Raw genomic sequence first — 72089 nt, forward strand, 5'->3', positions numbered from 1 at the left:
ATTTTTAAGTTACTTTCCTCAAAATACATATAATCTCTGTCTCTTTCTCCATCCTAAATAACTAGGAACTTCAGTGCCAGGTGATCATAATTATCTTCTGTTTTTCTGTATTTTATCTAAAAAAAAAAAAAAAGACTCTTCCATGCTAGCTGTGCTTTATGATGAACTGCACAGACTACAAATGGCTATAGCCCATCCCAGCAGTTTTAATTGGGTGGCTTAGTAAGTTATGTTTTGATTTTCTGGGATAACAGTATTGAATTTCCTCTTCTCTTGTCAAACCTCCTACTCTTCCAAATCAATTGTGTGGAAATATTCAATTTACCATCAGGAAAACATTCTCTCTGATCTTGTAAAGACTTTGATTCCTTCCATAGACCTTCTTTCCACCCTCATTATCAGTTTTCTATTCCAGCAGATAATTTCCAACCACCTTTTTCAACTTTATTCTTCTCCATGCATTCCCTTCTCTGGGAAGGGGATTACGAGCCATCTTCCTGCCTAATACTAAAACCTAGGAATCATATATAATTGTGATTATTTGCTAACATCCTAAATGCAATCTCAGTAAGTCTTGTAAAATTATTAAAAATTATTGTGAATATAGTCAAGATCTCAACTTTTCCTTTTTTTTAATTTATTTATTACAGTCACACACACACACAGAGAGAGAGAGGCAGAGACACAGGCAAAGGGAGGAGCAGGCTCCATGCACCGGGAGCCCGACGTGGGATTCGATCCCGGGTCTCCAGGATCGTGCCCTGGGCCAAAGGCAGGCGCTAAACCGCTGCGCCACCCAGGGATCCCAGTATCTCAACCTTTCCATCACTACTTACCTAGATCAAGACATCATTATTTCTCTCGTGGAGAACTAAAACTCACCATCCACTTTTACCTCCTACAATCCAACCAAATAGATGAAGTGATCTCCTAAAAGATAAATGACAATATAACATTCTCATGCCCTTGGTTTCTCATTTTAATTAAGACAACCTTTCAATTCCTTTCTATTTTCTAACATTCTACAGATTTTCTTAAAATATTTTATTTATTTATTCATAAGAAACACACACAGAGAGAGAGAGAGAGAGAGAGAGAGAGAGAGAGGCAGAGACAGAGGCAGAGGGAGAAATAGGTTCCATGCAGGGAGCCCGATGTGGGACTCGATCCTGGGACTCCAGGATCATGTTCTGAATCAAAAGCTGGGGCTAAATCACTGAGCCACCCAGGGATCCCCAGATTCTACAGATTTTAACTATTGTTTACCTCTCTGATGTTATCTTCTACAAAGTTTAATTTTATTTTTGATATAAAAATATTTATATAAAATGATCTTTTTTCTATGCTTTCATCATGCACAGAAATGTAAAAATCCCAGAAAATCAGACATAACTTCAAATTTATTGCTTGCTTTTTTCTCCATGAATGGTTTCTTCCCCATTCTTTTTATAGGTGCTCCCTATGATTTTGGTTTCAGATCGAATACTACCTTATTAATGAGACCTTTTAAAACTATTCAAGCTAAAACAACCTCCTTCCTCTATGCTAGGGAATATCTATCACATTTATTTCCCCTCAAAATACTTTTAAATTTTTAATTACTTTTATTTGTAAATAAGTTGTGCCTCCCTTTAAAAATATGTTTTAGGGGCCTCTGGGTGGCTCAGTCAGTTGAGCATCTGACTCTTCTGACTCTTGGTTTAGGTTTAGGTCATGCTTTCAGTGTCTTGAGAGGGAGCCCTGGGTCAATTGTATACTCAGTGGGGACACTGCTTGGGGATTTCTGTCCCTCTCTCTCTGCTCTCATGTTCACTTTCTAAACTCAATCAATCAATCAATCAATCAATCTTTTAAAAAAATACATGCTGTATGATATCAGGGACTTGCCATTACAGTATCCTTAGAACCTAGAACGCATTAGTGGAAAAAATGAATAAATATTAATCTTACTAGCACGAAAACATGCAACCACATAAAATGAAAAAAAAAAATCTAACAAGCAGAGGACCACAGATCTGGTCAATAGAATATAAGAAAAAGTCTGTCCTGGAATGTCTGAGAAAAGTTATTTGCTTTCCTAAAAGAAAATCAGGAGAGGCATGGCTCTATGAGGCCATGCTACACTTTGAGGTGCCAATCCCATCTGTAGACATAGAGCAGTTTCCTTGCTATATTACCTGGGCATAGAGCCTACAGATCTTAAGTCTCAATGTTTGAGGCATTAATGTGCTACTCTATAGACACTCTCCTTCCAGGATTGTTTCAAAATAGTGTTTCCCTTAAGGTTTAAGCTTCTTTTAATTTTCTTTATATTTAAGCTTCTATTAGTTGGTCTTTCTGTTACTAGCAGCATTATAACAAATATGAACTCTTTTTTTTATCTACTCCCCTTTGCAGAAAACTCTTTAAAAAATTGTGGTGGTGCATTATCTCGAATTCCTCACTTCAGTTCACTTTTAGCACACTGCAATCTTGTTAGCATCTCACTACTTCAGAAGTCTGCATATTGCACGATCATCAATGATCTCTATATTACCAATTTCAATGAAGAATATTGTATTCTCATTACATTACAAATTCCAGAACCTTGAACCATAAATGGCTATTTTCTCCTCCTTTGCATTCTTGATATCCTTGGGAATTCTTTCTTTCTTTCTTTCTTTCTTTCTTTCTTTCTTTCTTTCTTTCAGATTTCATTTATTTATTCATGAGAGACACACAGAGACATAGGCAGAGGGAGAAGTAGGCTCTTCACAGGGAGCCCAATGTGGGACTCGATCCCAGGACCCCAGATCACTCCCTGGGCCAAAGACACATCCTCAACTGCTGAACCACCCAGGCATCCCTCCTTGGGAATTCAGTGAGCATTTAGTCTTAGTCTCCAGTTCTGGATGTTTCTTCTCTCTAAATTTAGGAGCCCCATAGGCTAGTTTTTGCACTTCTAAAACAATTTCTAACTCTACCCTTTTATCCCTTTTCATTTCATTTATTTTTTTACATTTTAAAAAAGGTTTTATTTATTTATTTGAGAGAGAGAGAGAGAAAGACAGAGAGAGAGAGACCATGAGTTGGGGAGGGGGACAAAAGGAGAAGGAGAAGCAGGCTCTTCACTGAGCAGGGAGCCAGACGTGGGACTCCATCCCAGGACTCTGGCATTGTGACCTTAGCAAAAGGCAGTTGCTTAACTGACTGAGCCACCCAGACACCCCTCTTTCCATGACTTTAAATAACACTTTATGTGCTTGACTTCAAATACGTATCTTTAAATATCTACTGGGAAATCTGCCTATTTGGCAGGTCAATTTGGATGTTTAATAGAATCACAAATTTAGTAAGTCTAAAACTGAACTTTATTTCAACTTATTGAACCAAATGTGTTCTTGTACTTGAGCCTCTAGTAAAAGGCAGCTTCATATGCTGGGCTATAAGAAAGAGAGAAAGACACAAAGAAAGAAAGAAAGAAGAAAGAGGAATCAGTGTGCCGTCATTGACTATCTTTGCTATAAACACCCTACCTTTCAATCAAAGAGCAAGACCTCTAATGTTAGGTCACTATCACAAATTTCCCCTCTGCTTTGGTCCATAGTCTATGGAAACATTTTAGTTCATTTTTTGCTTAAAATAAACCCTTCTGTTTAAGCAAACCTCAAACTACATTTAAGCTCCATGCATGTAGTTAAATGCACATTTAGCTAACATCAAATACTTTCAACATATCTACTACATTTCACATCTTTTCTCCCTGAAGCATGTAAACTTCATGTTTATACATAGAGTCCCCAAAGGCCCTGTCTATTGATCAACTCTAACATACGCAATCACTACAGCAGGCAGACTTTGTGAAGGAGAGGGAACACACTATCTTATCCTCCTACTAAATGTGGATTTGATGTCATTGCGCCATTTCTCTCATATTTCACAATACTCATGAGAGACAGGCTTATACTTGGCATTGGGTGTACACGGTTCTTGTTTTGCTATCTATTGATTAAACAGTGTTGACATAGACTATGTACAATAAGAATTAGACAATAGTAACAAGAGACAGACAAACAGACATAAAATGAAGCAAAGTACAATAAATAAGATTCTCTAAAATGCAACCGTATTTCAATTTCTGGAACCAAAAACGTCAGAGATACCACTTCCTCTGAGCTAGGAACTTACAGATGCAGTATAGCCTTTGAGGAAAGCACTTATGGATTATCAGGTAATTGTGAACTTTCACCCTAGAACATGAGTTTTCACATACTTACCAGTTCATGAGGTAATTTCCATATTCAGGATTTCTGCTATGACATTGGCTACTAAGAAGATGTCTTTTCTCAACAATCTCAACAAATCACGGATTCACTCGCATGGAGCTGATGTGATGTAGCAAGACATTTTAAGGAAAGCACCTTTGACCTCATTTTTGGAGGAACAAGATTTCATGATGTTTGAATAGGCAGAGATACTCCTCTTCAATAGGTCATGGGATCTCTGCTAATATGATCTTCTTGAAGCTTCGGTGAAATTTCTATCATATTCGCACATGGGAACCAATGTCAAAACCAAGACTGGGAATGGTCCTGCCATATTCCATTCACTTGCTTGATCCTCAACACAGTTAGACTGTGTGTCCTAAACAGCTGTATCTGGTACAGCAAGGAAGTGACTGACGGGCTTCTGTTGCTCAGAAATAATGTGACACAGGGCTCCATCTTCCCGCACTGTGACTCACTTAGTCGTCCTCCTATCAGGCTCCTATTTAGAAACTGATGTCAGAGACAAGATGTGAGGAACGTTTGCATATCACTGCACATTCTCCATCCTTCCTCAGCTTTAAAATGACAATGAACATCACTGAGTCAAACACAGTGTGCTAAGAGGGGGGAAATTGGGTCTGGAAGAAATGTCCCATAAGGACTCATGATGCCGGAATCTCTAACATCTCCCTCACATTACCATGCAATTGCCAACTTCCCCGTCATTAAAAAAGTCAGTGCCTTTCAATCAAAAAAGGGCTCATGCAACATAGATTTTGACTGCTGTCAGCCAGAAAAGTACCTGATTAGTTCTCACACTTAAAACCTAGTAGTTGTCATTCAATAGTTTCCCTCTCTCTGCTTTAGACATATGGGATTTCATTGTTTTGTCTGATTGTCAACTTTTACCTATGGACTTCCAGCCAGGAATGCAGGGATTTCTTCTCTTTTGAAGTGTAGTATAAGTGAGGCACCGTCATCGATTCTTATAGTTGCCTACAAATGTCACCGATCTCTCACCTTCGCTGGGCAAATGGCATAAGGTAATGGGAGTGATTTACTCTAAAGCTCTTTTCTCACCATAAAACAGAGAACGAATTCTTTACAAACCAGTTTGTTTTTTTTTACTATTTTCCACTAATTCTCACTTCATTATGATTCATTATTCATATTTATTTTCATTTCAACCAAGGCTCATTTTCATGTCCATCATTAGCTACTCTATACAAAACCTTTATGTAAATTTTTAAATGTATCATCCTTTCTTAGGAGGACAGAGTTCTATTGCACAGAGTTTATATTTAGTCACCAATTTTCTCGGCCAGATTCCCTTGGGCAGAGCACACACTTTATAAATGCATGTGGTGGCCATGACTATAGCTACACAATAGAGGAATTCACAGAAATTTTCAAATTTAAAATAAAAAATAGTAAAAGGGTAAAGGAAAAGTTTATAGAAATGAGATGTAGGAGTAAAGGATAGATCTTAGGGAAGCATAAATGTCAGAAAATCACTCTCTGTATCTTCCGAAATGGCTAAGTGATCTCTAGATAATGCCTTTGTCTGCTTTCATTGAAGAATAACAAGGATTTTGGTTTGCTTTCCTCATGAGGGTCTCTTCTATTTTTCCGCTTTTCTCTTTTTTTTAATTTTGCCTTTTCTAAGGCTTTGAACGGACAGGATATCCACATTGAGCTATAATGACATTGAATTTATGCGAAAGACATCTAGTTCTATACCATATAATTACTGTGCTTGTTCATTAAGAGCTGATAGCAGGAATGAACTTCAGAAAAAGGAACATTGCTGGACAAGCATGCAAAGCACTATGACTTACACTATGTAAAGTTAAGCTGTGCAGAAAATAGATACACTGACCTAAACTGAAGAGCAAATAAAAGCAGGTGACATTATTACCATATAAAGAACAACTAAAAGATTAATATTCCTAATATATTCAGAGTCTTAGAAATCAATGAAAAAGACAATAAGCAACATAAATATGTCCAAAAATTTTGAAAAGGAAAATCAGCAACGATTTTGTTCAGCTGATAAAGTATGTGTCTGCACTAGTGATGAGATAAATTCTGTGAAATCAGAGGGAAGGGCAGCCTGGGTGGCTCAGCAGTTTAGCGCCTCCTTCAGTCCAGGGCGTGATCCTGGAGTCCCGGGATCGAGTCCCGCATCGGGCTCCCTGCATGGAGCCTGCTTCTCCCTCTGCCTCTCTCTCTCTCTCTCTCTCTCTTCTCTGTGTCTCTCATGAATAAATAAAAAAAAAATCTTAAAAAAAAAAAAAGAAATCAGAGGGAAAAGATAGATTTTTCCAAAAAATGGGGTTGGAGAAACTGGCTACTTAATTCTGAAGTTAATAAACAGGGATTACTGTCATTTTTTATATTAGCAATTTCCAAGTGTATCAAAGTTTTAAATGTGGAATTAGGACTAAAAGTGTTATATAGAAAACACAGGCAGACGGCCTCTCCTTTGCTGCCCTGCCCACTGCTCCCTTGTGGTGTGTTCAATGAACATCTGTCTCTTTAAAAAAAAAAAAAAAAAAAAAGCAAAACCAAAAACCATAAACCAAAAAAACAAAAACACAGATGACATTTTTTAATTAACAATACTTTTATATTCAAGGTATATATCTTATGAGGAAAAGAATGAAATGATTGTTAAGTTTTATTATATAAAATAGACATTTTCCTTACAAAGACCAACCACAAAACTTTAAAAAATGTTAAAAAAATATTATGTAAACATGGCATAGAACAATTTCCTAACATGAATTACTTTATTCTTAGATCAATGAGAAAAACTCTTCAGGAAAGATGGGTTAATGACATCAACAGGAGTAAAGAAATATGAATGACAAGCATTAGAAAGTGTACGCTGCCTCATTGATGATGCAAAACTGCCAAATAAAACACCTCTCATATATTGAATTTGTAGTGATTAAATATGATGAAATTACACTACGTTGGTTAAAGCATGAGAAAATATTTCATCTTATATATTCCTGGGGAGAAGACAACTGAATATCCAGAGATACTTGTCTCCAGTCATTATGGAATAATTAATATTCTGGTCCTCTTTCTGAAAACAGAAAGAAAACTGAACAAAACATAGGAAACAATTTTTTTCAGACATTAAATTTAGGCAGTATAAGTTTCTGATTACTGAGAGAAAGAAAACAAATGAGGTGATTTTAATATTTGTGTATCAGTTTCTTGGGCCCCATAACAAAATACCACAGGGTGTCTTAAAACAATAGCAAATTCTTACTTCACATTTTTAGATACCAGAAGTGCACAGAGTGTTGGCTCTTCTCCCTCTGAAGCCTCCAGGAAATAACTTTCTTGACTCTTCCTACCCTCTTATGTTCCCAGGCATTCCTAGATTCTGTTCATCTTTTGGCTTGTGACAGCATAACTTTATTTTCTGCCTCCAACTTATCTCTGTGTGTCTGGGCCTCTCTACAACTTCTCTTATGAGGGTATCAGTCATATTGGATTTAGGGCCATATGGGATTTAGGCCAATCTAGCATGACCTAATATTAACCAGTTACATTCGCAAAGTCCCTACTTTCAAATAGAGTCACACTCGGAGGATCCAGGTTGTTATAGACTAAATGTTAATGTCCACCCCAAATTCATATTTTGAAGCCTTAACCTCCAGTATTACTGTATTTGGACATTAATTACCCTACCTAGGACCTTTATGGGGGAAATTAAGGTTAAATGAGTCACAGAGGTGGGGTCTTGATCTAATAGAATTATTATAAGAAGGGACCTCCTTTTTTTTCAGCAATATGTCAGCAGGGGAGCTCTCATCAGAAAATGAATCAGCCAGCACATTAATCTTGGATTTCCCAGCCTCTTAGAATTATATATATATATATATATATATATATATATATATATATATATATATATTTGTCATTTATGTCACCTGGTAACTATATAGATTTTGTTATAGAAACCTAAGCAGCTAATACATTGGTGGGTATGAGATTTTGGGGGGCACTGTTCATACAGTACAAATTGTTTAGCTTTGTGCTTAAATATGTTTTCCAGAACTGAGCACAAGGGGTGAAGGAGATACCCAAACAGAGGACCATGATTTCTCTGAGTTGAGGAAACAGAAAGAGATGAGAACTTAGAAATACTGCAATGTCTGCTTTTGAGTGATTGAATCCTGGAAAGGGGGAACCTATATAAAGAAAAAGTTGCAGACATCTGCACCAGTGGCATTAAATCTTTGTCTGAATTTTAAGCTTCACAGGCATAAGCTAAAATTCCTATACTGGGGAAATTATAATCACCAAAGAGTTGTAAGAAAAAGTATTATCAGATTGTACATAGGGCTGGGAAACATTCAAGTGCCCAGAAACTATGATGAAGAGATGTTTGTGAGCCCCTTGGGCATCTAGCAGAATAGTATCAAAAGAGTCGCTCCGAGTCATGGGTACAAATACACAAGAAATTACAATCTACTTTAAACCTATCCTTACAAAAATTTAAAGAAAAACGGTCTTGACAAGACCACAAATAAATGAGCTGCCTGCCAAAAAGAAATTTAAACCCTTTAAAAAGAAATATAACAAAATCCAGACACTCAATAGGGAGGAATTCACAATGTCCAGCAATAGAACTTATCTAATTAATGGAAACAGAATAAGAAATGACAGAGATAATGGAATAAGGATATAAGGACATTAAAACATCTATTACAAATATGTGTAACATTTAGAATAAAACACGGACACAATGAGGTGAATAATGGAAGATATAAAAAATTGTGGTGTTAAAAAATATAATTTCCCAATACAGTCTCGTGGAGAAGGTCATTGGCATATCAGAAAATGGAAAGGGGAAATATCAATTAACTTGAAAACACTCCAATGATAATATAAAAAATGAAACTGATTAATATTTTTTAAAAAGGCTGAAATAGAGGATAAAATAATCAGTCTAAAATCCTGTAATTGGAATATCAAATACCATTATCAAAATGGAGTTGGAGAGTATATTTGAAGCAAAAATGTCTGTACATTTCCAAATTTAATGAAAAATATCAGGCCGTAATCCAAAAAACTTGACACACAATGAGTTAGGAGGGCAGGGAAAGTAAGAAACAACACAAGGCATTTCTTAATTAATTTGCTAAAAACCAATAATAAAGAGAAAACACATTAAATGCAATTATAGAAAAGACAAATTGTAGTCATAAAGCAATAAGAAAGTTCATCGATTTCAGATTCAAAACAATGAGAGTCAATGGACAGTGGAATGATATGTTTAAAGCACTTAAAAACTATCCCATCAACTAGAATTCTATATCCAATTATATCTTTAAAAATGTGAGGTAAATTAAAGCCATTTTTAGACATAAATAGCTGAATAATCCGCCCCTTATACTGATAGTAAAAGAAATGGTATTGAAAGTTACCGCTGAGGAAGAATAATCAATATCCTGGTGGAAATTGCATCTACCTACAGAAATAGACACTTCCAAACATGGGAAATATATACATTAAAGGTAAAGATTTTTGTTTTCTTATGTTTTAATTTCCTTAAATGATTACTCAAAGCAACAATGATAATAATGTATTATGGCACTTAAAATATTGCTGGATATTTCTTATGTTATGTATGAGGATATTTATTATTTAAAAGTAGACTGTGATATTTTAAAAAGCACATTGTAGAATGAAGAAAAACAGCTATACTTTTTTTCTTTTAAAAAAATAACCCAATAAGAAAAGGAAGTAATACTAACAAATAATCAATCCAAAAGAAGTTAGGAAGAGAGAAGAAACAACAGATAAATAGAAAGCAAATAACAAAATGGTAGATTGAAACCCTATAATTCTGAAAATTATATTAAATTTCAATATTAGAACACCAGATTTAAATTCAGTTTGTCAGAATAGATGAAAAAGAATTTAGATCTAACTCTGTGCCATTAAGAAGCAGCACACTATAAATATAAAGAACACAGGCTCAAAGTAAACGAATACAAAATAAATATCACATAAACAATAATGACAAGAAAACCTACATAACTATGTCAATAAAAGAGAAAGTAGAATTCAAGACAGGAAATACCACCAGAGATTAAAATAGTATTTTATAACCCTAAATGGATCAATTCATAATAGCCATCATCATAAATGTGTGTGTTCCTAAGAACATGAAGTAAAAGCTGAAAAATCTGAAAACAAAACAAAACAAAAAACTAAACAAACCAAAGAAAACATGATCACAGCACTAGCTGGAATTTCAACATTCCTTTCTCAATACTTGATGGAATAAATAAGCAAAAATCTAATGAGACAATAGGGGATTTGAAAATCACTGTTAACCTTATTAATCTTACACAACACAGTTACTAGATTTGTTTGTTTTCATTGTGATATACTTCTATCCCATAATTACTGCCATTCAGCATAAACACTAACTGGGAGGAGAGCTCTCATAATTCCAACGATCTTGCCTCTCCCCCACCGCTTTATGGGCTCATTTTCTCAATATTAGCAGAGTAAAATTCACCACAATGTTCAGGATTTTATCAATCTTCTCACTAAACATAATTCCTACATTTGTACCCTGGTTGTTTCCTTCACTCCACATATATTAATTACACTATCTAACTGCACACATGTCGAGTATATGGCTCCTTAATATGTTTGGTAAATGTTTTAGCATAGGAAATTGTGATTCTTCAAAGTCCCTGTGATCAATGCCTACTTTCAAGAGTTCTTTAAAATGAAAAGAAATAGTAGCATTTTAAAAATACTAGAGTCCGTTGATGGGCAATGAGGAGGGGGCTTTGATGGGATGAGCACTGGGTGTTATAGTATATATTGGCAAATTATATTCAAATTTTAAAAAAAGTAAAAACAAACAAACAAATAAATAAATAACTAAATAAAATACTAACATCCAATATGGCCGAGGAAAATGTTACCCTACTCTTCGTTGTAAATCTTGGGCTGACTTTTTTGACTGACCTCAAATTGCTATTCAGCATGTTTTTTGTTTGTTTGTTTTGTTTGTTTTGAACTATTAAATGAAGAGATATATTTAGGATGAGAAGATCATAAAAACTGAAATACAATATTTGACCTTAAAGAAAACACCTTTCTCATAGCTTGTCTCATTTTAGTAAGGGAGATCAGAATTCGTAAAACTTAATACATTTTAGTAGATAAATACCATATTGCTATATCGGCTATGCCCACTTTCCCCACATTCTAGGCCATATGGAATTTTTGAACGATGGTTCTCATATCCCACAGTTCATTTTTGCTTGACCTAACCTTTACAGAGAGTACAGCTGAGTGTGGATAATCAACATTACATCACAATTATATACACTTTCAGCAGCCATGAATGATATCCTGCTTTTGTAAAAAGGATGTAAATAATTCACTGCTCTTTCAAACCAAAGTATTGTGATATTTTATCCTTTAGAAAGTGTTTTTTTTTATTTTATTTTTTATGATAGTCACAGAGAGAGAGAGAGAGAGAGAGAGAGCAGAGAGAGATACAGGCAGAGGGAGAAGCAGGCTCCATGCACCGGGAGCCCGACGTGGGATTCGATCCCGGGTCTCCAGGATCGCGCCCTGGGCCAAAGGCAGGCGCCAAACCGCTGCGCCACCCAGGGATCCCCTAGAAAGTGTTTTTTTTTTTTTTTTTTTGAAAAATCATGCAGAAGATATATTTTGTATGTGTATCTGTTAACAATTGCCAGTACGATTTTATTTTGCTTAAAAGTGCCACTACCTGGAAGCAAAATATAAGTTTTGTTTGTTTCTGTCTTTGTAGTCTGTATTCTTCCTATTAAAACAGGTAAGTGCTGAAATAATATTCCTACCAGGAATTCAAGCTATGATGCAACATGAAATAGATGATAAAAAATAACATAAAAATATCAACAAAGATAAATGATAGCTTTAAATCACATACTGCCTCCTTTTTGGTTATGCTAAACTGAGTTATCTTTAAACAATCGATCAAATGCTTTATAGTGAATTCAAATTCATTTGGGGATTCATCGTATTTTCAACATCATGTTCTTAGAAACTTATGTATATATATGACTAAATTAAGTGACTTGGAATGAAAGGTACCAATATCATCAAAAAAATAATTATTTTTTTCTTGTACATCTTAAAGATCATCTCATTATGCAAATTAGGTCTATCAATTATTATGTACATCCTTTGGATAAGAGGCAGTGTATGATTATGTTTCCAAAATGATGCATCTGTTCTGCTTTAATTTAACTACCCATCAGTGACTATAAATCGTTCGGTAATTTTGTCTGATTGGCAAAATAATTTTACGGCACTTTAAGCAATATTGTTGTATATGTGCCTGAATTTCCAATGTATTTTTTTTCCTGTGGCATAAGTAGTGAGAAGATACTGATAGTCTATTTCCCTCATAAGTCACTTAAACATATCCTAGGAAAAAATAAAACTATCAATTTTACTTTAAGTTAAAGAGTTCTCCAATATAATATAATCCATTTTTGTCATATTCAATATTGGTTATATAAAAATAATAGTTTTCTCCTTACATTTTCCTTCTGAGAAATTAAAGCATCATTCTTTATTTATGATGAAGGCAATAATCCTTCAAGTCTCTTAAATCAAAGATTGTAATTACTGTCTTGGACTCTTCTGCCTCTCTTATGCTCTACAGCCAAGGCACCGACAAATTCAGTTGACCCTATATTCAGTTCAGTCACAAAATCTTACTGGCTTCTTACCTTCTCTGCCACTACAACTCTAGTCTAAGCTAAGTCTAGTCTAAGCTGCTAAAGCCCAGATGAACTTTCATCTGTGACCTCTGACTGACTCCTGGCTTCCTCCTTTGGTATTTCTTAGTCTGTTCTTACCACCATAGCCAGAGAGATCTTCCACTCAAAAGCATGTAAAGGCGTTTCATATAATTCAAAATAAAAGCCAAAATCCTTAATCTTAATCATATCATCTTTATGATTTCACCAATGTTCCCCTTCTGATCTTATCTCCTGTCACTTTCAACATGCTGTGCTCTTAGAGAGGATCCTAGGGGGTCACTTGGTGCTCGTAATGCACACTCCATATATTCCTGTCTCAGGGTCTTTGCACCTGCCATCCCCTCTACTAGAGCGTTTTTCCCTCCAGTTGTGGTCATGGTCAGTGTGCTTCCATCATTCAGTTATCCGTTCAAATATGGCTGCTCCAGAGATGCTGTTTCTGGACATGCTAATATATATTCCATATATTAAATGCATTATGAATGTATTATACATATTTGCCAGAGTGTGTCTAAATATTCAAGATAGCTTCATGCTGTGTCTCTATTTTCCGTTTTTTGTACTTTACTTGGCCTTACACTTCTTTATGTCATTTATCTGCACCTGCCATTAGACATGTGTTGTATAATTATCATCTCTTTCCTCTCTGTTAGAACAGGAGCTCCAAGATAGGAGGGAATTGGATTTCTTCCTGGAAGGATCCTTAACATGGAAGTCAGTGTCTGCTTCCTGGTAGGTCCATAATAAATAAGTGCTGAAAGAGGATGTTCTCCATCCGTGTGATTGTTCAATCAAATGAATTTAAAAGTGAATTTATGTTATTCAACATGAAGAAAAAGGCTATATAGTTAACTTAACATTACATGAGATGTTACAAACTTTGATTCTAATGCAAATATAGTGCTGTAGGTGCACCGAATCACCAGAAGATCTTGAAATAGGTCTAAATTTAAAAATAATAATAATAAATTGTGTGCATGCTATTTTCATTTTGGTTTTAAGACTGTTTCCTGGTAACTGTGGAGTGATTTTAGATCTGAAGACTTGCAATTCTCTACTGTCTTATTTGTCTTCCTACAACACCATGGTAGAGAACAAAATATTGTTATATCACAATTCTTAAGAAACACTTTTAAAGAGGAAAGAATAATGTCAAAACAATTTTGTTTATCTCACCGTCTTCTTGAACAGCAAATAGTTAAGAAACCAAAAACAAAAATTACAAATATTCTTAGTGAACAATTTCTTTGAAGCGGTAGAGGTGTGATATTGTAGCTGTGAGTATAATCAGCGCCTATTCACAATTACATTCCTAAGGAAATATTAGAAAAGCAAAGGTGAGACTTTAGTTTTTATTATTTTCATTAAGGAAGAAGTCACTTTGGTTATGATTTTTTTAGGAAGATTGAAATCAAATTTAATACACATCACACCATCTCTTTAGGTCAGCCTTTCTGCATTTAATAGAATCTCGTAAATAAATAAGTAGAAAAGAAAAATAAAAGGGCAAAAATTTTAGATTACACAATTTTGTTACCCCAGGAAATCTGAAAGAGAGGATTTGACACTTAACAGAATGTTAAATATACCTTGAGGGGACAGAGCAGTAAGCAGGGCTCTCCCCATGCCCAGGACCCGCGATTGTGCATTTTCTGTCATCTTGTCATTGTTCTATACAGTCTGCCCATATTGCTAAGACACCCATAAAATTCAGAAAAGTTAATAAAAATATGAGTCTATACTTGGAAAGATAGGTCTAGGTATAGCTGCCCACCAAGTAAGTAAATGAATTAAATCTCGATTTTTGTTTCATCGGTAGTTCTCCTTCACTTTCAGGGGAGCCAAGAGATTAAAGCGCTCTGTCCATGTGCTCTCCTGAGCAGTTCTTCTGGGCTTTTTGTTTTTGTTCTTTGTTTTTTGTTTCCTTGAATCCTCAGTTGCAGACATCACAATCCACAGATGACACATATACAATCCTCAGGAATGGCCCAACCTTCTGTGTCCCTCTCCAGTGGCTCTAAAATATGTTCATCATATGTACTTCCATCCCGGAGGATGGAGGGTGTTCTGTGTAGCTCTAGACTCTTCATCTGTTGTTTGGAGAGCTGCACATCTCTTCTGGAGGCCAAAGGGATGTTTTCTCGTTCAGCCACTGCTCTGCGACTTCTGTCCAGAAGTCTCACCTCCACTTCATAGAAACAATTTTGTAAGTAAAGGAAAGGAAATCTTCTGGAACCTCAATAAGATTGGTGCAGATGGAGAGGAAATGCAACATCAATAACAAAAGGGACACAGTTTTAGTTTTTTACTGTCTCTAAAACCTCCTATCATGTATATTAAGCAAAGATTTCCTTCCTCTAAAAGGTATCGCCTGTCAGAACCTTGCCGACAGTCTGCTGGCCCTGGTTCTTTCCCACGCACCATCAAACTGCACCCTCACCCCTCATAACACTGCTTCCACGTCGTATCCGACTATGTGGAGCCTTGTTTGGACCTGCGTTCTATCAGGAATGACAAAATGTCCACAGCGTCGACCGTCAGCGACTTCCAACATTTATTTTATACAATTAGTTCGTGCACATCTTTAATCCGTGCACATGCATATCAATTATGCTATTGAAAGCAGGTTTTCCGAAATGACAACAGATGTGTTCTGAGGCAGGCCAAAACAAATAAGAGAAATTTGTCAGAGCAAAATATGGAGATGTGTTGAAGAATTAGGAAAGGAATCGGAAGAGCTAGATTAAAGGATGCGGTTAAACACCAGCACACAGGCAAAAATACTTGCACAGGGAAGTTTACTGCTTTACAACTGACAAAAGATCTTAAGAAATACAATATTGCTCATTAGTAGAGAAACTCAGAAGAGTAATGAGTGAGGTTTGAAGAGTAGGTCATAAAAGAACACATCTGACACCAAGGCACAATGAAATGCAATTAAAATGTTCTCAAGACAATTCGTAAAAGGATGAAATGTATTGCACCAAGTTTTATGGCCTAATAAAACTAAAATGTACCTTCACTCTGTTGGAAAGGTTTATGAAGAGGAAGGAGAGAAGAGGTAATATAAACAGGCAGTTTCTATGGCTTCTGAGGTAATATCTAAAGGGACAGATGAGCTCTCCTTCATTTATAATAAATAGAAACATACAGAAGTAAAAATACTAAGTCTGTTATTTTTTTTATTTAAAACGGAAACAAATACAACTATATTTCACTGAAATCTTTGCAAATCAAATTTAAAAACTATACAATTTTGTAAAGCAACTCTCCCTAATGTCTCCATCTGCAATTAATTTAAGATATATATTCCTTTCTTTATAAGATAAATAGATGATAGATGATGTAGATAGATGGATGGATGGATAGACAGAGAGATAGATAGATGATAGATAGATAGATAGATAGATAGATAGATAGATAGATAGATGATTGATAGATAATTCATGCTACATTTGCCCAGGAAAAGTGGTTTTCCAATAAAATAGGTAATGGAGAATAAAATTAACACATGCATTTATATCTGCGGTTGCAAATAATTACCGCTATACTATGATAGAATTGACTTCATGATGTAATTGCCCTTCGTCTTAAGAAAAATAAGGACAATTATTTTAACGTAATGTAAAAGAATTGTGATGTTATAGAGATCTCACTTCCGGTTAGTTTATTAATGGTGTAAAAAGCCAGGTGGATTTCTGGGCTTCTGTATGCTTACCTGAGGTGCTCCTCTGCTTCTAGAGTTTCAGTGATGACACTGTGACGTTGCTTAAAATATGGCGCCTCGGGTCTTTATAAGAGGAGGACAGGCACAGACAGCAGAGAGCACCACATGATGATGGAAGCAGAGACTCAGGGGCTACAGCTGTAGGCCAATGAGTGCCATGGGTTGTTGACCACCTCCAGAAGCCACGTAAAGGCAAGAAGGAACAACTTCCTACAGGCTCCAGAGGGACATGACCTTGGTGACACCTTGACGTTGCACTCCTAGCCTCTGGAACTACAAGACAATACATTTCTGTTATTTTAAGCCAGCTAGTTTGGGGTACTCTGTGTTGGCAGCTCTAGAAAACTAATACAAAAGAGTCTAAGAGGCTTATGTACCAGATTCACTCTTCTCTAACAGACAAATCAAATATTCTCATAATACAACAACTCTCAGTTATTGATGAAATTGCAGCTAATGAAAGACTCATACCTCTGAAGTGTTATTCCACCAGTGTAAATAATGTCTTGATTCTCAAGTGATCAAAAAAATCTTATGTTATTATTATTGCACATCCTTATAAGAAACAAGTGCAATGAAAAAAAATGATTTTGTTTGTAAGTTGTGCTTTTCTTTCACAAAAGAAACAATAATAGAATATAGTTCAGAGTATGATATAAAGACAGTCTCTAATTTATGACAGTTCAACTGACAAATTTTTGACCGTGATGATGCAAAAGCAATGCATGCTGAGTAGAAACTATACTTGACTTTGGCTGGCAAGCTGTGTATGATCTTCTCTCATGGTGCTGGACGGTGGCAGTGAGCCCCAGCTCCCCGTCAGCCACGCGGTCATGAGGACCAACAACCAGGACGCTGAGCCCCATCTGTACTCGTACAACCATTCTTGTTTTTTTACTTTCAGTACAATATTCACTAAATGACAGGATAGTCAACACTTAATTATAAAATAGGCTCTGTGTTCAATGAATTAGCCCAAGTGCAGGCTACTGTGAGAGAGCTCAGAAGGGAAGACAAGCTAAGCTATGATGCGAAGTAGGTTACACGTATTAAATGCATTTTCGACTTACAGTATTTCCAAATTATATCCTAATAACCACATCATAAGTCAAGGAAGATTTGTATACACATTATTAATGTTTGGGAGAAAATAAAAATTATTTACATATTTTTTTTCTCTTAGTGTTGCAATGTTAATTCTGAGTTTTTACGTAATAATGATTCTGATTTGCAACATGGCTCAAATATTTCTAAGTTGTCCCTTACACAACTGCTTGCCCCATTTTAATAATTACTTGATTGTTGACAAGAAACAGGGAGAGATATAAAAAATACTAAAACAAGTTAATGAACTTGTTTAACTAATGAGTTAAGATAATTTTACTTGCTATAACTGATAAACCTTCAAATCGGTAGGGCCTAATACAATAAAACCCAACTGGCCATGGAGTTTGTGGTCAAAATGGCTCTGTTCCACGTGTACACCTAGAAACCCCATCTGACACAGGTTCTATTTATCTTCAGCTCATGTCTCCCAAAGTTACCCAAGAACATCAAATCATCAGATGATCTATGTTGATGACCATCTGTGTGAAATCCCTTTCTTTTTAACGCGTGAATTTGCTGTCATAGCCATATCCAGAGACCTACTGACACAGCTTTGAACAGGGAAGTTGAAAAAATATATATTGAAAAAGAATCCTATGGGGCACTGGTGGCTCAATCAGTTAAGCTTCTGCCTTTGGCTCAGGTCATGATCCCAGGGTCCTGGTCCAGATGCTCCACATCGGGCATCTGCTCGGTGGAAAGCCTGCTTCTCCTCTCCTTCTGCTTGATGCTCCCCCTGCTTGTGCTTGCTCTCTCTCTCTCTCTCTGTCAGATCAATCAATCAATCGATCTTTTAAAAAAAAGAAAAAGAAAACAACCTCCTCAGCATGTTTTGGTCTCAAAATCTGTCAAGCAAGCTCTACTCTCTCGAAATGGTGACATATTAAATAAAAAGACAAAACAGAAAGACTCTTACAATCAATTATTATAAAATGTGGATCGGAACTGGGGTGTCTGCATTAAAACGCCCTTTGGAAAGGAAATCTAATTTTGGGTGTCTTTGCGAGGTTCCTTTTCTTAAGAGGAAGAGTCCTCGTTTAGACCCTGATTTGTTCCTGGGAGGCTTTTCGGCATTTTTCATCCTCTTTGGCTACACAAAAACTGAGTGTGCTGTCTCCTACAGTTCTACAGTTTTCAGCGTGTTTCCTGGACGTGCATGTTTGTGGGGGCCACATGCTTTTGTGTGGTTTTCATAGATGAATTGGCCATGTTTATTTTAGCCCTAGCTTGGAAATTTCACTGGCAATACTGGTACCTAAAACGTGTTTGTGAACTTCCAGTGTTTTCTTCTACATAGGGTCACATGCAAATTTCTAGACCCAAATTTCTTCCCTAGAACCTGTTCTCAAGGTCGCTATCACCCCTTTGGCTGTCCTCCTTCACTATCACTCCCTTAGCTTTCTTCCTCACAAATGAACGGCCGCTGTTCTGAGACCCTTTATCTCATGTTGACTCACGGTGGAAACACTTTATTCAAGTGAGAAGTCTTACTGGCCTTTGTTGCTCAAGACCAGTTTAGTCTAATTGTTTGCTATTGAGATCTAGTGGCATTTATCCTTTCCAGTTACTAGGCTTTGGAACCTTGAGGTCCGTACCTGTTTCGTGTGATCACTCTTTGCAACCCAGCCAATTCTTGCCCCTGATCGTTTTGTAGTCATAATAGCTTGTTAAAGACAAATGACATACACAGTATTCTGGTTCCTTCCACTCATTTCATTCAGAGATACGGGCTTAGGTGCATTTGTTCTGTCTTTCAAACAGGTGTTTTTTAGGCTGACCATTAAGAAATTGTTACCTTTTTTATATTTTTTAAAAAAGCAGCAAAACTATTTCAAGGTGACATGCCTGTATTAGTTAGGATAAGACTCATTAACTGCTGAAACAAAAAGTCTTCAAGCCTCACATTCTTTTCTCTTCTAGAACCAGTAATATGGCTATATTAACTAATGATCTATCTATCTATCATCTATCTATCTATCTATCTATCTATCTATCTATCTATCTATCTATACAGGAGAAATATATTGATGAGTCCTAGAAATATCTGCCACAAAATCGATGCCAAGCTTGGACACTAAAATTTTCTAATTTTGTTGCTTGCAAAATTTCTACTCCCTATTTTCTCTCTGATGTGCAGTCTTAAAAGAGCCAGAGTGACACCTCTAAAAGATGCCACTCACTTACTTAAGTCTTTCAAATGGCTTATCACCTCTCATAGAATAAAAGTCAAAGAACTTACCAAAACTTACAAGGCTTACAAAACTTGTAAGGCAACCCCCAGTTACCTCTCTGACCAAATATCCACCAGGCCCCTCCTCACCCACCCTGCTGTACCCACAACTGATAAACTTGATATTCACCTCATGGCAAAAACCCTCCTGTATGATGATTCTTGTAACCATTATTCCCTCTGGCCCTGAGTGCTCTTTTCTGATATATTCAAATGGCTCACGGCTCAGGCTTTTCTAAACCTCTGCTCTCAAAATCACTGATCAGCAAAACCTTTCCTGACTGTCCTGTACAGCAAAGATTTTCCTTCTTGCTTCTAGGGCTGCTCTTGTGAGATTCCTGCAGCTCACACAGCTTCTCCAGATTTGCTACTAAGATCAACACATTTTAGGGATATAATAGATCTACGAATTTTCAGGAACTGTATGCTGACCAGAGCTTTATAAGCCACTCTATCCATACTCACATTATGGATACTAAAAGTTTAGTTTTGTGATCATGTTACTAAAGGTTTTGTTTTGTAATTACATTAATGAACGCACCAACATTCATTATTTTTTCTTCCACAATTAACATTAGATCACTTCATATTGACCAGGAGTGGCTAGATTATCCCTTTAGGTGTACCAGGGTCTTACATCATTAAGTGTGTGCTTTAACACTTATGCTAACTATCGAACTATTTCTCCTTGTCTAGATTAATTAACCATATAATTGCTCATTTTCACATAATGAAAATAATGTAAAATTTTGACTCTATACATAAAACATAATTTTGAAAATGTTAACTGAAAATATTGTAGAAATCCTCTGTTATCGGCAAATATCGCAGAAATCCTGAGTCATAAACTATTGAGATACGTTTTCATAAGATGTTGCTCACATTGACAGTTTTATAAGAGTTAACATTCTGTAGACTTCCTGATACCTGGCAAGTTATATTTATTCATGCCCAATTCAGTGTGACAGCAGAAAGATTTCCTCTGTTGATGAATGTGTGCACCATGGACCCATTTCTTAGAATGTTGACAATGTGAAAGCTATTGAAACCATGAATTGCATTTTTTGCTGTCATGCTTTTTTATGATCAACTTCCAGCATTTTGTGTTCTGTGAAATCAAATAAGGAAGATGTGTGTGTGATCAGAGTGCAGGTTTTTTTTTCCTAGCTGGTGTGGACACAAATTCAGTTTTAAACAATCTTCCACTTCCTCAAAACTGTAATTCATGGCTATAAATATTGCCAGAAGTTTTGACACATTTATTTTGTCATTACTTTTGTAAAGTACATTTTTAACAAAAATCCCCATAAAAAGTCCACTTTGGAGTTGTGGGTCTTGTATGTAACCCGGTAACATACATCATTTACAAAGTATTTAGTCAATTCAGTTCTCTTACATCCTTCTACATATTCCGAAATGGAAGGACTTTCAAGCATAAAATCTATGAATTAGATGCAGGTGTGTGGAACATTTTTTTTTTTTTTTTTTTTATCTTGAAAATGTATGTGGAGTGATCTGTTGTCAGGAAAGAGGGAGCAAGCTTATCCCACCTTATTCCTCCCATTGATTACAGTGAAAAATCTTTGACTCTGAAAAGTAAACAATAGGAGGCATAGTGGAACAGGAAGTCAAAACTGAGGACTGATCTGCTGGTGGGTGTCCCATTTTGTTTTTCCTTCATTCATCACCCAGGGTGGTCCAACTGGAGGAACTGCGAACCACATGTGAACAACAAAAACTACAATTTAAGCTACAAGCTGAAGAGTTTAGGGGAACACAATTGTTTTTCTCCCTGTTCTACTCTGGAGACAGCATGATCCATTGGACTGCACAGTCGCAGTGATGTTGCAAGCAGCTCGCATCTATGACAGAGCTCCTGCGTCTCTGTCCAGAGGAGTCAGGAATTAGTGTCCATGTCGTCCAGAGTGCGGGACGAGTTCTGTTATTTTGCCCTCCTTTTGTTTGTTGCTTTGCTCTGAGCATAGCTCAATTTGTATGAAAATGTGCAGCAGAGTGAAGGGGATAAGACTCTGAGACAAATCTGTGTTTTTGGCCAGAAAAATCAGGAAAAATGGCCCCCAGGATTCAGAGACTGCAAAGGAAATCCTGGTGAGAGATGACCCTAATCCTGGTCCTGTAATTCTGATCCTGTAATTCTCTATAGGAACCAATCGATATCCCAAGCTTGCTATTCTTAGAACAGACTCCAAGAAGCACTGCAGAGGTTTCAAGAACTAAATAGTCTATAAATCAGGTTTGAGCAACAATGTCCTACAGAACAAGCCAGCCCATGGATAGAGTTTGTACAGTCCATGGGCTAAGAATAGTTTTGTATTTTAAGAGCTATAAAACAAGTAAGCAAGCAAACAACAAACAAAGGAGAATATACAACAGAGGTCATACGTGGTCCACAAATTGTACAATATCATTTAACTCTTTATAGGAACAAACTGCTGAATCCTGATAGGAACCATCCAAATCCCAGGTGATATACACTGGGTAGCCTGTGCTGAGAACAACATAGCACAGGCTATGAACACTGGCCTGATATCGGAATCACCACTTACAGAGATGAAACTCATTTGTGGAATTAACTGAACTGAGATCGTTGCCTGAAAAAAATGAACAGACTGACACAATTTTAACAGGCTTTCTCCAAATGATTTTAAAAGAATCAAATGTCTCCAAAATAATGTTGAAAATGTCTGAAGTCCAATCCCAGATTATATGACATAATAAAAACTACAAAATATGAACAATTAACAGCTGCAAACTCCAAATTGAGAAAGATTTTAAAGTAGATATTGGGGCACCTGGATGGTACAGGTGGTTAAGTGTCTGACTCTTGGTTTTTGCTCCAGTCATAATCTCAGGATCGCAGAATTGAGTCCTGTGGCGGGCTCCATGCTCAGTGCAGAGTCTGCTTAACATTCTCTCCCTCACCCTCTGCTCCTCCCTCCTGCTGTCTCTCTTTCTCTGAAATAAATAAATTAAACTTTAAAAAAAATGTGCTCCACATGGTAGAGACGAAAAGTCTTAAAAAAAGAGAGAGATACAATTTTTATCAGAGAAATGGAAACTACATTTAAAAACTAACTAGAACTGAAATTAACAATATCCCAAATAAAAATTCACCATGGGAGCTTAGTAGCAGAATGTCGAAGATAGATGAAAATGTGAAGAACTTGATGCGAATTTATCCCATTTCAAGAAATGAGGAGAAAAAAAGAGATAAAAAAGACTAGAGCCTCAGAGGGTTGGAAACAATATAAAAATATATAATATTTATTACTTTGAAGTTCCAGAAGGAAAGAAAATGTCTTATTAGAATAAAAAGAAAAAAAAAGAGAAAGAATGCTGAAAATTTTCTGAATTTGGTTTAAAAATTATAAACATACAGATTAAAGAAATCCAGCAAACTTTGGAAAGTATATCATACCCAAGCACATCATAATCCAAGATCTGAAAAATAAAGGTAAAAAATATATTATCCTGAATAAAGAAAGTGAAAAAGGACATTTTATATATAAAGACTTTATAATTTGAATACTGTGATTTTTTTTAAAGAAAAAATACAGTGATATTCTAGGATGAAGGAAAGCCAAAAAAAAAAAAAAATTAAAGCTATAGGAAACCCTTCAGGCTTAAGAAAAATAGTTATAGAGACAATCTTTGGACTACAAAAATGAAGGTAAAAGGTAAATATTTGGTTACCTAGTCTTAAGTATAGGAGTATTTTTTATCTTGTTATTTAAAATAATTATAAATGTTGAAAGCTAAATTTATAAACCTTTCTAGTAGGGATTTCAATATATTATGTATGTAAGTGTAATATATTAATGCAATCATTACATAAAATGAAGAAGAAAAAGACACTTATATGGCTTTGAAATAAACATTTTATCTGAACTGGTAAAATGCTAACTTCAATTCGAATTTTAAATGTTTCTTATGCATCTACTAATTGCTCAAGCCACCAATTTATTAAGGAGAAGAGATATAGACAACACATCATTCTACTTACAATCCATACACAATCCTTATCGAAATTTCAGCAGGAATTTTTGTAAATTTTGACAAACTGTTTGTAAAGTTCATGTGGATTTCAGAATAATCCTGAAAAGGAAAAACATACTTGCTAGAGTCATATTAGCTGACTTAAAGACCTGCATTGATGCTACAATTATCAAGTCATGGATAAATATAAGAGCAGAGAGAGTCTCAAAATAGACTTAAATGAATATGATCAGTTGACTTTTGACAAAAGTAAAAAGAAAATTCAATGAAGAAAAAATACTACTCATTTCAACAAATGATCTGGAACATTTGTACTTCCATATGCAAAAAAGAAGAAACAATGCTTACATCACACTTTATATAACAGTCAATTCAAAGTGATTCATAGAGAAGCATGTAGAATATAAAACTGTAAAGCTTCTAGAAGGAAACATTCAAGAAAAATTCTGCAATATTTTTAAGCTAAAGCTTTTGAGATATGATACCCAAAATATGACCCATAAAAGAATGCATCGGTAAAATGAATTTCATCAAAATTAAAACTTTTGCTGTGTAAAAGACAACACCACAGACATGAAAAGACAAATATGTCTATCCAAATATATGAAGAGCACTAAAAATCGACAATTAGACACTAAACATTCTCATAAATATTGGACAAAAACTTGAATATACACTATACCAAAGAAAATATACTGATGGCAAATAATCACATGAAAATGTGATTAATATCATTGATAATTAGAGAAATCCTAATCAAAACCACAATGAAATGTGGTTTCATTTCATTGGAACCACCTATAAAACTCCTGTAATAGTGACATTATTTTTAATTATGATGATAGTAGTGGCAAAGATACAGAACAATTGAAACTCCCAACTTTCCAACTTTCTTGTGGGAATTAAAAATGCTGCACAGATTTTGATAAAACTCTTGACAGTTGATCATAGAGTTAAATGCACACCTATCCCATGAACACTTCATCCTGCTCCTAGGTGGGTAACCAAAGGAAATAAAAACTTATGATCATATAAAGCCTATATTACTTATAATAATTTTATTCTTGATTATAAAAAAAAACTAGAGGCCAACTTGTGAATGGATAAACAATGCGGTACATCTATACACTGAATCATGCTTAGTAATAAAAAATACATTATTGTTATGCACAGTAACTCGAAAATCTCAAGTGCAACTATCCCAAGTGAAAAACATCAGATTGAAAAACTACTTAATGTATAATTTCATTTGTACGATGTTCTGGAAAGGGAGGGGACATGCACAAGGGCAGAAACAAACCATTGTTGCCAGAAGTAAAGGCTGAATTCAAGGGTTAGACATAAAGAGGTAGCGATAAGAAATTGTATAGGGTGATTAAACTTCTGTGTCTTGACTTTAGTGGTATTTATACAATCATATTTGTTTTTCATGACTCATAGAACTAATTATCAGATGTGAACTTTTTCCCCTATACATTAAAAGTAAATTTAAGGATGCCCGGGTGGCTCAGCGGTTGAGCGTCTGCCTGCCACTCAGGTCATAATCCTGGAGTCCTGAGGTCAAGTCCTGCGACGGGCTCCCTGCATGGAGCCTGCTTCTCCCTCTGCCTGTGTCCCTACCTCTCTGTGTGTGTTCCTCATGAATAAATGAATAAAAATAAATAAATAAATAAATAAATAAATAAATAAATAAATAAATAAACAAATAAAGCAAATTTTTAAAAAATGAGCAAGAGAGATATCCTGACCACAAACCCAGCGTGGCCGTGTTTGTTATATCCTCCGTGTCTTAGCAGTGACAAAGTTGAAGCTGTCTTCCATTTGTGTCATTCGTCCTTTCAACTCCACATGGGCGTCCCTTAAGTAAGTAGTTAATTAATTTGGTCTATTTATTCTTAGAATAAACTTTCATTGGTATATGATAGTCATCCTCTGACCACAAAAGTAATATCGTTTACTCAAGTGAATTTAGGAAATCCAGACAAATTAAAAAAAATAATAATTAGGAAAAAAAAAGTCTGCCAACTTCCAATAGCGTAGATGGAGAAAGTAGTTATCTAAGAGTGTAAGGGTAGAAGTTTTATTGTTCCTACCTGTTTGGGGAGAGAATGCCATGCAGTCGACAAGGGCACGCCTGGGGAGCACTTGTTGACTGGGGTGGCAATGCAGAGCGTGTGTGTGGCAAAGCAGGTTACATTTGGCCACAGGACAGGGTCGCTGCCATGTCAGAGATTCGTAGATGTTTGCTTCCTACTGAATGAAGGCGGCTTACCGAATGGTGTGCCATTTCCCCCAGAATATACCAGGTCAAAAGGCTGAATGAAGATTCAACCTTTAGAGTCTTCGTTCCCTGGGATGTCTTTACATATCTCATTTACAGACTTTATTTTGTAAGGACACAGCACAAGCAAAGGTGAGGGGCAGGCCACTAACCATCCAATCTTTCAAGGGTATGTGACTTCTTGTACGTGCAGGACACAGATGTGTTCAAGAGGAAGGGAAACAGCATTGAACTGATAGCTCTCATTTGACAAATGTGAGCTATCTCGACATCCAATCCGATCATCAGGGTCGGCAGGTGCAGTGTTCGGATGGGCTGCGTGGCCTCTCCTTGGTTGTTTTGTTTCTGTCCCCGGGTTGTCCTGAGATAGACCTGGAGTCTGAAGCATGCAGTCAGCAGAGGGCAGCAGAAAGCTTCCACAGGCTGACTGGAGGAATGGGCAGCTGAAGGCAAGCAGTCTGGTGGGAAGGTCAGAGAAGCAAATAAAAAGCCCATCAAGACCAGGGACTGACATTAGAAGGGGTAGGAGGCACTGCAACAAGGGCCCCCGACACACGCAAGCACAGGCTAATGGTCACAGGGGGGTTTCGCTCACATAAAGAACTTGATTGCTTTATTCATTCATTCTTCCACCAAGCAAGACATTTAGCACCTTCCGTTTGGGCTTCAGTTTGCTCATTTACTAAGGGATCTGGTGCTAATAAGAGCCTCATGGGCTATATGAAGACTACTTAGGGCTATTCCGGACATATCACTGTAGAGCTGTGTTTTTGTTTTCTGTTTTCTGTTTTTTGTTTTGTTTTTTTTAACTGTAACATCTCTTAAGATATAAGATGACTGTGTAATAGCAGCATTTTAGGAAAAAAATGGTACCAGTATAACAAAGCCAACTACCCCTATAAATGTGCACAGTGGCTTTAAAAGAGTATTCTAATTTCTTACATCTTAAACCTAAAAGACATTTTTTTTTCCTTAGAATTAAAGAGACAAAGCGGGGGGAGTGGGGGGGCAATCATTGCTCACTCATAAGAAAGTGAACCAAAAATGCCTTCATACTGGTACATGTTTAACTTGAGACCTGGAGGAGGAATGATGGGAAGTCCAGAATGTAAGGGGCTTGGGCAGGACAGAAGGTCAAGCTAGGTGGTGGGGAAATCTCAGACGAAGGGAAAGGCATGTGCAAAGGTCTTGACACAGGCAAAAACGTGGGACATTTGAAACACATAAAGCAATTTGTGGTGGCTGAGCAGAGAGAGAGGGTGCTGGGGAGACTGTCTGAATAAGACCAGGGAAGTCGATCTGGTTAGGCATATGCATGGCTTATAGGCCTTAGTACCTATTTTAGAGTTTATTATAATGTTTTGGAAACTTTTAGAATAAATTCAGTAGAAAAGAACCAAGGCAAAATTAGAGCCTCCGTGTAGGAGAGAAGAAAGAGCAAAGGCAGGGACCATCACAGTGAATCTCAGCTCTACTGCTAAAAAACTTTAAGGGCTTGGCTAAATAATTGACTGGATTTCCTGGATTCTAGAAGTCAGAATTCACAAGCAGGTGTACGTGGAGTCACAAAAACCACAGCATCGTGCGTGACAACCCTCATTCTATGAGCAGCATCATTTGAAGCACAGACCTTACTTGCCCATACGATTCCCGACGTGTCAGGTGCCAAAGACCAGACTCAGGACTGGTTTGGTCAACAGCCATCTTAACTGACTTGACACAACTACGACTTAATAACTGTAATGATCATTGTTCGCTCATCAAGACCTCAGTGAACATGGCTGAAAAGAATCACCGTGGAGTGCCTTTGGTATTAAACTACGTAGGAGTTGAGAGAATATAAATTCGTGTAGTTTAGAGCACAAGACGTTGCACAGGTTTCTAGTCCTCTGAAAGGAAGACTTATTGCACAGTAAAACCCTCCATACTGATATTATTAAGTCCTTTCCACCAAATCTATAACTAATTTGTTTATTGGGGCCCCTATATCTCAGCCCTTACATATAACTAGCCATATTGCTGGCACGGTTCACACTCCTTTGTCCACGACACTTATATTTGATTTAACTGGTTTCCAAGCAGACACACGTTAAAATCAACACTGCTGGCCTGAAACTTAAAGATGTAAAGAGTAGCTGATTTTTTTTTCCTCAAAGAGTTTAGAGAATCTATTGCTTTCCATTTTAAAGATGTATTTAAAAGTCATTGTATGAAGACTTTAAAAATCTTCCCCTATGTCTCCCCACACCAGGTCACCGGCCCTTTATTCTGTGTTATCACAGCAATGACTTCTTTTTTTTGAGGCTGTTGCTTTATGGATGTGTGATTTTAATTTTCAATAAACTTTTGCATCTTGCTTAAAAAAAAATTCAAAATCAAGATGATGGGCAAGCCCGCAGGATATGCTCTGAAATGTGTGGACACTTCCATAGGGACTAAGTCAGGATAGGAGAAAACTGGACAACAGAAACATCACTGAGCCCTCTTATCTACAGGTTTTCATGACATCAAGGCTTTGGGACTTTTACTACAAAGTCATATGCATTCACCTCTCTGTCGTGTACAGACAACGTCGACCACCTCCGCAGGAACACCCAGCCCTCCAGACAATCCACAGGCGCACACGTGAGAACTGGCCAATGCTTTTATTAATATATTTATTTGAATAATTTCAAACACATTATGGCAGGACTTAGAAGCATGTTTATATAATCATATTGTGTCTTATCATATTACATTATGGACATAAAACAGTAACAGTAGGCCAAATCATCACACTAGTTGCACTAGAAAAGTGAAGTTCTCTAATTGAAGCAAATAGCAAAATACAGTTATTTGGTTATTTTGGTTATTATGAGAAACATTAAAAAAGGTCAAATGAAAAAGACAAAGATGTACCAGTCAATTGCAAGCCAAACGTGCGCATGCATGTGTGTGTGCTCAGGAGTTTAGCGCCTGCCTTCAGCTCAGGGCATGACCCCAGGGTCTCGGGATCCAGTCCCACATCCAGCTCCCCGTAGGGAGCCTCTTCTTCCTCTGCCTGTGTCTCTGCCTCTCTCTCTCTCTCTTTCTCTCTCTCTCTCTGTGTCTCTCAGGAATAAATAAATGAAACCTTTAAAAATAAATAAATAAATACACAGGAGACAGGGAAGTTGTGATCACATGTGGTCAAATTGACCTGCCCCAGACTGGAAATGGACGTACTTGCCTCACAGTCCAACGCAACCAATTTTTCCTGATTGGGGGCACATGAAAGTACCTGTACTCAAAAGCATGTTCAAACAGAAGAGAAGAAATGTCTAGTTCCCACTCCACGGCTTGTCTGTAGGCTCCTGGAATGTCTTACTGCTTGAAACGCGGGGTGGAGTGAGAGATGCTGCTAAATAGTATAGGGACTTTATAAGCAGAAGTAGCTGACCTCTATGGTCTCAACTATGAGCCAACTTGGAAGTTATCCAACAGAGTTTAACTTCCATAAAGAGAGAAAAGGGATTACTGATTCGCCATAGCTTCATGGAGACATATCCCATAGGACATAAATACATTTTTAAAGATTTTATTTATTTATTTATTTATTTATTTATTTATTTATTTATTTATTTATTTATTAATAGAGCCCATGCATACACACAAGTGGGGAGAGGGGCAGAGGGAGATGGAGAGAAGATATCAAACTCTCGGCTGAGCGTGGAGCCCAATGCAGGGCTTGATCTCATTACCCTGAGATCATCACCTGGGCCAGAATCAAGAGTCCGAGGCATAACCAACTGAGCCACCCAAGTGCCCTCATTAATTCCTCTTTGTATGTGTATGTGTGAATATACTTTAAATTGCATAATAAGACTTTTAATTTCCATCATAGACCAATAGAAACAAATTAATCATACATATGCCCACAAAGTAAACCTTGATCAAGAATTAAAATAATCATTTAATGATTAATTAAAAGGTTAAGCAAAAGTAGTAATCACTGAAAACCAGGTAAGCCATAAAACAAACCTAAGTAGAACTACTTTATTGCATATTTGCTACAAGCCTTTGAGAAATTTCTTGGACTCAACAGTATATTGAATTGTAGTTATAAGAAGGTAATTTATCTGTTAGCAGCAACCAAAAATTCACAAGACCTAAAATGTCCAGATTGGTACTCAGAGGACCAGAACATACTTTTATTATTAAACTAGTCACTAAAAAAAGAACAATCCAAGAAATTAAAATAAGAAATGAAATATGATGATGGTAAACCACTTTTAAAAATAAAGCAGAAATCAATAAAATGAAAATAAAAATTTATTCCTGGGAAAACAGCTTCAAGAAAAAAACTCATTAGGCTGACAGGCCAGCCAGGACTACAAAATCAACCCTAGATCTTGCCTTGGTGTTAAAAGGACTTTGGATGCTGGAAAACCAAACAACACAAGTAGAATTTATTAAAAAACAAAACAAAACCCTGAAGTCTGGTTCTTTGAAAAGGACAATGGTCAGCTATTTATGAAGATAAAATAATAAAAATTAACACATACCAAGGAAATCAAGAAGTATATTGAAGTGGGGAGTGATGTGAACAGCCATTACTCCAATGGGATGCTAAATATTTTTAAACTTATTGATGCATTGTGGAAGTTAGATATAATATTCAAAAGCCTTTGTATTGTTTGATGCACAGAATTTACACAGAAAAAAGACAGCAGTTCCATGGTATAGTTTAGCAAAAGTTATGGCAAACACTTACCAAAAAAGAAAAAATAAAAAGATATTCTCAATGCAAACATCTCAGTTTCAGGAAGAGAAATGTGATTTTCTAGACTCATATGAGGATTATTGGCAAAACAGATTTGTGTCCGTATTTACTGACTCTTTAGTGGTGGTCCTAGTGATGAATTTCATAATAATAATATTACCTTAACTCTTAAGTGAATCGAACTAAATTTCTAGAACATTAGAAATAGATACGATGGGTAAGACAGGAAACGCTTTTTCAACTTATATGTAAAGGACGGTCTCTGCATAGCATGCTAGAAGGTAAAACTCTGAAATCATCACTAAATTGCAATAATAGCATTGGCATAAAGGGCAATTGTGAAGAATTAACAACAAAACACAAGTGAAAAAGCTTTGGAAAATGCAAAATAATGAACCAATAATAGAGGTTATGGCCACGCTTTGTTTATTGTGTGCTGAAAGTATTCATCTATCCCAATGTTTTCAAATGTGGGGTAAGATCATATATTCTCACTGAATTTTTCAATCCTATTGAAGATTGCTGGCTCTGATATTCCTACATTATCCTGTGTATTAGGTTCAGAATTAGAAGAGCTATAAAAATATAATGGAAAATAGGTAAAAAAATGAGAACTAAACCTGTGTTAACACAGAAAGCTTCTATCCTTAGGAATGATAAATTCCAAGAAAGAGAGCATTCTGAGAAAGTACAAAAATAAAACAAAAACCAGAAAAGAGACAAAGAGAACATATTCATTGACTAGTAGGAATGAGCCTGAAATAAAAGAACAAATTTTTCCTCAAAAGGACACACAGCTGTAGAAAACATAAGAGGAAGGCTTTTGGGAATAAATCCTATGCTTCTAGGATAAAAGAAGAGGTGGGTTAAGGTGATTATTTCTTATAGAATGGGAAGAAAATTGTAGCACCACTAAGAAATACCTTATCTTTATACAAAACTTATAAGATTTGTGTGATCTTCTGATCACAGTGTTGAGGGAAGTAATAAAATCACAATGAAATATAAATTCACTATCAATTCCTAAAAATAAATTAAAACATTTTAAAGCTTTATAATGAAAACAACTCCATATTCTGCTGTGATAATTTGATAAGTAATCACTGATCTTACAGAAGGGAAAAACTTAAGAATTTTAATATACAATTCTCAATCTGGGCTATAAATAAATGATACTATACACCCAGATTTTTACTGTTGAATCCTATAAGCAAAGTCTCTTTTTATAAATGACCTGGGCTAGTGATCTCAACAGAAATGAGAAGTACATAAAATATAATTCTATTATGAAATTTTGTCTTGACTCTTGTTTTTAGTAATTACTTATTTTTCAGGAGAACTAAATAGTTATACTTGCAAAAAAGAGGTGTAAAATGATGTGTAGGCTTTTGTTTCACACGGTATGTGGATTAAAGTGAATCGACATACTTGGTAGATTATCAGGCGTAATCAACTGTGTAGCTTTTCCTGAGTTCAACAGGAACAGACACAATTTTAATGATTTCTTGTTAAACAAATGTCACTCTCTTTTCGGTGACATTTTATTCATTCTTTAATTAGGTAATACATGTAACAACAGAGAGGGACAATTATTGCTCTATTAATTTGAATTAGTCTCATTCTCAAAGAGACATAAAATCTTGTTAGTATGCCCCTTTTTTAAAGGCATGTATTTAAATTAATTACTCTTTTAAAAGTGCAAGAAATATTTAAACTACATAAGAATACTCTCGCTGTTTCTTTTCTTATAAACTTAAAACAATAAAATGTACTTAAATATATAAGAAAACCATTCTGCATATTACTGGAAGTAATTAAAATACTTCCTGCCCTAAAGAAAGTGTGTGAAGCTTAGTGAATTATTAGAGGATTGAAGTTGGCATTTTAAGGTAAAATTATGCATGTGTATTCATATATGTTATATACTATTTATTTATGTGATATTCTCAATTTCTGTGACTATGTATGGTAAAACTTAACATCTGTGAAGTGTGCACACATGTATGATAAACAGGTAAGACTATCATGGATTTTTTAATCAAACACCAGCAGCTTATGAGTACCACTCTTCAGCACATTCCCCTAAAGGAGTGAGACAATGATTAAATTGTCCACATCCACCCAAAAAAATTGGTATACGATTTTGTTTTCAAGATTTACTGTTCAAGTGACATTTGACAAGTGGTATTTGTCACAGTCTCTCCTGGTTACTACTAAAATGCCAAGGAGGGTGGGGGGGGGAGGAAGGAGTATTAAACATATCACAAAAATTCACCACTTGAGAACTAAGAGTGAGTGACAGTTAACATCTTACAATTTTGGAGGGGTTTCCATAAATCCTATAATAGTGAAAACCATAAATCCTATAACAGTGAAATCCTATAATAGTGAAAAAGTACATTGATGACTCACGAGTGATATAAGGTACAAATGAGTGAACAGCCAATAGGTAAAAACAAATGTGGGGAAATGTAGTCTTCACACGGAACTGGAATATAGTGAAATCTCGACTTTTTCCTGGTTGCCACCTATTCTCCTTGAAGGCTAGGTCATGGGAAGGAGGGGGATGAACCCAAGTCGGTCTAGTAAAGCATCATGAGGGTGCAGCTGTGTGTCTGAGAAAGGGAAGCTCTCCATACACAGGTCTCAGAGAGCAGCTTCAAGAACAAGCTGCGTGCTTCCTTTTGGCACCTCTGGGTTCCCCCCCAAAAATGGCTCTTCATTGGAAAATGCAAAGACATTAAAATAGACATGAAACGTGAGAATTCACTGTTGAACGAATAAAAGGGACATCTATTTAGAGATTCAAGAGAAAGAGAAAAGGAGAGATCTGACAGCTGGAAGTTGCAATGACATACCCACTTCCAGGTCTAGAGAAACGAAGGCTCCAGAGAAAAATAACAAAATTAAAAGAAAATGAACTGAAATGACATTAAAAATCAAATTAAATTAAAAAGATAAGATAGAGCACATAACCGGCAGAAAGCTCATCAGTGGTCACCTGGGACAGGGAAGAGAATTCTAGTCTAAGAGGGAGAGATTACCCTAGCTGCCTGGGGAAACTTTTAGGGACGATGGATGAATATGTTTAATTCCATGCTGATTGGTCCACATTGTACCTACATGTCAAAATCTATTATGTTGTACACACTATCTGCAGTTTATTGTATTTCAATTATATCGCAATAAGGTTGAGAAAAAGTAGAAAAACAAACGAAACAAGTCTCCCACGTGGGGAATAAATTTCCTGGGGGAAGCGGTGTCCTCAGGGGAGAGGTCAGTTTCTGTCCAAGCAATCACATGAAGGGGATGTCCCGGAAAAAGAAGAGAGAATATTTTGAAAGGGATGTATGAAATAGCTCAGGAATTGGGCACCTAAAATATCTTTACTCCTTTCTTTTCTGGTTCTTGTTTTGAAATGAAAACATCACCAATGGCAAACTAATATATCTCCAGGAAGGACCACATGTTGCCACTATTCATTTTCCATATGCAATGGAAGTGCTTACTAATTAATGTTGAGGCATAGTGACACAGTGACATAGTGATGGTTGCATGTGGACAAAGAGTCTTAGAGATATAAAATTTCTCTAACAGAGAGGTTTATCTGAACTGGGAAAAAAGTCAAATGGTCATCTCAATATAAATGAATAATATTTAAGCAGGGCTGATCCATATACATTTTTGATAGCCCTAAAGCTCCCGACACATCAAAAATTTAGTGTTTGAAGCTGATTAATTAGCAATTTAAATTTTAAAGTAAATTAAAACTCTGTAATTGAAAATTACGCATTTTTAACTTAAAAAGACGAAGAAAGGTTCATCATGAAGAAGTTTGATGAGTTCAAGTCCAGGGGACCGTAGGGATTCATTTCATCTAATGGATATTTTATAGACAGTTTTATTTTCTTTCAATGGCTTTATGGGAGATATTTCATTTTTCATTTCCCTTCATGTCAGTTAGTCAGAAAGTCTTTAAATGAATATGTAATGATCCCTGATTAATATTTTAAAGCTCTAAATATTTTAACAATTCTGACAGAGCTATAAAACAACTTCTAATTACATTAACGTCGAAAGGAAGGGGAAGTATGATAGAGGAAGGAAAATAATAACTCGATAAATTGCAGGTCTATAAATTTAAATTCTAATTATAAATTACTTAAATAACGTCCCATTATACACTGAAAACTAACAATCACTGGTAGACTTACCAAAACGTCATTGTGTGAAAACGTTATCCTATGTTTCCAGTAATTAGACAGAATCCAAGGGTCTTATTAGTATAGCAGCAAATATGTTACTTTGGCCCACACAGAGTTCAGTAAAAACATTTCAGATAATACATTCAGATAATACAGATACATTTCTCTGTATTTTTATCATTAAATGAAAGGTCTGTAAAACGTGTAATAAATAACAACTGCAATATCCATTGTGATATAAACCACATCTTAATAAATTAACATTTCCTAGCAATTGTTAACTCTGAGTATCGTAAACTATCCATGGAGATTGTATGGTTAGCTGAACTGTCATGACAAACAAAATAGTATTTATGTTACATGAATCAATGCTTTAAGCAAACTGCCATTGTCTAAGTTCTAATCATGTGAATTCAAGTTTTAAAACAGGAAGCGTGTTTAAGCTTCCTGTGCTCTAACTCCATATCCATAATAGAGTAATAATAATAATAATATTATCTGATAAAACTCTGGGGAGGTTCAAATAATTAATTACATACAAAGTTAAATTCTAAACTCACATGAACATTTACTTTTGTTGCAGAGGGGCTATTATTACTTCTGGGCTTTGGGCCAAAAGAGCTAGAGCAGCAGAGGGGGTTAGGAAATAATAATTGATCAGGGCACCTGGGTGGCTCAGTCAGTGAAGCACCCGCTTTTTGGTTTCAGCTCAGGTCAGGATCTCCTGGGTTGTGGGGTTGAGCCAGCCTTGGGCTCCTAGCTCTATGGAAAGTCTACTTGAAAGATTCTCTCCCTCTGCTCCTCCCCTTGCTCATGCCTACTTCCTCTCTCTCTCTCTCTCTCTCTCTCTCTCTCTCTCAAAATAAATAAATAAATCTTAAAAAAGACATAATAAATGATCTTTGAATTTTTCCAGTGCCTTAAGTTACCTCGAAGGTGAGACAGGATGGATTTAACCTTGATCCTTTAGGTGTGGATGCATTTGTATCTAGATTGTGGTCACAGAACCTGTCTACAATTGCTAAAACATCTAGTGATTTTATCACAAGATTCATGTAGGGATTTAGTTTGCAGAAATGTAGAAAATGAAATAGTTAATACATACTAATTATTAAATAATGAATGCTCTCATTTTTTCATAGAGAATGTTAAAAAGATTGTTCAGCAAACTTTTATTAACTAAGAAAAATATTATTAGGAATGGGATTCTTAATTTATTTTATAGTGTTTATGTGTCAACCACATTATAAATAAAGCATGAATAAATGTTCCTTTTAGTTTAGCATGATAATTTAAACTGCTTTATGTAAATGCTTTTCCCAGAGGAACAAATGTAGTAAAATGCAAATTGTGGACAGTTAAATTAGCTGATGCATGTGTTCTGGATCTTTATTAATTTGATACATTTCTAGTGAATTACTGTATTGAAATAAATTTCAAATTATTATTACTAATTTATGCATAAAATGAGAAATATATTCTGAAAATAAACTCATTTTTGTATAATTAGTTATTATATTTATTCCTTCTTTATTTCTTTAAAAAGGTAAAAGAACCAAAGCAAATAGCCAAAAATAAAAGGAAACAGAAGATTCTCCTTAACCATTAAAAGAACAAATAAAAACAGATTTTTCATTTAGAGCTACAATTATCAGAATTAATTTCAGCACTACTAAAATAGTGAGGCCCAGCGTGAAATGTAATGCAAACCATACATACAGTTTTGAATTTTCTCATATTCACACTAAAAAAGTAAAACAAAACCAATTAAATGCATTTTATTGAACATAGTATATCCAGAATGTTAGCCCTTCAACATGTCATTTATGTGAAAATGGTTAATCTAAGGACCATGTAGAATAACTGAAGTGTCCTAAATTATTGTGGAGTAAGTAGTGGAAACATAATGAAAACAAACAAAATGAGTGTCGGTCTAGTGTCCTGACCGGCACACAGTAGAACTACTATTGTGTTAATAACAATCCACTTTCTGTTTTCCTGGATTCCTTCTAGTGTAATCATTGTCTCCTGAGGTGACTTTAAGCTGTCTTGCCACAGTTATCGTAACATCTACCAAATACTTAAATCTGGTAGCCATTCATCCTCTCTTGGACTTCCAGAAAATTCTGTATACTTGAAACAAACATCATAATCAATATATAAGTGATTTAAACTCATTTTCTATTTTTGTCTCATATTAACACGTAAATATTGGATGACTATCATTACTATGCTTGGTACCCTGATGAAAATGCACATGAGTAAAATATTGTTTCAGCCCTCCAGGAATTTGAAATCTACTAGAAAAAAAAATCATTTGTAATATAATAAAGAAAAATGTAGAAATCCAAAACTTAGGTCAATAATATTTCTGAAAAATATGATTAAAGAGAACATACACTTAATGCAACTCATGTGAAAGTAAAGGTGTCAGGTTTAACAAAAATTCATTATAAATACCCACTTCAATTTGAATTTCAGATAAAGAACAAATAGTATTTTAAGTACAAGTGTGTCCCATGCAATTTGGGGGACATGCTCATCTAAAAACTGCGTTGATCTAAAACTCAAATTCACCTGACTATTCCATATTTGATCTTGCAAATCTGTTTGAAAGACACAGGTTCAAATTGGCTGCAGCTCCTGGTTATTATATGACTGCTAAAAATCATGCAACATTAATTCAGGTGAAAATACTATATTTCATAAGGAAGGCAATAGTTTTTATGCACTGCTCATTTGTGAGACTGATGCAAAGTATACATCAGCAGAATTATACACATAATGATTAGGATGGCGATGATGTGAAAATGATTTCACATGAGTTATGTTGATGGAGTTGTGCAGAAAATTTAGAAAAGGAATGGAAACTTTCATGAATGTGGAAAGCACTTACTTTTTTATGGCTTCATATTTTTATTTAAATAAAAACCAATAATTTATAAGTAATTCTTATGGTTCTTACAAAAAATGGATGAACGTAATTTGTCTCAAATTGCTTCTCATTGACTGTTCTTTTATTCAAGTTTAGTTTTTTATGTTCTTTTAAATATAATTCTGATTTAAAAAAATAAAAAATAAATACAATTCTGATTTATAAAGGACACATGAATTTCACAGGAATTATTTGCTATGAAATTAACAATGTTGAATATTTGCTAAGTTTAATATATATTTCAGAATCAACCTGCAATAAATTTAATGAAATTAATAAATAAATTTCTTAATCAGACTTGAATTCTACCTGTACTTAAAATCCAGATTAATTTCATTTGAAAATACAGCCAATTTTACTCTGTAGAAAACTGAAAAATACATAAATCAATAAATCAATAATAAATAAATAAAAATAAAAATAAATGTTAGTGAGCTTATTGTGACAAATCTACTGCAAGCATATCAGTATCCATTTTTGAATAAAGGCTAACAAGGAGTAACATTCTTTAAAATATCATTTATTTAAGGCAATAGTATCATCTTTAGGGATCATCATAATTCCAAATTTAGGATGTCTAAAAACTTACATGTTGGGTCATTTCTTAAATGTGCATTTCTGAGTTCCTCTGAGCATATTTTTCATTGGGCAGGCAATTGACACTAATCTAATACATTATAGGATATTTGTAACTCTTTAAAAGATGATTTATGAGAGTGGACTTGCCATCTGTGGAAATTCAACCAAGAGAAGTTGGTTCCCTATACCCATTCTGCCATTAATAAAGCAAATCTATCAGCACAGAATTTGATCAACTTTAATTGAGGTGTTGGTTCCACAAGACACATATTTTTTTTCTTTCTAAAAGGGAAAGCTGATGTCACTTTAATGCACCAATTACTCTCAAGATAAAATCAAAATAAGCTGACATGATTTCTTCTTGGGATATCCCTTTATACCTTGTTTATACACAATGAACTCTTTACAGTGCCCTGCAGGTACCTATAAAGATGCTGCTAACTTTGCCTGGAATTCCTTTTCACTTTTTCCTCATAGTCATACCAGACTCTCGTCAAATGCTCAGAACATTGCTCAGAGATCGCTTTCACACATTCATCCACTCGGCCACTCACTCAGCAACGCTAAAAACATTCTATGTGCAAAGCTCTGGGGACTGTAGAGGTTGACAAAACAAGGTACAGCCCTTGTTTTCACAAACCTTATTAGTGGAGACAGATGGCAAACAAAGATTAAATATGTGCCGTGCTCTGTATGAAGAAGAAAAAATAGAATGAGGGATTAGGAATAGGATGGGAGGTATTTTATATAACAGGGTTGGGGGAGGTGTCTTTTTGCTTAGGTGACATGTGTGCAGTACAAGGAGTGATGCGGGAAAGCAGACAGATTGATTTTTTGGTGACAGCATCAGAGCAGAGGGAGCAGTCTGTGCAAAAACTGGAAAGCCATTAGCACATTTAAAGAATAAGAAAGGATTCAGTGTGACTAGGATGGAGTGACAGGGGGAGAAATAGAAGAGGCCACAGTAGATGGCCATGGGCTATGGCGAACCCGTCCTCATGGTTGTCAGGCCAGCATTCTCCAACTGCTGGTGCCTTTTCTCCTGTGTGCTCCCACGGACTCCGGCAACATTCCAGCCTAATGGAAGGCCTTGTCTTGTGGCCCCGAGGGTAGAGTTAGTCCACGGGTCATGCACTTGCCTCCCAATACACTCTCAGGTCTTAACTGTCCTCTTGTTTTACAGCCCTTGCCCTTCTTGCACGTCCTTTGTCTTCTGAACACCTACTAAGAGGGCATAATGATCTCCAAGCACCATTGGAAGTCCTGTGGGAAAACAAAAGTGATTCAGACTGTTCTCCTTCAAAATATTTGTTAATGAGTGTTTTGTACATGATATATTATTCCAAGATAATTTTGTTTAATTTCCTGTAGGTGATGCACGTACAATACTATGGAAGTTTAAAAAAGGAGATTGTTTTCTTCCACTGACTCTTCAGGTAGTTGCAGGAAGAAGTGGCAGCTCAGGGAGGAGACTTTGGAAGTCTTGGGGGTAGAAATGACCCTTTTGTGTCATAAGGTTGAATGGGCAGCTGTTGCAGAGGAATGGTCAAACATGCTGAGTAGACTGTAACATCCTGAAGTCATGAACCGCGTCTCCTATTTTGTTCCCTCACTTGTGAAGAGGCAATATCTCATCCTACATATCCTCACTTGCCCAATCCCCCTCCCTACAACCAGTTCAGTAGATGGCAGTCCAAGTGATGTGTAAAACACAGCACACTATGACATTTCTTCCCTATGACTAAGATCTTCTACTGTAGCATTGTATGTTCATTTTGTTGGAATTAAAAAAAAATCTTCTGTTTTTCTCTTGAAACTCCAGTAAAATCCATAATTCTTAGTTAGGTTTCTTGACTCTTACATGATGGAGCCCCTGTCTTCTGACCAGCCATTAGTTTCTTTTCATTCATCAGGCTTTAATTGAACTGACATTCTTTGTTTCCATGTAGCTACCAATCTTTGAGGAAACTCATAGCCCATTTGTTAACCATTTCTTTTTCCTTTCCAAAGAATGTTCTTTTTCCTTAATACTGTAAGGCCAAAAATGTTTTTTCTTTCAGATTTCTGCTTAAATATTACCACTTGATAACATTCTTCTTTATAGCAATAAAAATCAACCTGTCACTTTTAGTTCACACCCTATTTTAATTCTCTTCATACCACTTTCTTTTTTTTAATTTTATTTATTTATTTATTTATTTATTTATTTATTTATTTGTTTGTTTGTTTGTTTATTTATTTATTTATTTTCTACATACCACTTTCAACTCCTTGATACATTTTTTTTTTATTTTTATTTGTATCCAGTAGTTGACTCTGTATGAGAGAAGCAAATGTTGGTATTGATCTCTTCCCCCTTTGGTTGAACAGTGTCTACTGTATAATAAGCATTTGATGTATTTGTGGGATAAATTAATCAGTCAGTGCTAAATACATGAAGGACTTGCATGGTCTATGATACTTAAAAGACAAGAGACACATGAGCATTGCTGTGAAGTTGAGAATGTATAAAGTCCTCGCATTAAAGGAGTAATATTGGATAAATGACCAGAATATGGGAAAATAAGGAAGGGTAAGTTAGTGCGGGCTTATGGAGGATTGTGACTAATATTTATTTTAAGTTATGATAAATGTAAAAATGTCTTTCTTTTTGTTTTTACTTCTCTTAGTGAGAAGATTTGAGGCAATCTGCTAAACCCTGTAGGCTGGGAAGTGAAAGAGAGTCCTTGTGAAGGTTTTTTTTTTTTTCTTTTTTTCCTTCCAGAACAGTAATTTTGATATTGTCTTTCAGCTGATTAGGACAGATTTTTTTAAATACAGAGATATTTTCACATAACCCCCATAGACAATTTAAGGGGCCAAATAAATAGATTTAAGAAAATGAAGAAAACTGTATTCTTCTTTAGGGTAAGTGAACATTCCCAAGTTCCTTGTTGTATTATGTTTTTAAAATCCTTTGCACATTTCTAATTACAGGGTAATATTTGCCAGCTTGCCACGTTTACCTGCTAGTATCTATTGTACACGAAATTTTGATACTCTGAGAATACTAAGACAGTAGGAGAAAAAGTGGTAAAGTTATTGTCTAGTAAGAGATAAACTGCTCTAAATCTGAAGATTTTCTTTCTTCCTTTAATTTCAGCATCTATTTTATGAGGGGTTTATATGCATATTTGAGTAATTTGTTAGAATGGAAATGTTCATAAACTTTTTTCAGGTAATCTAAGGTTGAACTTCTTTTTCTTTTTAAAAAGATTTTATTTATTTATAGGACAGAGAAAGAGAGAGAGAGAGAGAGTGCACAAACAGGGGGAGTGGAAAGCAGAAGGACAGGGAGAAGCAGACTCCCCCATGGGTAGGGAGCCTGATGCGGGGCTCCATCTCTGGATCCTGGTGTTATGACCTGAGCTGAAGGCAGATGCTTAATTGACTGAGCCACCCGGGTGCCCCTAAGGTTGAACGTCTATTTGTAGTTAAGCTTTTTGGGAGAAAGGTAGAGTCTAACTGAGAGATAATAGAAATAATAGAGATAAAATGAATGGGAATGATTCATTGTCTAGCATATGGAGTGAGGTTTGGAGAAGAATTAATTTTGACAGAGGTTGGTTGGTAGGAAGCAGAGGATTTGTTAGTCACAGTTTCTGAAGGACATTGTAGGCTCACACATGGATTGAGTGATAATTAATTGGGTGATAACCAAAGACACTTGCACCTTTAATGTAAGGGAGTCGAAAGTTTAGAATCTGAACTATGATTCTGTGTACCATTTCGTCCATGAAATGGAGGCATTTCAATCAGTATAAATGTGGAAAATATACCATTAGAACTTGGTACAGAAAATAGGTAGTTTGGCGGGACACAGATTTTTGTAACCACAGAAACCAGAGAAGAACTGGAGAAAAACAAGTTTATGGTTTAGGTTGGTATCAGAGGAGCTTAGGGAAGGTTGTGATTGATTATCTTGAGTTTCAATAATATCCCTGGGCTTGATGAGAATAAGAAAATCATGAAGGAAACCAACCATGCTGACCAAGTTATTAGAGTTGCCAACTCTAAATTCCCTATTCTATAAATTACTGTCAGGATAAACTGGTATATACTTCCTGAAGGTTAGAATTGGTAATAGGTATTAAAACTTAAAAAAAAAAAAAACAGCACTTTCTGATACAGCAATTCCATCATTTGGAATATATTCCTTATTTCAGCCTTCTATTGGAAACAATACAAAACAGAAGATTTATGGAATCCTTTTATATACAAAGAATGGCTAAGATTATTCTTTGATGATTAAGTATTATTGAATTGTTGTAAATCGAATTTATTGTCATAGAAATTTGTTCATTACACAGTAAATTGTTAAAAAGTGAAAATTAATGCAAGCATATGCAAAATAGGTGAGAAAAATTAATAGAAAGAAGAGATAATAAATGCCCAAATTCTGAATTTGATTAATGCAACAGTTAAACAATATATCTTGAATAAGGATGCACAATACATTAATACTGTCTCTTAATTTAAAATATTCTTAATATAGGGCTCCTTGGTTCATGCACCCTATTTTCTTGCTTAAATCGCATTAGCAGTACAAAGTCTGATTTCCATTTTCAATGGCTTCGAAATATTTTAAGATCTTAAAAGCATCTGTGAAGCCATTCAGAAGAATAATTCTTTAGACTTTATTACTTTCTCTTATATTGTAATGTTATCTTACAAATATCTAATTTAGCAGCATTTGGTTGTCTGAATTTGTATATATTTACACAATATTAAAGGTAGTTTCTTAAGGAAACAAAATACTTTGTACACATAGATAAAATCTGTTACCATTTAATTAAAATATGTAATGGCAATAAATATGTAAGTTGTATAACCAATGTTTGGGGGAAAAAATCCGAAAACATAACAAATTCCTGTTAAGCACATAATCCAATCAGTGGAGAGAAAACATTGATGTACCAGATAGAAAATTACTCTTAAAGGAGTCCAGGGACACCTGGGTGGCTCAGCAGTTGAGCATCTGCCTTCGGCCCAGGGCATGATCCTGGAGTCCCAGGATCGAGTCCCGCATTGGGCCCTGCATGGAGCCTGCTTCTCCCTCTGCCTACGTCTCTGCCTCTCTCTTTCTATGTCTCTCATGAATAAGTAAATAAAATATTTTTAAAAATACATAAATAAAATAAAGGAGTCCAGTAAGTATTTGTTTTAGAAGCCATAGAGAGGATTAGTTAATCTAAGATTTGGTTAGATTGAAATAAATAAGAACTTCCATTGGAATTACTGTTTAATGAATAATTTAACCTTTCCTGAACCTGAAGGGGCAATATCATATAATTGAGAAAAACATTTTCTATAGTGCTTACTTCTTTGTTATTTTGCTTACAGAAGCCAGTTTACTAATATTAGGAAGTGAAACGTTATTGTTGGTATTTGTTAGAAGTAAGAGTTGTCCTAGCCTTTTTACAAGTAATAGGCATCTATAAACACAATTAACATTTATTCTTTCCAAGTTTCTCAAAATGATATAATCACAAACTTCAGATTAAGAAATTTTGTATACAGTTATATTTATAAAAATTTATCATGGGAAAAGTAAGAGGATTAAAATGAAAGAAATGTGCATCAATCTCTGTTCAGCCACAGGAAAAGTATCTAACCTTTTTGAACTTCTATGAAAAATGCATAACAAAAACTGTTACGCAGAATGGTCATTAAGATTGAACATGATATTATATATAATAAATGGTTCCAGTAATATGAGTTAAAGACACTTGAAATGAGGAAAACTATTGATTTTTGAGAGTTCAGCTGTAAAATACATGCATGATAGAACTGAGAAGTAATGTCGAGTCACCTTAAAGACATTAAATGTCTCCTAGGTCAGCAAAAATCTTTCTGTAATATGATTTTAATATATTGAGAAAGCCAAAGTTTTAATACATCTACTGCATAATGTTTCTCACATTTAAGAAATGGATTAACACTTTTAAGAAAATAACCGAAATAAGAAAAAAATTAACAGGTACCAATATCAGTTGTAAAAAAAGATAAATTGTAAATATACCTTGTAAAAGTGTAAAAAAGATAAATCTAGATTTGATATATCTCATACAAAACATACAAAATACCCCAAAAAATCAGCCAACAAAGCAAAGCAAAAGATAAACAGTTACTGTAAAATTGATATTTGGACAAAGCTATATTTGGTCCATGGCAGACAGCATGGACTTGTCTCTCCTTGCTCCTTTCCTCTCAGAAAGGGCATAATTCCTGGAAATAATGCAAAAGACAACTAAAAGAGATCTCTGAAAAGTAAAAAGAGGTTGGTAAATTGCATGGGGACTCAAAGACTGGAACTACACAGAGGCAAAGCATCTTAGAATTTTCCCATACTTTGAAGGTAAGTATGGCCGGTTGAAGAAGACAACTGGAGACTCTTATCCCACACAGATATGGTTCAGAGGAGCTCCTTCTGTCCTCTCAAGCCGAATAACAAGGACCAGCAGCCTAAGGAAAGCCAACTAAATGGTACCATAAAGGCTCTCCAAATTGATTGTCATTGTCATAACAGCACACAAAAATATGGCATGATCTGCATAATAACATTTAAAGGGCAAATACTTGAATAAATGAATCAATGAGTGAGTGAGTAAATGAATGAAGGAATGAATACATCCCAAACTTCTTAAATAATAAATGTCAAAATGTCCATAATATCATTAAAAATCATCCATCATGCCAAAAACTAGGAAAATCATTACTTGAATGACAAAAGACAATCAAGTGCTGTCAACATTGATATGAATCAGGTATTGGAATTTCTTGACAGGGACACTGCAGTAGCCATTATAAAAATAAAAATGATTCAGCAAATAGTTATGAATTCTCTTGAGACAAGTGGGGGGGAAAAAAAAACAACAGTTAAAAACTCTGAGGAAGGGATGCCTGGCAGTTGAGTGTCTGCCTTCGGCTCAGGGCATGATCCTGGGGTCCTGGGATCAAGTCCCACATTGTATTCCCTATAGGAAGACTGCTTCTCCCTCTGCCTGTGTCTCTGCCTCTCTCCCTTTCTGTGTTTCCCATGAATAAATAAATAAATCTTTAAGAAAAACAAACAAACAAAACAAAACTCTGGGGAAGAGATGCCTGGGTGGCTCAGTGGTTGAGCATCTACCTTTGGTTCAAGTCCTCATCCCAGAGTCCAGGGATCCGGTCCTACATCCGGCTCCCTGCATGGAGCCTGCTTCTCCCTCTGCCTGAGTCTCTGCCTCTCTCTGCCTCTCTCATGAAGAAATAAATAAAAATCTTAAAAAAAGAAAACTCTGATGAAAATTGAAGTTATAAAAGAATGGAAATTATTGAATTAGAAAATTTAACAACAGAAAAAAAAATTAATAACAGAATTTTCCAAAAAGTAAGATAATCATCAGAGACCATTTTGAAAATGCATAAAATAAGATATAAAGGAATAAAAAAATAAAATAAATATAAACAGAGAGTTGGGGACCTGTGGGACAATAAAAGAGATCCATCACTGTATCACTGGAGTTTCAGACATACCTTAGACTTACCAGCCTCCATAACTTTGAGAAATAAGTGTTGTTTAAGACACCTACTCTATGCTAATTTGTTAGGAATGAATATGCAGAGGAACCCCTGGAAAACCTTTACAAAGTGATGCACTCAAAAACACTATTAATAAATCAAAGAGTCTTAAAAAATGTTTACATAGCACACAAGAAAGCAAGAAAAGAGAAACAGATAAATTGAAATAGAATAAACAAACAGAAAACATGGTAAAATAGCATACATAAGCCCTAACAGACCAAGAAGTGCCTTAAATGTAAACAGTGTAAATATACTACATGAAAAGCAAAGATTGGCAAAATCGACAAAACAAACAAACAAAAGCCATGGCTCAAGTATATGCTGTTTACAATAAACTCACTTTAATTCATTATTTTTTAAAGATTTATTTATTTATTTCAGAGAGAGAAAAAGAGAGAAAGGGAGAGAATGAGATGAAGATTGGGTCGAGGGAGAGAGAATCTCAAGTAGACTCGACTCTGAGTGCGGAGCCCCCTGAGGGGCTCATGACCCTGAGGTCATGACCTGAGCTGAAATCAAGAGTTGGGTGCTTAACCCACAGCCCCCAGCCGACCCTACAGGAAACTCATTTTAATTCAATGACATTCATAGGCTGTAAGGAAGCATTAATTTCCCCAAATGGGAAAGTATATTAATATCAAACCAAACTATAAAGTGAATAAAATTAAACAGCAATTTTTTTAAAATAAATGTATGGTGTTATTTAGCAGAATAAATTTGCTTTTAGAGCAGCATGTTAAAGTCAAGTATATTAGGTATTCCAAAAGTTATTTTCTTTTTATGGAACATCCTTCCAAATGTCTATAAGATAAATTAATGAAGCAACTCATACAGTGATAACTGAAAAACACTTATCAACACAAATAGAATAGGTGACATTCAGTTGCAACACATTGTTTCCAAGTGGGAACAAGAGACCAATATTGATCATTTAGATTTTTCAAGGTATACCAGAGGTCTAGAATTTTCTTGAGATTTCTTGTATTTATAGCACACAAATAATTAATATTCCCTGTATTTTTTTAAGGTTTTATTTATTTATTTGCGAAGGAGAGAGATTAAGAGAGAGAGAGGGATTCCCCGCCTAGCAGGGAGCTTATGTCAGGCTCAATCACAGGATGCTGGGATCTTGACCTCAGCTGAAGGCAGATGCTTACCTGACTGAGACACCCAGGTGCCCTGTTACTGATTGTTTTAATCCTGTGTAAGTCAAATTAGATAATTGGGGACATGTGTAACCTGTGGGCCACAGATCTGCCATTTATTTTCTACTTGAACTATTGTCAACTACCCTTGAAGTTGATTTGCCTTCTTTCGAAACAAAGCTCACTCTAAGTCCCCCCATCTTTGTTATTATCTCTAGGCAATTAAAATAGCACTACATGCCATGGATACAAAGAAAGGTGCAAATATTTAAATTTTTAAGGTCATGGTCCAAGTTAAAAGAACTCAGTTTATGTGTTTTTGTGAATTGTGACTGTTTAGGCAGCTATATTAGCATAACAATTAGAATGCAAATTTAAATATATCCATAGAGATTTTGCATCTTCTAGAAATGTATTGGTGTGTGTCTCTTAGAGAAAAGTTACTTTGAAATATTTAGACACCTAAACAAAGAATATGTCAGTCAAAAATTTGTTATGAATGCTTAGTAATAGATATACAAAAATGTAAAGTCTGTTTTTTTCAAAAGATGATCTTCAGTTACATTCAATGAATTGGTCTATTTTTCAGATTATTTTAACATAAATCTAAATCTCTTATTTTAGTTCCATGCTTACAATTCACCACTTCATGAAAGGATTTGGATTCCTACATAGGCTTCCTTAGAGAATAAGAATACGTTACTCATGATTATCCTAATATGTGCTTTGCTTGTGATGGTACTAATTATCACCGTAAAACTGTATGACACTAATTTATTATAAAACTCTACGTTTAAGTGTCTATCTGTTTCATAAAAATATTATGCCAGCCCAACTGCAATAATCCTGGCCATTTTTTAGATCTTTTTAGTTATTAAAACCATTACAGTATGGTTTGACAGTAAAAATGTAAATTATATTCACTCTTCAAATAGTCACCAGAAATTTTGCACAATATTAACTCAATCTTAAAAAATAATGTCTTTTGGATACATATAAAAAATGGAGTTATATATTATTACTTATCAGCTTTCATTAAAATATAAAGCAATTATAGACTATTTTACAATTTTAAAAAGGGCAATAAATTAATAAAATACTGAATGTGGTCAAAAATAGTTTTAAAGTCTGGATAAACAATTTATCATCTGTGTTAGTATGCATATTACACTCATTCTCTTTAAAAGGTAGCTGTTTTCTCTCTGTGTCTCTCATGAATAAATAAATAAAAATGTTTAAAGAAAAATTTTAAAAGAAGCTATTTAATCTATAAAATAGACATAAAGAAATGTAGCATCTCTAATAATTTAAGAGAAAGTAGAAGCCAATGAAAAAAAGGAGAAAAAAATCAAGTGGCTTATTTTTCTACATATTATATACTCAAATTTACATATTGCATTTAAAACTTTATTCATTTATTTTAAGAATAATAACATGCTTTGACCTTTAATATACCGACTGCATATATGTTGTTTTTTATTTTAAATTCTGATATTTATTATTTAATAAACATTATAAAATAAAAATTCATATGTGATTAGTATATAGATACAAAAAGTATAAGTACTATCTTTAAAATTTAAGAGTTTTGGTAAGGAGCCATTATTTTGGTTAAAAAGTCTTTTAATATAGAGTTAGCATGATAATTTTTGTATAAAGAGTATTTTTGGTTTTGAGATTATATTGGTCATGTTGAAAGATACACTGTTATGTAAAGCACACTTAGACAATAGTCTTTTCTTGACTTAATTTACAAACAATGGCCAAATTGAATATGTATTAATCAATATTATTCGTTAATGAAGATTTAGAATTACATCATTTTGCAAATCCAGGTTGCAAAGGAATTGCTAAACCAATCTGATATAGTGTGAATATTCTTAATTGTGTGTTTTTATTTTTTTTCTATAGTAAGACAACTCACATTGCCATTTTACATGTGAAGATATCATTTTACAGTTGACTACAATCCCTAATTTTAAATACTTGGTTATCGTTTGGAAAATCTCAGTCACCTTTATTTTATTTAGATACCAAGGAGCACAAACTGAGTTGTCCTAAAATAGGTCAGCAAATAAATAATCTAAAACCAAGATGTATGAATGTATTTAAATTAAGTGAAGTCAGAATACAGCCACGGAGTTGTGTATCTGCTTTCTCAATCCTCCAATTCTTTTCCTCTACAAAACAAACTTCAGCTGTCACAACAGATAAATAGTCTCCTAGACAGAGATGCAATAGTCTTGCTGTACCTTTTAATGACCTGAATACATCTGGAGCCCAGAGCTCCACTGGGAACAACACCTTTCAGTACAGACTTAATATACACTGCATTGTTTCACAAGATTAATTGGAATTTAAATCAGCACTTTAAGTAAACATTTAAATGAACAGAGAGTTAAGGAAAGATTGGGAGCTTAGAGCTGATTGTACTATTTTCTAGTGCTTAAAACTGTGTACATACTAGAGAAATTACATAGAGACCCTCTGATCATTTCCATTCTGCACCTCCGTGGTGGTCCAGCCACCGCTTTCCCAGGGCTGTGTGGACGTGTGTGGTTCCTATTGTCTAATTTTTCATCTCCCTTAGACTTCAGAAACCCTCCCGTGTTCTAGTCTGAAACCCTCCCTGCTTAGTCCACCTCCCTTTTCCTTCTATCATCCACCAATATTTCCTCCCAATAAGTCTGTTGCACACTTCATTACATTTTGACTTCTGCTTCTCAGAGGAACAAAACTAATACAATGAATCATTCAGTAGAAAGTTATTGAGTGAAAGAATGAATGGGTGAAAACCTCAGGCTTTAATTTCACATGATTTAGTGTATCTGAAATAATACCTATCCTCAATGTTGCAATGTTACTATTCTGGTGAGAACCACCATCATATCTCAGTTTATTTACTTCAAATAGTTAGATTATCTTTTTTTTTTTTTTTTTTTTTGGTTCAAAGTAAGGCACCAAATCCCATTACGTTTGAATAGATATTCCGGTAAACATCATTATATGGAGACTAGTTAAATTGGGTGCAAAACAATTCAGGAGCAAATTACAGTACTAAAAGGATTCTTCCCATTACTATAAATATATAATCATTATTCTACTTTTCTTTCAAGTTGATTGACTCTCCTGAGGTTAGTGAGAGAAATTTACATATTTGTCTTTTATGTTAATCTCTGAAGGTAAACTCTACAAAGGCTATTAGAAAATGAAAAAAATCCCCTGATTAATTGTTTCTGATGTTGAACAATTAGCAGAATCCAATCATTTGCATTTTAATAACATTGTAACCATCTGTTAAATGAATGCATTAATCTTGATTAGCTTGGTTCCAGACACTTGCAGTTGGAGTTTACTGATGTGTACACTGATAAGGAGATTTTTAAAGTCATGTATAGCTTTAATTTCCACAGTGAAAAGTAACTGAAAAGAACAGTGCAAGCTTGACTAATGTACTGATGGAGCATATGAAGAAAAGACAAAAAATACTGTTGAAGAAACAAGAAATTTGGATATAAATCAGCTAATTCAAACTAAGAAAAGCAGTGATTTTACTTTTATATTTTATGTTGCATAAACCTGAATATCATCACCCCATGGCACTTGAAGAGCCACAAATGACAAGATACTTTTTTTTTCCCCCAACGGAAGTAAAATATGACTCATAGCCTAATATAACCCACAAGACTTGTGAGAAGATGAGTAAAATCATTCAATAGAGAATTACTGATTAAAGGGGCCATTTTTTCAAAACATTGATTGATTATTGATTGATTTTTCTTTTTGGAGTATAACTAATATACAGTGGTACATGATTCAATAGCTCTCCGTATTACTCTTTATCACATAGAAGTGCCATCACCATCACTAAATAATATTATTACCATCTTACTGACTATATTCCCTATGCTGTACTTCACCTCCATGACTTAAATAACACAATAACTGTGCACCTGGAAATTTGTACCTCGTGGTCTCCCTCATCCATTTCACCCCTCCCCCACCCACCTCCCCTCTGGGAACCACCAGTTTGTTCTCTGTATTTAAGCATTTTTCTTTCTCTCCCTTTTTTCTTTGTTGAATCATTTGCTTTGTTTCTTAAATTCCACATGTGAGTGAAACCATGTTGCATTTGTCTTTCTCTGACTTATTTCATCTTGAATTATACTTTCTAGGTCCATCCATGTTGTTGCAAATGACAAGGTCTCATTCTTTTTTATGGCTGAATAACATTCCATTGTGTACACACATACACACACACACACACACACACACACACACGATGCTATCACATCTTGGCTATTGTAAAAAAAGGCTGCAGTAAACATAGGGATACATATATCTTTTCAAATTTGTGTTTTCCTTTCTTTGTGTAAAAATGCCCAGTGGAATTACTGGATCATATGGTATTTTTATTTCTAATTCTGAGAGGAACCTCTAAACCATTTTCCCCAGTGGGTGCACCAATTTGCATTCCTACCGATGGTGCACCAGGGTTCCCTGTTGCCACATCATTGCCAGTGCTTATTATTTCTTGTGTTTCTTATTTTAGCCATCCTGATAGGTGTAAGGTGATATCTCATTGTGGTTTTAATTTGCATTTCCCTGAGGATGAATGATGTTGGCATTTTTTCATGTGTCTGTTGGACATTTGTATGTCTTCTTTAGTTGAAAAATATCCGTTCAAGTCCTCTGCCCATATTTTACTCAGATTGTTTTTTGTTTGTTTATTTTGGTGCTGAGTTGTACAAGTTCTTTATATATTTTAGATATTAACCTTTTATTGGATATGTCATTACAAATATCTTCTTCCATGAAGCAGGTTGTCTTGTTTCTTTAATGATTTCCTGCTCATTGTGCAAAAACCTTTTATTCTGGGGTATTTCCAATAGTTTACTCTTGCTTTACCTTCCCCTTCCATATCTAGAAAACTTTCCTATGGCCAATGTCAAAGAAATTACTGTTTATGTTTTCTTCTAGAAATGTTATGGTTTCTGGTCTTACATTTAGGTCTTTAATCCATTTTGAATTTGTTTTGTGTATGGTATAAGAAAAAGGCCCAGTTTCATTCTTTCACATGTAGCTGTTGAGTTTTCCCAACATCATCTGTTAAAGGACTGTCTTTTCCCTGTTGTATACTCTTGCATCCTTTGTTGTAAATTGATTGACCTTATAAGTATAGGTTTATTTCTTGGCTCTTTATTCTGTTTATGTGTCCATTTATGAGTTATGTGTCTATAAAGCATACTGTTTTAAGTACTACAGCTTTATAGTATATCATGATATCTAGGATGGTCATACCTCACCTTTGCTCTTCTTTCTCAAGATTGCTTTGGTTATTTGTGTTTTTGTAGTTCCATATAAATATCATTATTGATTCTAGTCCTGTGAACAATGTTCTTGGTATTTTTATAGGGATTGCATTATATCTGTAGATTTCTTTGTATAGGATGGATATTTTAATAATATTAGTTTTTCAATCCATGAGCATAGACAATTTTTTCATGTTTGTGTCATCCTCAATTGTTTTCATCAAATTCTTAAATATTGTATTTATTTATTTATTTGAGAGAGAGAGAGTGCAGGAGTGGGGCAGGTGACAGAGGAAGAAGGAGACTGAGCAGGGAGCCTGATGTGGGGCTCAATCCCAGGATCCTGAGATCATAACCTAAGCTGAAGGCAGACTCTTAACGGGCTGAGCCACCCAGACTCCCTTCATCAATGTTTTTTAGTTTTCAAAGTACACGTCTTTCAAGTCCTTGATTAAATTTATTCTTAGGTATTTTATTATTTTTGGTGCAATTGTAAATGGAACTGTTTTCTTAAAGCTCTTCTTTGTTATTTCATTATTAGTGTATAGAAAGGCAACAGATCCCTGCATTTTAATCTTGCATCCTGTGACATTATTGAAATCATTTATCAGTTCTAGTAGTCTTTTTTTATTTGGTGGAGTCTTTAGGGTTTTCCCTATAATGGTATCATGTATCATGTCATCTGCAAATAGTGTCAGTCTTTTTTCTCATCAATTTGGATGCCTTTTATTTCTTTTTATTTTTATTTTATTACTTTTTCTAAAGGGGTGATTTTGTAAGGTCCCATCATACAAATTGCATTCCTATCAAATGGTCTCTTTGTGGTTTTATTGTTCTAACAATAGTCTTTATTTTATTTCTGTGATTCTAGCAAGATGACCCATCAGTGACTTCTGCATCGTACTTAGCCCCTAGAGATATGCATGGTTATTATTGTGTGTAAATTATCTTTTAAAGAAATTAAAAATTTATCTCTCTCTGTTTCTGAACAATAACAAAATCACCCCATGGGTAACATCACATGTAATAGTGAGTATATTGAACACTCTCAGAAGAAGAATAAAGGTAAGGATTCTCAATCTCCTTACTTCTAGTGAAAATGTTACTCAAGATTCTAGCTCTTTTATTAAAGAAAGAAAGAAAATAGTGTGCTTAAAGTTCAGAATTGAGAAAGTAAAATGTTCTCATCCTTATGTTTGATGATGCCATTATAGCATCTAGAAAATTTAAGAATTCCACAAAATAAACATTAGAACTAGTGACAGGTATTATCAATGTCATTGACCATCAGGTAAATATCTGACTAGAAATAGGCTTATTCTTATGTGATCAAAGTTATTATTAGTAAGGCCCTAATGTAATACAATGGAGAAAGGTAAGTGTTTTAAACAAGTGGTTGCTCAAATCATATGGTTATCCATATTAAAATCAAAGTGACTCTGGACCTTTTCTTCATACCATATTCAAGGCACTTAATTTCTGGTAGTGCATAGACTAAATATTAAAGTCAAAACCATAGTGCTCACTTTGGCAGAGCAAATATTAAAGCCAAAACCAGAAAGATATGAAGCAAACATACAAGAATATATTTGGGATTTGGGTGTGGACAAAGAGTTTTTTAGAGAAAAACCCAAAACCAACAAAGTTAAATTAAAAATCAATAATTTAATTTCAGCAACATTAAAAAAAAATTACTCCTCAAACCACATAGTTAAATATGAATCAGCAAGTCACAGACTGGTAGAAAATGTTAAAGAAAGGGTTTGACAAAGACTGCTATTTTGATATATGAAAAACTTTATAACTCAATAATAGATGCAAGAAACTCAATAAAAAATGTGCAAGCTTCTAAACATACACTTCATAAAAATAGTTATATCAAAAGCCCAAACAAGAACATGCTCAACATCATCAGTTATCAAAGACATACAATTTAAAGCTGCAATTTGATACCAGTACATTTTCACTAAAACACCTAAAATGAAAAAGTATGCAATATCAAATATTGGTGAAAATGTAGAACAGCTGAAACACTTATACATTTTTGACAGGAATGAAAAATTATTCACCTAGTGAAGAAATGTCTAGAAGCTATGCTAGACCATTATAAGGGGAAAGAAAAGACACTGAATGTGCTCCTTCCCAGCAATTCTACTTCTCAGAATTATCAAAGATAAATGAAAATGTGTTCCCAAAATGACTTGTATAAGAATGATTATTGTTAAGTTTTATTTATCATAACCAAAATCTGAAAACACACAAATCCTATCCATAGGAAAAATGGCTAAATATATTGCAGTATAGTCCTAAAATTTGATACTCAGCCAGAATATACATAGAATGAACTACTAACATATGCAAAACCACAAATAACTTAAAAACATTTTGCTGAGTAAAAAGAGACTGACACAAAAAGTGTGTTCTGTTTTATTTCATTTATATAAAATTCTAGGATAGGGCAGCCCGGTGGCTCGGCGATTTAGCACCGCCTTTGGCCCAGGGCATTGCCTGGGATTGAGTCCCACGTCGGGTTCCGTGTGTGGAGCCTGCTTCTCCCTCTGTCTCTACCTCTCTCTCTCTCTCTGTCTCTCATGAATAAATAAATTAAATCTTTAGAGATAAAATAAAATTCTAGGATAGACACAACTCATCTCTGATACAAAAAATAATCAGAGCAGTCATCATCTCTTGGGAAATGGGTATGGGAATAACTTGGTATAGCATGATGAGTTCTGAGGGAATAGGAATGTTCTTTATATTGTGAAATGTTTGAGTTCCAGAGAGAGGTGTATGCATACATTACCTCCCAGTGAATGTATATTTTGATATGTATATTTTATTTATGTAAAGTGTGTATAAAAAGTAAGAAATACTATAAGCAAATATTGAACAATTTAAATATATATATTGAAAATTTTAATGATTTGTATGCTGAAAAATTTAGGGAAGAGTTTAATATCTTCAAGTTACTTAAAAATAAATTCACATAAAATGTTGAGTGCGCAAATAGGTAGATGGATAGTTAAATGGGTGGGTATGGGTAAAACAGGTAGATAAAATATATCTTTAAGGAACTAAGAAGTGGCGATACAGGACTTCACTATAAGTTTCTTTTAAATTTGGGGGTTTAAAAATGTTTATGTTTTTGTATTGGAGAATAGTGCAAATCACTGGTTTAAGGCAGTCTTCACTCTGTACTGTTCTGATACACATAGATTTCAGCTACTATAGTTTACTTAAATAACAACCGAATCCTCAACAATACAATTTGAATTTCAGTTGCCGTGGTACATAATGTGTGAGTAATTGCATAAAGTACAAACATCACTGCTAGCTCTTTAGTCCACAAATCACTATGTAAATAGCAGATTAGCATGATGATCAATGATTAATCATGCCACTGTTTAGTGTTTGGTCACCTTGTAAGAAGCATCATTGTGCATCTTATTGACTTCATGCACAAACAGCAGCAGAGTGTGCAGTTGTATTGCCTCCTTGTCTCACAGCAATAAACCTACATGACATTTTGAAAATAAATAAATAGAGGCACCTGGGTGGCTCAGTTGGTTCAGCAGCTGACTCTTGGTTTTGGCTTAGGTCATGATCTCAGGGTCCTTGGGATCCAGCCCCATACTGGGCTCTTCGCTCAGTGGGAAGTCTGCTTGAGATTCTCTTTCTCTCTGCCCTTCAGCACTGCTTCCTCTCCCCCCCCCACCTCAAATAAATAAATCTTAAAAAAAAATAACAAACTAAATGAAAGAAGAAACAATTCAACAAAAATGAAAGTGCAGCAAAGAAATACAAAGTGATGACTCTGGAAATGAAATTGTAATAGAACGTAAATGGAAGAAATAGCTGACCATGGCAATCTTGGCCCTTGCAAGTTTGGGAGAATCTAGTTAGGCAGCCAGAGGAACAGTAAAGACAAAATTACAGGCATATATGTGTGAGGCAAGTGGTTGTAAGAAAAAGGAGGGAGATGTTCCAGAGGGAGGGAGCCAGCAAATCCTACACACTAAAGGGGTGCTCAGAGATATTTCATGAGATTTACAGCACAAAAGAGAAAATGTTTGAAGTTAATTCAGACTCAGTGCTAGTGTCATAATCTGTATGGTGAAGAAAAAGGGAAGAAGTCTTCAAACTTGTTTTTAAATTGAAGAAGGATAGTTGACATATAATCTTATTTTAGTTTCAGGTGTACAATACGGTGATTTAACAATTCTATGTTAGGAAATGCTCACCATGATGAGTGTAGTTACTGTCACCATGCAAAGTTATTATGATACTATTGATGATATTGCTTATGGTGTACTTCAAACTATTCTTTTTTTTTTTTTACTTCAAACTATTCTTGATATTGTTTTCACAGAAAAATTAAAACACCTTAATTCTTAATGTTTCCAATGTTTTAAATTACAGGGTACTAACTACACCCCCCATTTCTTTATATGTTTGTAAGTTGCAGTAAAAGAGATTTTAATGTTTTGACAAACATTTTTAAAGATGATAGAACAATTGGATTTTCCCCCATTGGTTATTTAGATTACTTTGTAGGGCTTGTGTCTTTCTTTCTTTCTTTCTTTCTTTCTTTCTTTCTTTCTTTCTTTCTTTCTTTCTTTCTTTTTTCTTCTTCCTTTCTTCCTTTCTTCCTTCCTTCCTTTCTTTCTTTCTTTCTTTCTTTCTTTCTTTCTTTCTTTCTTTCTTTCTTTCTTTTTCTTTCTTCTTTCTTTTCTTCTTTCTTTCTTTCTTCTTTCTCTCTTTTTTCCTTATTTATTTGGGAGAGAGCACGAGCCAGGAGAGATGCAGCTGAGCAGGGAGCCCAATGATGGGCTTGATCCAAGAGTCCTGGGATCATGACCTGAGCCAAAGTCAGACACTTAACCAACTGAGCCATCACAGGTGCCCCCTTGCAGGGTTATTACTAAATAGTCCTTTTTATACTCTGGTACTGCTCTGTATGCTATAAAACAGTCTTGAGTATCCCTCAAGGGAGAAGCAAGAATGAAACATTTCTTGTGTTCTGTATTTAAAATTTCAAAGAGCAGTCAAGTTTAGATCAAGTTTTGTTTTAGTGAAGTTATATTATTTTCCAGAGAAAAGTTATATTATTTTCCAGATTAAAAAAAAAAATGAATGACAGATGTTGAAGAGTGGTGGTGAGAATGAGGAAACCCATTGTTTTTTTTCTTGACCATAACTAAGAAACTTAAAACTCACTTTAGATGCCACCTCCATTTATGAAGCCTTCCCTCACTCATCCCCTCCAAAAGAAATGGTGATTCTGTTCTTTCTGCATCTTGTATACATCTCAGGAATGTCAAATCATTTAAATTAATATACATACAGAATGCTGGAGTTGGGGTTTATCTAAGGAGGTATTTGACATGCTACTAAAAACATTCTAAGTGAGAAGATGTAAATCAACCATATCATAATATTAAGAATAATAAAAAGATTTTAATATCAAACAATGCTGGAGTTTAAAAAAGGTAAGTAGTTAAAAATGGGATATTCTAGATGAAATCTATCTTGCCAATATGGCTTGAATTTTAAAAATATGTTGTCTATTTTTGGTAAATTTTATTTTGAAAATTTATGAAATAAAATGTGGATAATTTATTGACTCTCAGAACTCCATGAAATATTTGCTTTTGGAAATAAGATGTAATTGATCATTTTAGGTTATCCTTTGACTATTAATAACATAAGTATGTATTTTTTATTGTCAGACTCTTTGTGATCTAATTTAAATATTTCTTTTAGTCAGCCATTCTGTGACATTTATTTTGGCCATGGTGCTTTAAGAATAATAGCTGAAGTTATTTTTTATATCTACTCATAAAAATCTTTTTTTAATTTTTTTATTGAAAAAATATATATAAAATATGTATCTTAACCATTTTTAGGTGTGCAGTTTAATGGCATTAGTTACATTTGCAATCCATGCAAATGTCCCCACTATTTCCATGACTCTTTCTTCACCTGAAACAAAAATTCTCTCATGCCACATGAGTTTTGCATCATTCACATTTATTCCATCACAATGGGAATACTGACTTGAACCAAAGATGTTCTCAATGAATGGATCAATGAAGAGTCTAACAAACACAATCCAAGGGAATCCTCACATTGTACAGGGGATTGTGCACTCCCTTTGTATTCATTGCTCAATAACTTTATTACATTCTTATGATGGGGCACCTGGATGGTTCAGTTGGTTAAGAGTCCAACTCGTGATTTTGGCTCAGGTCATGATCTCAGGGTTGTGAGACTGAGCCTGGGTTGGGGTCTGTGCCGGGCGTGAAGCCTGCTTAAGATTCTCTGTCTCCCTCTCCCTCCGTTCCTCTCACCCCTCCTCTATTAAAAAAAATCCTATCAATAATAAACAGAAGTAAACTTAATCTTAGCAAGTTTTTCAGTGACAAATAAACAATCATAAATTATGCAAAATCACAAATCAATTGCTACAAGTGGGGCCTTGCAAAACTGACATAATCTCTCATTTCTGTTTCTTCTGCAGTGAAATATTGGAAATATTTCCATGTTTTTTGAGATTTCAACATAATATGGATAGTTTATTGGCTTTTTGTTTTTTGAAATGCAGGGATTTCTTGTGTATTTTAGATATTACATATTTAATAGTTTGGAACATTGCCTATATCTCCTCTACCTGTAATCTTTCTGGTCCTTTTCATAACCTTTCACATCTTCTTGCTAACATACAGGTTAGTATCTCTTAGAAAAATTTCCTTGAATCATTTCTTTTCTTTTCAAAGTACTGTCCCTGTCTTTTCATTTATTAAAAAAAAAAAAAGTTTTTGCTTCTTAACATACCAAGATGTGTATGTCTGAAAATATGTTTGATGTCTCCCACATTTAAGTAAGTTTGGTGTATACAAAAAAAATAAAATAAAATAAAATAAAATAAAAAAAAAAAATATATATATATATATATATATATGCTTAGGACTCATTTTCTTCATTATTTAAAAAAATATTATTCAATCTTTCCTTATATTTGGTGAGTTAATTATATTGGGAAGACACTTTCTAAGTTGCTTTGAAATTTCTGATATCAATATGATTCTTATTCCTTTTAGAGCTATCTTTTACAGTTTTCTCTTTGTGTTTAGCTTTTGAAGTCTCCCTCTCCAGGGTAGCTCTGCATTTTCCTCATTCCAAATTATTATCTGCCTTTACTTATTTCCATTCTGTTTCCACTCCGTTGTTCTCTTTTTCTTTAAAAAAATAACAATTACACTCTCCAACAACTATATATATATATATAATGTATATATGGTATATATATATGTATATATATATTGTACATATATGTATATATATTATATTTGTATGTATGATGTGGTAGCAATTTTTTTAAATACACACATATACACAATTTCTTATTTCTATTGTAAGTTACTGACATCTTCCCTTGAATTTTCAAGACTGTGTATGGTGTCCGATTTTATTTCTTTATCATTTATTCTATGATTTCTAATCTATGTCCCAATGATTGCTGAAGTGAATAACTTACCTGTATAGAGAGAGGTATTTGAAGAATGCACATAGTTGACCCTCGAATGACATGGATTTTAAATGTGTGGGGTTAATTATGTGTGTATTTTTTCATAGTAGAGTACTATAAATGTATTTAATCTTCCATATGATTTTCTTAGTTACATTTTCTTTTCTCTAGCTTACTTAGTTATGAGTGTAGTATATAATACATATAAAAATATGTGTTCTTTATGTTATTGGTAAGGGTTCTAGTCAACAATAGGCTATTAGTAGTTAAGGTTTTGGAGAGTCAATGCTGTATGCAGATTTTATACTGTGTGGAGGTCAGCTTCCCTGATCCCCTTGTTATTCAAAGGTCAGCTGTATTTTCTTCCCTCTGAAAATTGGTTTCCCCTCCATGTATTCTTGAACTTTTCTGGCAACGTGTGTTGAAGATTAAACTAAATCTGAAGGCCTGGCTTACGTCCATCTTGTTCTCTAATTGTTTTCTTATATTTAGTGGTTTTCCACCATAGATACTCATCAAATTCACCTGTAAACATAGTTAAGAAGCAAATATTTGAATAGGTAATTCCCAGATGTCTGGGGATAGACTCTGGGCATCAAAATCAATTTAATTAAAGTATTTATATTGCAGGATTTTTTGCTCACCCCTGTTTACTTTTTCTGTTCTCACTCCATAAGGAGAAAAGATACACAATTCTCTGAAAACAAAACAAACAAGAAGTTTCACCTCTGGCCCATGAATAATATCAACAACGAAAATAAGATTTTGTAAAAGGGCAATGTTAATCTGATGCTCTATCTCTTACAGGTGGCCTAACATCTTATTTGGAAGTTTAGAGTTTTCCATATGTTTTGGCTATAGGTATTCCATGCCAAATTTGTGTGTACACATACCTTCCTATTTTTTGAAACTTTTTTAAACATAGGACATTTTTCTTCATTTCTTTTGTATCTTAGGCATGAGCTTATCAGACATATGTATTTAATTAGGCCTGTCTGAAATTAATGATCAAGACCAAAATAAGCAGAAAAATTTGATGTTCATATGTATATATTTTAGTGTTCTCAATCTTTCCTTCCTTAAGGTAATTTAGCAAAGAACGAGTAAAAGGAGATAACTCAGATAACTGTTTCCTTATTGGTCAGCAATGTCGACTTAATCTTGTTTATAATGTTTAATAGTTACCTTTCTGGATTTGGTAAAATACCAACCTGTTAAACAGCCAAAAGAAACTGCCATTTAAAAGTTACGGGTAGCACATCTATTCAAATGGAGAGAGAAAACCTTTCTAATTTTTCTTTTTATGAAAAAAAAAAAAGTGGCTGCTGTCAGGTATGTGGGTAAAAGAACTTATTGTAGAGGCTTGTTGGGAAAAGATATAAGCAACTATTAACTGTTTGAGACAGATGTCTCTCAAATGCTCCTTAATTTAGTGTCATCATAGAAGAAAAAAACCATCACCCTAATGAGACTTTCAACTTTACTCATTTGTTGACTCATTGTTTCATTGATTCATTCTTTCCATCATTTGTCCTTCATGTATTCCTTAATTAATTGATTTCTCTGAGCTGAAGAATGCTCCTGATCAGTCAAATAATGTAGGGATGGACATTTTTTTTTGGGGGGGGTGCCTAATCTGAAAATCTTTTACTTTTCCATATTAATCAGCTAACAATGTTTTCTTCTAAAAATCTTATTGTAATACTATTAGTCACTGCAGTCTTTATTTTACAAATAAGGAAAATTCAAATTTAGTGATATTTATTCATTTTTTTCCTTCAGGTTCACACTGCTAATAGGTTGCTAAAATACTCTTTGTAATTCTAAAGTAGGATATTCTTTTGGATAAGACAAAGGAGATCTTTAAAGAATATTATATTGGCAGCCTGGTGCAAATAGTCTTGCTTTGGGACCCAAAGAGGGAGATAGATGCCACCAATTCTTTGAAAATAGAATGAGAGAATTTTAGTGAGAGAAAGCATAGCATTTATTGGAAAAGGTATTCATTGTGTCAGACTTATCTATATGAATGTGCCACCTGAATGAATATAAATACATACCTGTTTAGTCACATTTCATCGAGAATTACACAATTTTCTCTTTGTTTCTTGGTCCTATTGAAGAGACATCACCATGTCCAATGATGGAAGAGTGGTAATTTTTGTCTATTGTACAGATGTTGAAGAGGAGTCACCTGGCACTTGTAAAATATTACCATAATGTAGGATTGATATTCTGTTTGAGATCCTGATAGGATTGAAAAATATGAAATAGGTGGAAGACTCTATGCAAATTCTTGGAGATTTTTTTTTTAAGAAGAAAAAAATTATTTACTTTTGGTTAAAGTCAGACATTTGTGTATCAGATACAACTTTGGACCAATCAGGGAAGCCAGATTGGGAGAGGCTTTGGTTGACAACAATAGTCATCCCAAGAATGGTGGTATTTTAGCTATCAGTCCATTAACTATCAGGAGAGAAGAGTACTTAGAAGATTTGTGAAAAAGAAATGGGCCCCTCCAAACTCTTCCTCTCTATCCCATCAATATCATCTCCTCCCATTTACGCATCAGAGTTTCAGAGTATAGGGGTAATACGCTAGCTTTTGATCTGACAAAGGGGATCTGGGAGGGCATTAGGCATTATGGAAAGCTGCGCATCACATTCAGATGTGTTGTGGTGCTGGAGGTGTCACATGTTTTTGGGTTGGCACCCTTAGAAATAAACCTGATAACACTACCGTAGGACAGCAGTCTGGAGGAGCTCTTGGAAAAACCTGCTTGTCTATAAGAATTCATTACCTGCATGTGTGCTATCAGTCAAATTCTTCGGAGAGAATAAATGCCCATCCCATTAACAGTGGCACTCTGGAAATAGGCATAGTCAATGAGAAAATCGGGCTATGGCTGGCCCTCATTTTGCTTTACTAAGCTGAATAAATAGCTACCCTTTTAATTGTTACTACTTATAAGAAGTGTTTAACTTGGTGAATTTAGTGACAATGTGTAGTTTTTCCATAAAATAATCAGAATACCTACGCATGAATAATTGCTATAATCAAAATAGGGAACGTTTCTTTTATCCCCAGATTCTCTTCAGGCCCCATTACGATCCCTTCTTCCTGTTTCTTCCTGTTTCTCTCACCCTTAAGCAACTATCAGCCTGCTTTCTGTCACCATAGAGTAGTTTGTGTTTCTAAAAGTTCTAAGTGGAGTCATGGAGTATGTTCTTTTTCAGTCAACATAAACATAATAAAACCCACACGCGTTGCAGTGTGTACTAACAGATCACTTATTTTGGGGGCTAAGTAGTATCCCATTGTATGGGTATAACACACTTTAGATTGACATCTGAATAGTTTCCACTCTTTGTCTATCACAAAGTTACTATGAATATTCAAGTAAACGTCTTTGTATTTATATTAGTCTCTGTACTGTTTGCTTCCTTTCTCTCACTTCTTGATCTCTGGATCTTGAAGACCATCTCTTCATACATTTTGTTGTTCTTGCTTTATCAAATGGAAGGGTAAATGTGGTCCCTTCAACTCTATGTATTTTTCTGAAATAATGTCCTCAATTTTTTTTTTTGTTTTGTTTTTTAAGTGATATATGTTAAGGTTGTAGGTTGCAAGATGGCAAGACCTTGTTTCAGACCACTAGTGACCTTCACTGGGAGTCTCCTATTGGCTTTTTTTTTTTTTTTAATATTTATCTATTCATGAGAGGCACAGAGAGAGGCACAGACACAAGCAGAGGGAGAAGCAGCTCCCTGCGGGGAGCCCAACGTGGGACTCGATCCCAGGACCCTGGGATCATCACCTGAGCTGAAGGCACATGCTGAACCACTGAGCTTATCCAGGCATCACTTTTTTCTTTTTATTATCTTTTTTAATTTTAATATCACTATAGTTAACATAGTGTTATATTCGTTTCAGGTGTACAATATAGAGATTCAACAATTCTATATACATTACTCAGTGCTCATCATGGTAAGTGTGCTCTTAGTCTCCATCATCTATTTCATCCATCCTTGCACCCACCTCCCCTCTGGTAACCATCAGGTTGTTATCTATATTTAAGAATCTGTTTCTTGGTTTCTCTCTCTCTTTTTTTTTCCTCCTTTGCTCATCTTTTTATTTCTTCAATTCCACATATAAGTGAAACCATAGGGAATTTGTCTTTCGCTGAATGACATTTCACTTAGCTTTATACTTCCTAGCTCCAACCATGTTGTTGCAAATTGCAAGATTTTATTCCTTTTTATGGGTGAATAATCTTTATATATCTATGTCTATATCTGTATACATTCCTTTCTATTTGTCTCTCAATGAACACCTAGGCTCCTTTCATATCCTGGCTATTATAAATAATGATTCAGTAAACATAGGGGTGCATATATCCTTTTGAATTAGCATTTTCATATTCTTTGGGTAAATACCCAGTAATATCATCACTGGATTGTAGAGCAGTTCTATTTTTAATTATTTGAGGAAACTCCATACTGCTTTCCACAGTGACTGCATCAGTATGCATTCCCACCAACAGCAGAAGAGGGTTCTTTTTTCTCCACCTTTGCCACCACTCATTGTGTTCTGTGTTTTTTATTTGGCCATTCTGACAGGTATGAGGTGATATCTTACTGTAGTTTTGATTTGCATTTTCCTAGTGATGAGTGACGGTGAGCAATTTCTCATGTGTCTGTTGGCCATCGGGATGTTATCTTTGGAGAAATATCTGCTCATGTCTTCCTTTTATTTTTTAATTGGATTATTTGTCTTTGGGTGTTAAGTTGTATAAGTTCTTTGTATATTTTGGATATTAACCCTTTATTAAATATGTCATTGACATATATCTTCTCCTATTCAATACATTATCTTTTAGTTTTCTTGCTTCTTTCCTTTGGTGTACAGATTTTTGTTTTGATGTAGTCCCAAGAGTGTGTTTGTGTTTTTATGTCCCTTGCCTGAGGAGATATACTTAGAAAAATATTACTATGGCCAATGACAAGAGAAATTATTGCCTGTGCTCTCTTCTAAGATTTTCATGATTTCAGGTCTCATATTTAGGCACTTAATACATTTTGTGTGTTGTGTAATAAAGGCGTTCTACTTTCTTCTTTTGCATGTAGGTCTCCTCTTTTCTCAACACCATTCGTTGAAAAGATTGTCTTTTTCCCATTGCATAGTTTTGCCTCTTTTGTCAAAGATTAATTGACAATCTTGGATTGTCATATATAATCCTGGATTATATATGGATTATAATCATGGATTTATAATCATGGATTTCTTTCTATCCTGCTCTTTTGCTCTAATGTTGATTTTTATGCCACTAATATTCTGTTTTGATTGCTACAGTTTTGTAGAATAACTTGAAATCTGGAATTATGATACTTCCACCTTCATCTTTCTTTCTTTCTTTCTTTCTTTCTTTCTTTCTTTCTTTCTTTCTTTCTTTCTTCTTTCTTTCCTTTCTTTCTTTCTCTTTCTTTCTTCTTTCTTTCTTTCTTTCTTTCTTTCTTTCTTTCTTTCTTTCTTTCTTTCAAGATTGCTCTTGCTATTTGGGATCTTTTTTGGTTCCATATAAATTTTAGAATTATTTGTTCTAGGTCTGTGAAGAATGTTGGTGGTATTTTGATAGGGATTGCATTAAATCTCTATGTTGAGTTATAAGGGCATTTTAACAGTATTTGTTCTTTTAATCTATGAATGAGGGATATCTTTTCATATGTTTGTGCCATCTTCCATTTCTTTCATCAATGTTTTATGTCTTTCATATTATGGGATATTTTATCCCCTTGGCTAATTTTATTCCAAGGTATTTTGTTATTTTTGGTGCAATTATAAATGAGATTGTTTTCTTAACTTCTCTTTCTGTTGATTCATTATAGGTGCATAGAATTGCAATGGATTTCTCTACTTTGATTTTGTGTCCTACAACCTTGCTAAATTCACTTATCAATTCTAGTAGTTTTTTGGTGGAATCTTCCAGGTCTTCTCTGTATAGTATCATGTCATCTGTAAATTGTGAAAGTTTTACTTGTTCCTTACCAATTCCAATGTCTTTTATTTCTTTTTCTTGTCTGATTACTGTGACTTGCACTTCCAGTACCATGTCGAATAAAATTGGGGAGAATGGACAGTTTTGTCTCTTTCCTGATATTAGAAAGGAAAATCTCAATTTTTCACCATTGAGTATGATGTTAGCTGTGGATTTTTCTTATATGTCCTTTATTATGTGGGTGTATTTTCCCTCCAGACCTACTTAGTTGAGATTTTTTTATCGTAATTTTTTTCCTCGCTTTTGTGCTTCCTACTTAGCTTACTCTTTCTCATGTCCTTCCCTTCCCAGACATGGTCTTTCCTTTTCAATTCTATAGTCTCCTTTAACATTTCTTGTAGGGGTAGTTTGGTGGTCATGAATTCCTTTAACTTTTGTTTGGGAAGCTCTTTATCTTTCCTTCTATCCTGAATGATAGCTTTGACAGATAGGGTATGATTTTTTTTTTCTTTCAATGTTTTAAATATATCATGCTGCTCCCCTCTGGCCAAGACAGTTTCTGCTGAAAAATCTACTGATAGTCTTATGAGGTTTTCCCTTGTATGTAACTTTTTTGTTTTCTCTCATTGCTTTTAAAATTCCCCCCTTTATCACTACTTCTTGACATTTTATTGCTATGTTTCTTAGTATGGACCTCTTTGGATTGATTTTGCAGAAGAATCTATGTGCCTCCTGGATCTAGTTTTCTGTTTCTTTCCTCAGATTCAGAAGATCTCAGCTATTATTCTTCCTAATTCCTCTCTTCTTCTGAGATCTCTATTATGTTATCATGCTTGATGGTGTCACTGAGTTCCCTAAGTCTCTCTTTTTTAAAGATTTTATTTATTTATTCATGAGACACACACACACTTTTTTAAAAGATTTTTTAAAGATTTTATTTATTTATTCATGAGACACACACACACACAGAGAGAGAGAGAGAGAGACTGAGACAGAGAGACAGACACAGAGGCAGAGGCAGAGGGAGAAGGCGACTTCATGCAGGAAGCCTGATATAGGACCTGATCCCAGTCATGACCTGGAGCCAAAGGCAGACACTCAACTGCTGAGCCACCCAGGCATCCCTCACGAAGTCCATTCTCATTTTACATGTTTTGTTTTTCTCTCATTTGCTCAGCTTGACTATTTTAATATGTCCTCCAAGTTAGTGATTTTTTCTTTTGCTTCCCCTACTCTATTTCATCTAGTGTGTTTTAAATTTCATTTATTGTGTTCTTCATCTCTGATTGGTTCTTTTCTATCTCTTTATTAAGGGCCTCACTGATGTCCTCCATTCTTTCCTCAGGTACGGTGAGTATCTTTATAATCATTACTTTAAATTCTTTATTGGGCATATTACTTATCTCCATTCACTTAGGTCATTTGCTGTGATTTTGTTCTGCTTTTTCTTTCTTTCTTTCTTTCTTTCTTTCTTTCTTTCTTTCTTTTTTTTTTTTTTTTTGTTCTGCTGTTTCTTTTGGGGCATATTCCTCTGTCTCTTCATTTTGTCCAACTTTCTGTGTCTGTTTCTGTATAATAAGAAAGTCATCTAAGTCTCCTATGCTTGGAAGTAGTCGTCTTATGAAGAAGAGACTCTGGTGTGCCTTGCAGCACAGTTTCCCCCGCTCACCAGAACCTGGTACTTCAGGGGTATCTCCTATGTGTGATGCATGCACTGTACTGTTGTGGCTCAGCCACTTTTTCCTTTAGTTCAGCCATCTGCAATGGCTTCCTTTGTCCACTATTGGCAGTATTTGTCCCTGTGGCGTTAGTGGGCCAATCTCAGGATGCCTTGGGCTTGAGTTGAGTCAGACTAGGTGTTTGCAAGAGATGCAGTAACACCAAACTGCAGGTACTTTCCCTGTGTTGTCCCCTGAGAAGCTTTTGTTGGTGAATGAGGCCTGCAGTCAAACCAGCTGACTGCCTCCAGCCTAGCGGTCAGGCTTCCATCTGAACTGGTGCATGTGGTTATTTTTCCCTCTTTCTGCACCAGGAGTCACTTTAGAGTGGTGCTGGCCCTTATCAGGATTGTCTGAATACTTCCAGGCCTGCGGAACCACCCTGAATGGGCTCCATTCAAAAAGGGCCCTGTAATACCAGGATTGAGGTCAGTCTGTCTGTCTGAAGTGGGGGATCCCCCAAAGCAGAGCCAGATGGACAGCTTGGGGGATGAATGGTAGCAAAGTAGGTAGCAAGTGTCAGCATAGTACTGGTTCCCACAGGTGGTCATGTGTTCTTACTGGGGGATGGAAATGGTGCTAGTGAGTTCCTGTGTCCTTGGAGTAGTACCCCAGCAGTCTCTAGACCTCATGACACTCGCTAAGATTCGTAACTTTATTCCTTATGGAGTACCCTAGTGATTTCTGTTCCTCCAGGACACACTCTGAGATTAATAAATAAAATAAGAAAAGGAACTCTCCCTCCCCTATTCCTGAGTCATTTTTCAAACTGCCACTTCTATGCTGTATCTCTATAGACTCTTTGTTGTGCTGTCTCTTTAAGGGTAAGTTTTCTCTTACCCTCCTTGCTTTCCCAGAGCTGAGTCAGCTGATTTTTAAAATTTCTGGTTTTAAGTCTCACTCATTATAAAGATTCATGAAATTCAGCCCTTCTGGCTCTTTCAAGCCAAGTATTGTGGGGATTTGTCTTCCCTGTGTAGGCTCCCTGGTATGAGGGTCTGTTTTTCTCCCTTCTCTGGCTCCTTCTCCCACAGACCAAAATTATATGTTGGCTCTGCCAGATATCAAGGATTTTTGACTTGTTACTAGATCCATATGTTATGCATGTGGTAGGCAAATAATATCCTAAATACACCCATGTTCTAATTACTATAGCCTATAAGTATCTTATATGGTACTAGGGAAATAAGGAGATAAACAAAATTAAATTTGCTAATCAGCTTACCTGGAGATGGGACAGTTAGTCTGGATTATTTAGGTAGGTCCAATGTAATTATAAGGATTCATAAACTAAAAGAGAGAGGGTCAGAGAATCAGAGTCATAGAATGAGATGTGACAACATTGTGGAAGAAAATCAGAGAAATATGATATGTAAATTCAACTATGTGTTGTTTTAAAAGTGGAAGAAGAAGAAGCCAAGGAATGTGGTGTCCCTAAAAGATGGAAAAGACAAAGACATAAATTTTCCCCTAAAGCTTTTAGAAAGGAACACAGTCCTGATAATAATCCTGAATTTAGTCCAGTGAGATTCATTTCAGACTTCTTATCTCTAGAACTCTAAGATAGTACATTTGTTTTGCCTTAAGCCTCCAAGATTGTAATAATTGGTTATAATAACCATAGAAAATGAATATACCCTTCTACTGGAAGACTGTGATGATACATCATTTCCTGCATAGTAATGTCAACTTTAGCCCTCTATCCCCAGTCCTCAAGATCTTGGAACATTTACCTTTCCCTAGTTTACAGACATTCTTGTAAAAGCTGTATCTTCCTTTGGGAAAGAATGAGTTGGATCATTATCATATTCACCCACTCTGGCATTATAGGAACCTTCTTCCTGCGGAGTTAGCCATTCCAGTAGTCATTGGGTTTTGAGTCTGAAAACTGCCATAAAACTGAAACCAAATGGCAAATAAACAAAACTGGACAAATTATTGTTTTTCATTGAGTCAGCCGCATTCAACCTCCTGACCATCCATGAGATCCAACAGATGGAGTACTACCTTTGTTGAATACACATCATACTTACCCTGGGGTTGCTATCTTTTTTTAACTTTTCTAAAATATATTTGCAGGTCAGGCACCCTTTGAAGCCAATTAGATGTTGCTAATCATTTAAATAATTTGTTCGTCTTATTCCTGATGAATAATCACCACCTCCTGGCCTCTGTGATTTCAGAGATCTATTTTCTCATTGCTATCAGGGAATCCAAGTCTTCAATAACATCTCATTCCTTCAGCCCTCACTTACAGAGGAGAGCCACTAATGAGCTTGTCAGCAATGCTAGTGCCCCTCTCAGTAGTGATTTACTAATCATTATGGTAAATGTGTTGTCCTTCAGACCCTACCAGAGAACATATTTGCATGATGGATGTCTTGATCTCATATAGCATTCTGTTTTCTTTTGAACACTTCTTCTGCTCTCTCTCATGCTAGTTTTGACAATTTCTAATTTACATAGTGTGTATCACACTTATTCTAAGTTTTTGAAGTCATCTTGCATCATATTTTCACTGACTTCTGAGATTCTGCCATAGTATTAAGTTCTGTATCTTGAGGGGATATTTTCATACTGTTAAACTGTTTTTTGTTTTTTTGGGTTTTTTTTTTTTTTTTTTTTTTTTTTTTTTTTTTTTTCCAACCTTATATTCTGTCCTCTTCCTTTGTTTTGGCCAACTCAGAATTTGGTTCCATGTGTACTCTATGAGATATTGCTGGTCAATGTTGATTAGGTCCTGAGGCACCTTCATGGCGTATTTATCTTTCACTTTAGTTGATCCAGCATTTTCATGACAGGCTTATTTTGTCATTTCACCTTAGTTAATGAGCTGGTGGCAGGGAGGAGAGGTCAAGGCAAGGGGGGATGCATATTGTCTTCTAATACAAAAGTTTCTGTATTATCTTCCATCAAGAGGGGACTCTTTTTTTTTTTTAAGAGGGGACTTTTAAAAGAAGGAGGGAGCCACATTTTCAGACTCAAAGGGTACAGGAAATTCAGGATTCAGTAACTACAAGTGCACAGTCCAGTTGTTCACGACGCAAATTTCAGAATCACATGTAACATTAGGGACTTAACATTTTAATAACTGGCCTTCTTGTTTTGATAATTCAACCTTCTCAGCTCTATTAACCCTATATTTTGCCCTACACCTGGATCATCACTTTTTTCCTGCCTTCTGAGTACAGAGGATGAGAGATTCTTTACGAGCTGCCGAGGAGGTTCTCTGGCTTTCACATTTTGATTTCAAATTTTGATTAATCGCTTTGAGCTTTCCATTATTTTTCTTCAATGCTTTGACAGCTCCCAGCTAAAGCTCTTGATTCTTTAGTCCCTGCAATTACCACTGCTCACAATTGCTTAAACACCTGAGAAATCACATCCATTAGGTATTCTTTCCACTTCTATCAATGCAATTTAGCAATGGTGAGAAAGTTAACAGTTTCCCCTGAACAGCATGACTTGGGTTGTAACAGCGTCCTACTCTCAACTGGTGCTGAGATCTTCACTGCCAGTCACTTGTAAGTGCTTTAGTCCCAAAGTCACATTCTAGAGTTTTCTTTGTAAGTGCATACTTGGCTCAAAATCTCTTAGGCATGATTCCTTGGAAAGAAGATTTGGATATAGAGATTTGTATTTCAACTCTAGTTGGCCTGATATTATCTGAACTAACCCCTGTAAGTACTGGGACACAAGATGAGGCAGAGGGAGAAGTTTGAATGTGATGCCCAAACAACAGGATCTCCAGCAGATAACATTCGGCACTCTCCACTGTCTCGTAGAGACCTCCAAATTGAGCCACTACAGCTGGTCTTTCATGACCCCTATCAAAACCCATTGGTATGGGCTGACCTGGGAAGCTTTTGTAACCTTCCCTTGGTTGAGGGAGCTCCATGGGGGT

The sequence above is a fragment of the Nyctereutes procyonoides genome, unplaced genomic scaffold (assembly GCF_905146905.1).
Source record: "Nyctereutes procyonoides isolate TBG_1078 unplaced genomic scaffold, NYPRO_anot_genome, whole genome shotgun sequence".
In the NCBI taxonomy this organism is placed as follows: domain Eukaryota; kingdom Metazoa; phylum Chordata; class Mammalia; order Carnivora; family Canidae; genus Nyctereutes; species Nyctereutes procyonoides.